The sequence below is a fragment of the Mesoplodon densirostris genome, chromosome 8, assembly GCF_025265405.1.
Source record: "Mesoplodon densirostris isolate mMesDen1 chromosome 8, mMesDen1 primary haplotype, whole genome shotgun sequence".
Classification (NCBI taxonomy): Eukaryota; Metazoa; Chordata; class Mammalia; order Artiodactyla; family Ziphiidae; genus Mesoplodon; species Mesoplodon densirostris.
Window position 1 is genome coordinate 15017162 of NC_082668.1, and position 72089 is coordinate 15089250.

General features: G+C 39.9%; 1 protein-coding gene across 1 annotated transcript; it reads left to right on the top strand.

Annotated features, from left to right (window-relative positions):
- Window positions 1–8592: 8592 nt before the first annotated feature.
- AP1S3 (adaptor related protein complex 1 subunit sigma 3) lies at window positions 8593–35316 on the top strand. The gene is made up of 6 exons (XM_060105924.1): window positions 8593–8720; window positions 12677–12767; window positions 18981–19159; window positions 21057–21165; window positions 29638–29775; window positions 35281–35316. Exons 1-6 carry the CDS (start codon window positions 8593–8595, stop codon window positions 35314–35316), a joined length of 681 nt encoding a protein of 226 aa, XP_059961907.1.
- The last annotated feature ends 36773 nt before the right edge of the window (window positions 35317–72089 follow it).

The window sequence follows — 72089 nt, forward strand, 5'->3', positions numbered from 1 at the left end:
TCCCCCTTAATTAGCCTAGAATTTAAAACTCATCCAAAGGGATGGGGCTACACAGGGAGGAGAAGAAGCAGTACTCCTCAGCCTGGCTTCCCGGGGCCCTCAGGGATGATGTTGGTTAGCAGCTGCTGGTGATGACAGGGTGACAAGATGGGCTTCTCCAAATCCTTGAAGCCCTTTCTACCTATGTCACCTTCTTGTGTTCTCAGGCCGTATCTTGCCATTGGGAAGAATTTATGTTACCAATTTTTTCACTTCTGATTAAGGAAGTGAAAGTATTAGTCTCTTTCTAGACGTAAGCCAAACATCAGCAAAGCCATATTTTCTTGGCTGGAGTGTGTTGGGGCATGGGCTGGGGTGTGTGGCAGAGTCCTTGCTCTGGTGTCCCTGAGTAATAGATCTGCCTCTAGCTATCCAGCATTCCAGAAAGCCCAGTTCTTCCCTTCCTGTGTTGGATTAGCTACTATATTCTATATTTCCCTAGGAATTGTAACTTAAATTTTTTTAAAATTGTGACTAATACATAATTATTATAGAAAACTTGGAAAAAAACCCAGAAATGTGAAGAAGAAAATAAAAACCACATGATGCCTTGGGAGAACCACTGCAATGTTGTTTATACTATTACTTTTTTCTTCAAATACTATAAAAAGTAAACATGAACAATATCTCAGCATATATATATATATATATATATAATATCTATATATAAGTATTTACATATATTCTGAATAGTGAGAGTATAAAGTTTACTTCCAAAAATAAGAAAAGAAAAAAGGGAAATCTAAAATGATATAAAATGATATACAGCTAAAATGATATAAAATACAGCAGCTAAAGGACATAAAATTATATAAAAACAATCAGCTAAATTATATGAAAATATATACAGCTAAAATGATATAAAAATAATTCTTCCCTTATACCAAAAACTGAAATATGACCTTGAATTTCACAAGACGTGCATTTTGCATTTACTGGCGTGATTACCAGGAGGGGTTATTTGGGTTTGGCACTTTCAAAAGTGAAAGCATCCACTCAGTTGGAACCTGTCTGGTTTCTTTTTAACTTGGCAAGCATACCTGCTAGAGAGCTATGCAGTTTTTCTAGTGTTTGTATTCAAGTTTGTCTTTATTTTTATTTTTCTAGAAGTTAAAAGTTTGACATTCTTTCTCTGTCTCTCATTTGTTAAAACCTTTACTTAGTACCACCCACTCTGCTGTAACATTTGATTCTGTACTTGATCAGTGTTAGAAATGGAGGTTTCTGGTATACTCAAACTAGTGAAGGCGCAGAAAGTATTCAGATTTAACCTCAGATTCACCATCGTTTGCAAAAGTTCTGAAAAAAAATTGTAGCTCAATTATGTATACTACTTGGGTGAAACAAGTAAAGCAAAAGGGGAAAAGAAAACCCTCTCTGAGACTTCAAAGCAAAATAGGTCAAGGAACAGCCTGTGAGAAACCAAAATACTTTTTTTTAGAAGTATAAGAAGTTAGATGTGGCTCTGAATGACAATGAGGTATTAAGCATATATTTGTTAAAGTAATTTGGAATGGTATTAAATACACATCTAAAGTATCCGATGGATCACTTACCAAGCGGAATAAACTCTGAGACTAAATAATTTTGTCTTGACACCAGAAGTGTAGCACCATATATTGTAAATATAAAGGCACAATCTTCAGAAGTATTTTGGAAAATTGTACATCAATATATGTTAAAGCTGTAATGGTCACTATTTCCTACTTCCCACTGACGGATTTAAAGGCTTCTGTTCAACGTTGGCCTTTTCTTTGCTGGCCATTCAGAGGCAGATTCTTACTTCACTTGTTTCTCCAGGAATGTTTTCTCACAGGTTCGTTTTACTTGACTTGTACACATATGAGCTTAACGCCTGTATAATTTTAGCTGTTAGTTTAAGGTGGTTTTCAACTAACTAGAAACAAAGTGCCCATTCCCTACAACACTGCTGCAAAATAAAGACTTTATCTAAGATTCAGTATTCAAGATGGACATACATACAAATGCAATTTGTAAATTTTACCATTAATATCCTTACTTTAGAAACTCCCCCTCCTTTCATTTGATCCAGAAGAGTCTTGTCTTTTCCAACCTCCCCTAGTTTGGAATCAGGGACCTGGAAAACTGGAAGAAAAGTGATTATGGCATTGGCAAAGCACGCATGCTCACTTGAGAGTGCATTGTGGAGATAATTAGTGGTTCCACCTCCATGTTGGCAGCGTAGATTTGCAGCGACTAATTTGGCTTTGGGATGTGTGCTTAGCCACTGGCTGCTGTGTCATGCTAGAGTCATGGGTGGGACCTAAATTTAGGGGCATGAACCTAGGCGTCAATTGGGAGGTTTTCCACGTCTAGCTTTACCTGACTCTCATCACACATTGTTTTTTGTTAAAGGGCCATTATTCAGCCTATGGAAAATGGGAGATGCAGGGTAGGTTGGGTCAAAATCAACATTCTACTTAAGTTTGAATGGACATCCTTACACTCCACATTTGGGCTGTCCATTCCACCTTTCAAAGGTCAGGAAAATTGTACTCATTATTATTTTTTGGATACCTAATTTTCAAACCAGATAATCAGTGACCTGCCATCCTGGGACTTCTTAAGAACAATTTTCTTTGAGTCTGACCTGTCACTTGTACCCTCATGCCATGCTATTAGGGTAAAACCAATTAATTACTGCATGAAATGGAAGCACTTACATATGGAATGCTGAGAAGTAACATTTAGTGACACTAAACTTGCACCATGAAATTGGGGCATTATAAACCTTATTAACAGTCTCTAATTTTTGCATGCCATTTTGGTGCCTCTTGATCACTTTGGATATAAATTTTAAAAATTAACTGGTTGCATTCAACTTTGAATAAAGCTTTAGCTTTCTAAAAGAGGAAGACTGATAAGTGAATTGTTTGAGGATAGATCTTGGAGTTGGGGTGGATTGTCTTCAGTGTGTACCAATGATTTTCATGAAGAACACACTTGACTGCTGATGTGTGTTTATTTGCATTTGATAACATCATTGCAGTTTAAAGTTACCCTAAACAGGGTTCAAGTAGTCATAGAAAAAGGTTGGTCTGAACTATCAACCAATACAGAAACTTTGATTGATGGAAATGTTCAGACTTTAACACAATTAAGTAGATTGCCATAACTGGAAAACCATCTTACGTTGGTTCTAGCATATACTAGTTTATATAGCCAAGGATGTAGATGCTTATTTATTGCAGTTTCATCTATAAAAAATGCTTAATTGTTCTAAAATATTTCTGGATTATCTATATTGCAGAAAGATATTTCTTTTGAGAACTGTGGATGGTGGAGAGGACTAAACACTTCAAAAAATGCTCCTTTTTGAAACCATTGATGAAACTCTTAATTTACTTGACACTGAGGTTCAATAGAGGAAAACAGTTTGTCTTTGCTGCATTTGGGATTTGTGTGGTTTTTTGGTTAAAATTGTGTAAGTGCTACTATTCTTTAACATAGTTCACATTATTGCTTAAGAATGTAATTTATGATTTTGGAAATTATTTTTTAAAAATGGGATTCATTACTGGGAATCAAAAAGGCAAAAGACCATTAGTAATTTTTACATTGTGTTTTATAAGAAAATACTTTTATTTGTCCTTATTTTGAAAACCTTTGAAATGGCTATAACAATCTAGCACAAATCACTATGAATTTTTTTTACATGTTAAAATAACATTAATTGGGACCCTGCATAGAAGCATTGCTGATTACATGGTTTATTATTGGAAAGGGGTTCATTATTGTGAAGTACTGAGACACTCCCAATCGACATAGTATTATTTCTTTTTTCCTGAGACATTTTGAAATGTTCTTTAGTTTTTTATTTCTTTTATTTTTATTTTTTTATTTTTATTTATTTTTTTATTAATTTCTGCTTCATAACAGAAATGTTCTTCTTTAGTGAATCCAAAATTTAAAAAGAAATAGATAAGCAACACAGGATATAACTAATGCTGTCTTTCTCTCCAGGTTGTACAGATTGGCTCTAGGGAGGTGATGGGAAGGGGTAAAAAGTTTGACTCTTACTCCATGAGAAACACTGTAGGGTGGTGAACGTGGGCTGGATACTACATCTGATTTTACTCACTTCCTTTGTGGTCTTGGTGAGTCATTTCCCAGCTCTGTGCCTCAGTTTCTTTATTTAAAAGCATGGGATTAGAGCCAGTGTTTTAAAAAGGTTCTCCTCACTTAACTCTGTTCTAAGCCTCTGCTGGAGAACAGTCTCTACATTCCAGAGGATCTTGAAGCATGACCTGGTTGAGTCTCCAAGCCTGTTGCCACCGCCATGACTGCCCTGTCCTCTTTGGTGGTTTATCTCCTACTCTTCCTGGGTTCCCTGGCTCAGAAAATTTGCTACCACTCTTGGGAATTATCCTTGACCCTTCTCTCCCTCTCACACCCACAGCTAACCAAGTCCCACTGGTTCTACTACTTAAATAGCTTTGACTACTTTAACTTCTCTCCATCCTCACTGCTACAGCGATGGAGGCCACTGTTGTCATCTATTGCATGTGTTACTCCATTCTTGGGCTTCTTTATTCCCCTTTCCCTTAGACTAAAGTCCAAGCTCCTTACCCTGGCTTACAAGACCCTCCTTCTGTTTGCCTCTGCCATCTTTCCTGTGCCATTTCTCCCCGCTCTTCCTCTCTCAGTCAACCAGCCATATGTGCTGTGCTCAGTTTGCAGAAGATGCCATAGCCTTTCCTTCCTGTGGCTTTCCTGTCCATTGTTCCCTCTGCCTGGTCATTCTTACTTAGCTCTACCCTTTCTGTTCCCTGTTTCCATTTGGCTGACCCTCTTCATCTTTCAGATCCTATCTTGAATGTCACTTCCCCAAGGGTTCCCTGACCGTTAGACAAGGTTATTTTATTTTCCCATAGCTCTTTGTGCTACTTGTGCTTTAACGCACCGGGCTCGGATAGAATTCATACTGTTTAGTTGTCCATCTCCCTCTGTTAGAAGGTGTGCCCCACGAGGGTAGGAGCTTTTCTGTTCTGCTCTTGGTGGTATCCTCATCTCTTGACACAGTACCTGGCACATAGTAGATATTCAGTAAATACTTGCTGAATGAATACGTGAAAGAAGGAAAGAAAAGAAGAAAGGTAAAATTCTATGCATTTGCAATAAGAAAGGAAGCTCAGCAGGCAGCAGCTGTCCCTTCTTCCTCTCTTTTCTCGCCGTCCTCCTCCCTCCCTCCTACCCCATTTCTGTTAGGTACAGGGACTTCCCTACCAATACAGGCCCTGTTTTAGTTATCACCTCAAAGGAAGTAATGGCCTTCCCTCTCAGTAATGTTACAGACCCTGAGTAGAGCTATCCATGAAAATTTTTCCCAGGTTCAAGTTCCTCATTGGTCCCATTTATATGAGAAGTGATACAGGCCCATGTTGGATCTACCTAAACTGCATAGATGGCTTTAGGTGATCTTTCTCTGCTAACAAGAAGTTTCCAGTCCAATAAACTTCGCTTAATACTTTCTCTACCCATCTTGATGTCATTGCTGTGATATGTTTAATAGTAGTGACTCAGAGTGATTCAGTGCTAATGTCATTATTATCTTCAGTTGAATATTTATTTGTCTTATTTTGATTTCTATAAGTACAGACCATTTGGCCCTTCCTGCTCATTTTTAAAATTGTTACAGAAGCTCTTGGTATTGGATAAGGCAGGGACAGCTTCAAGGACTACCTTCTAGTTACAAAAATGGTCAATATCATGTTGACTTTAGAAGTGGGTGAATCTAGCCTCATTGGTGCCTGTCTGTATCTGTGCTGTCTCCCCATGAGGTGATGTTGCAGAGCAATTTAAAACGTGGGCTCCAGGGGCTTCCCCGGTGGCGCAGTGGCTGAGAGTCCGCCTGCCGATGCAGGGGACATGGGTTCGTGTCCCGGTCCGGGAAGATCCCACATGCCGCAGAGCGGCTGGGCCCGTGAGCCATGGCCGCTGAGCCTGTGCTCCACAACGGGAGAGGCCACAACAGTGAGAGGCCTGCGTACGGCAAAAAAAAAAAACCAGTGGGCTCCAGAATCAAAGCCCACCTCTGGAACCTTCTTGCTGATTAACTCAGAGCAAGGTCTTAACTTTGCTGGGACCCAGTTTCCTTACCAATCAAATGAGGGTAATAATAGTATCTACATCTTACAGTTTTAATGAGGGTTAAATGAGGTACTGCATGTAATGTGCTTAGCGTGGTGTTGGCAGGTGTTCAACACATGCCAGTCATTGTAAATAGGTCTCTGGGATTAGCATAAGACTCGCCTATTGTAATTATTTGCATAAATGGGAAAAAAAGTAGTAGTTAATTAGCTTTGCCGGAAAAAAGTGGTTTAAGGTGCCAAGTGCAAAGAGCCTTGGGCTGGGAGCCGGGAGATCGTCTTAACTCTGCCACTTGCTAAGTACCCAACTGAGGGTCAAGTTACCAGCTCTCTGTCGTAAGATGAGGTTTGCACCAAATCAGCTCTGCTGTCCTTTCTAATGTTATTAGCATTTTGTGAGTCCAGGAATGAGCGGTTATTTCATTTTAAATACCTCACTAGGGTAGACACTGAATAAATATTTTCTAAGTTGAATGGAATCTGCTGACTTTATCTCTGGAATGCAAATGACTCTTTTAAAAAGCTTTTTTCTCCATCTATTGAAATGATCGGGTTTTTTTTTTAATAAATTTATTTATTTCTGGCTGTGTTGGGTGTTCGTTGCTGCATGCAGGCTTTCTCTAGTTGCGGCAAGCGGGGGCTACTCTTCGTTGTGGTGTGCAGACTTCTCATTGCAGTTGCTTCTCTTGTTGCGGAGCACGGGCGCTAGGCACGCGGGCTTCAGTAGTTGTGGCTCGCGGGCTCTAGAGCGCAGGCTCAGTAGTTGTGGCACATGGGCTTAGTTACTCCGCAGCATGTGGGATCTTCCCAGGCCAGGGCTCGAACCTGTGTCCCCAGCATTGGCAGGTGGATTCTTAACCACTGCGCCACCAGGAAAGTCCCAATGATTTAGTTTTATGATATTGAATTGTAATGACAGAAAACAATGGTGGTGATTTTGAGATTTAAAAAAAAAGAAAGACAAAATGAAAAACCAGAGACAAGCTGTATATCAGTGCTGTTGTAACAAAGTACCACACACTGAGAGGCTTAAACAATAGAAATGTATAGATTCACAGTTGTGGAGGCTGGAAGTCCAAAATCAAGATTTCAGCAGGGCTGATTCCTTCTGAGGATTCTGAGAGACAGTCTGTTCCATGCTTCTCTTCTAGCTTCTGGTGCTTTGCTGCCAATCTTTGGTGTTCCTTGAGTTCTGCTGCATCACTTCAATCTGCCTTTATCTTCACATGGTGTTCTTTCTGTGTGCATGTCTTGTCCAAATTTCCCTTTTTTTATAATGACACCCGTCATATTGAATTAGGGGCCCACCCTACTGTAGTATGAGCTCATCTTAACTTATTACATCTGCAGTGACCAAGGTCACATTCTGAGGTGCTGGAGTTAGGACGCATGTCAACATATGAATCTTTGGGTGATGCAGTTGAACCCCTAACAGGATGCTTATTCTGTCCTTTTTGTATAGCTCTCCATCTCTCCATCCTTCTTTCTTACCTTCCTTCCTTTCTTCCAATAAACATTACTGTGCAGTACAAGCAGATTGATAACAGACAATTTTAGAAGCATCTTTAAAGCTTTACATAAATGGCCTCGAGCTAATTCTCAGCAGTTGACTTTTTAATTTGTGGCTTACTCATGACTTTTGTTTCTATCTCATTTCCTTTTTTTTTTCTCTTGCTGCCCCTCTTACTTTACTCTTCCTAACTCTTTCTTCTTCACCCAATTCACCTAATTTTCCTTCTTCACTGAGCATTTCACTTGTTATAAATAGATAGTTCTGCCACCAGATGGTGTGCAAGGACTGGGAAAGGATTTGAAACACACTGGCCGCTGTGGCAGCTTTTCAACATTTTATCTCAGGAAGAAAGTTGACGTAATAAGCCAAAAATGAGACCCTGAGATTGTGTAGATTTTACTTCTCTATATACAGTTTCTCTTCCTGTACTGTGCAAGCAGAACCCTGAGCTGGAAATCTTGAGGAAAAAAAAAAAAGTGAAAAATTTTGATGAATAAGAGTTAACAGGAGACACTGATCTGAGAATAGTTTCAACAATAATATTAGGCTGAGAGGTGGAAGCAAGGTTCTGGGGTCTGGGGCCCCCCTCCTCAAACAGGTAGATTTAGAAACCACAAAAAAAGGGGAAATCTGTTGAGCGCAATAAAGCTGTAGAAAGGCATTCATGAAATAAGGCGCTTCAGCTGTCATTTAATTCAGCAGTTTCAAATGAGGCCTGCAGCCCAAATGCAGCTCACAGACCACAGCCACTCACAATGTGCTTTGCTTGGCTTGCACAGGGTTTTGTTATCATTATTCCTATTAATTGCCAATATTAAAACAATCCCGGTATTTCACATAATCATCCAGGTTTCAGGCTTCTTCTGGAAAAAAAAAAAATCTGAAGACCTGGCAATACTGGCTGAATGTTTTTCTTGGCAATACCTTCCTATGGCTGAGTTGAGGCTGGCCCTTGGAACTTGTGATTTACAGTTTGACTTTGTGTCTTACACCCCTTCTGAATACGGAACCCTCACCCTCATTGAAAATGTTGCCTGCTTCTGCCCAGCCTGTGAAAGGTATTTGACTACGTGACCCTGCTCTCCTGTTTCTTAGAGGAGGAGATGAGGCCCAGACAGGGGAGCTGACAGCTGATTCAGTGCCACACCTGCCCTGGAATTCCCACTGAGCCCTGTTGCCCCTTGAAAGAGAAACTGGTGGGGAAAGTGTGAGCGTGACCCACCACAGAAGTGTGATGCAGTTTAAACAAAGAGTCAGCAGGGAAGGTGAAAATCCTGAACACCTCTTGTTACTCAATATAGAAAAAGAAACTAGAGCCATACACAGACACACAAGTGAAAAAATTGAGGAACCCCCAAGTAAACACCTTACAGGGAACTTGGAGAGAATTAACAAACACACGATCAGAACGCCACTGGTCAGCCGTCCAGAGAAAGAAAGGAACCCTAAAGGACTACCTGCACGTTTGGGCTATCTCTGGACTAAACTCCTTATTTAAGCATTGAGAAGGTGGTTGATGAGACAGAGTGACTGAGAAGGCAGAGTAGCACATCAGCTAGAAACTGGATGGTTTATTATCCAAAGAAACAGCAGAATGCCTTTCTGGGCACCTATGAAATGGCTGTCACAGACACTTTCCATCAGAATGTGGGGACCAATTAGTGAAAAAGTGATGGGGTAGACATGGAGTGATTCCAAAGGTGGAAGCAGGGAATTTTTTGCTTGCCTCAATGAAGATAAATGGGATTGTAAATGGACTGGGCTGACTCCTGGATGATTCATTAGCCATAGCAAGTATTTATGGAGAGCTTACTCTGTGCTAGGCTCTGCACTAAAAGGTAGACGTGTGATATCATCGTATCCCTCTACATTACTGATGTCATTACTGTTGTCATCCCTGTTTTATAGATGAGGAGACTGAGGACCAGAGAGGTCAGGGAACTTTTCCAAGTCCACTTAGCTCACAAATGACAGAACCTGGATTCCAATGCAAACTCTCAAGCTGCCTATCACCAGAGTCTTCCCGTGTAACAACCAACCTGCTCTACTGCCCCCCAGCCCTGACCAAGGCCTGGCCTAGTGATAAATGCCTTTCATGTCCTGAATCCAATTTGGGTTGGCCTAGTGGAAAATGCACAGCATGTCCTGGATCAAATCTGAAACAGTGGTGGAGGTACACCATTTGGACTGGGTGGCATATAACGAGTTTGAAAACACTAAAATTTAAATTTCCAGGGAACTCCTTGGTGATCCAGTGGTTAGGATTCAGTGCTTTCGCTGCCAGGGGCCTGGTTTCAATCCCTGGTTGGGGAACTAAGATCCTGTAAGCCGTGTGGTACGGCAAAAAAAAAAAAAAAAAAAAAAAAAATTCCAGCATGCAACTAGTTTGTTTCAAAGGGTCACTAAGTTAGAGGTCTAGCCAGTTGTCAATGAACCTTTGTCCTAAGAACACGAGTAAATGACTTCTGGGAAACTTTGTGGTCTGACATCTTATTTCCACCTGGGGCATGCTGGTAACATCTATAATAAAGGTAGATCACTAGAAGCTTAAGCAAATTACCTTTTTAGAGAGAAGGAAACTTGGCTTGTGGAAGAGGGAACTGGAACCCAATGAGAAGGTGAATCCATGAGGCTGGTGAAGAAGCAGTGGATATCCCTTCTTTCTACATTCTGGAAACCCCTCTGATAGGGGTTCCGACCAAAGGGAGATGCATGAGAGGCAGCAGCCTTGGAGGGTTGGTCTTGTCGCTTTCAGAGCAGGCTTAGAGGAAGGAAATCAGGCTAATTGTTAAAGGGATCATTCCTACGTGCAAGTATAAACTGTGGGACCCCGAAGGAATGAGTGCCCAGACCAGTTGTGGGTAACATTTTTTACAACTGATCTAGCAGAGAGAATAGGGCAGCTGGAGCTCTTGGATTTTAAATGCTATTAAGCTCTTTGGGCCAGAGAACTGTTAAGCCGGGCAGGATAAGCTGCCAGAAGATCTGGCAAATACAACAAGTGAGAGTTGAGTTTACTGCATCTGGAGAAAAGGAATCCCAGTTACAAGCATATGATCCCAATGAAACCCCAAACCACAGTGTTCTCCAACCCTTATAGAAAACCCAGTTCTGTACTCAGAATATTAATGCAGGGCTAGTTGCCGTTTCTCAAAATTCAACACTTCCACCAATATTTACTAAGTCCCTGTTATGAGCAAAAAGTGGAGTTAGACATGATCCAGGAAGAAACATGCAAAATGATAAGGGAATTGAGAAACCCATGGTATGAAAAGAAGTTTCAGAGGTGAACGTCTTTGCTGCACAGGTGAAAGCTAAGGGGGATGTATAGTGAATTGTTAGTACATGAAGGATAGGTACAGAATCTGAAGAACCTTTTTAATCCGTCCTCTCTTTTTAAAAATTATATTAGGAACAGTAAAATTCTGGTCAAATGTTATGTGATTGAAGTAAAATCAGGACATAAAATGTATTATTCCACCTGGAAGCTAGTAAACTAATGGCACTCTTATTCATGAACTGGTACAGGTTGAAAAATAAAACTGCCTCAGATAAGATCAAATGAGAGCTCATAACTGATAGTTTAGAATAGTTAATGTATTTAAGGATTTTTCCCTCTAAATTTCAGAGATTTTTTTTTTTTTTTTTTTTTTTTTTTTGCGGCACACGGGCCCCTCACTGCTGTGGCCTCTTCCGTTGTGGAGCACAGGCTCTGGACGCGCAAGCTCAGTGGCCATGGCTCACGGGCCCAGCCGCTCCGCGGCATGTGGGATCTTCCTGGACTGGGGCACGAACCCGTGTCCCCCGCATCGGCAGGCGGACTCTCAGCCACTGTGCCTCCAGGGAAGCCCCTAAATTTCAGAGTTTAATATTAGGAGGGAGAAGGGAAAATATCTCAGAACATGTTTTTTTAAAATAAGTTTATTTTTTATTTCTATTTATTTATTTTTGGCTGCATTGGGTCTTCCTTGCTGCCTGCGGGCTTCCTCTAGTTGAAGCGAACAGGGACTACTCTTCATTGCGGTGCACAGGCTTCTCATTGCGGTGGCTTCTCTTGTTGCGGAGCATGGGCTCTAGGCACATGGGCTTCAGTAGTGGCACACCAGCCTAATTGCTCCGTGGCATGTGGGATCTTCCCTGACCAGGGATTGAACCCGTGTCCCCTTCACTGGCAGGCGGATTCTTAACCACTGCACCACCAGGGGAATCCCCTCAGAATATGCTTGAAATGTCACTGTCAAATATAGGCATTCCACCATCCCTTATTTATTTATTTTTAACTCCTTAAAAAATTTTTAAATCCAAGTAATATAGGTAATAGTTAAAAAAAATCAAACAGACATATAATTTATAATGAAACACAGCAACTCTTTTCCTTTACCACGTTCTTCACTTTCAATAATTGTAGTCTTTCTTTGGGTAGTTATGTCTATATTTCTAAATAATATGCTTATGCTGGCAGTTTTCTACTCCTAATTCTTTACATTGTCTCCTGCCTTCCTGTCATAGTAATTGGGCATTTACTTCCTTCTGCTCACATGCAGATTTCCTCACTTCTCTTTCTCCCAAAGTAGTTTTAAAGATGATGATTTCTTGCTTGTATCATTTCTTTTTCTGGAGTTTATAAATATTTTTTCCACTGGCCTGGTTTTCTATGTATCTATCCCTGTTTTGTCCCACCAGTGCACTAGCTGATCTTTCAGATGGCTATCAATATTCTTTCCAACTGTAAAAAGAAATGAAATGATCAATAAATTCTATTTCTCCCTTCCCCTCCCCCTCCTCCAGCCTCCACCACTTCTGTCTGGAATGGTTGCTTTCTTGGTCTGATATGTGGCTGTCATTCTGGCCTTTCCTTTCAGCATCATTTTGCTTTGGGTTCCCTGTGCCCTAGGTAACCATATCTAACTCTTTTCTACTCTTTGCTCAGAGAAGTCTTACAGTGGCTTCCTAAGAAAGATATACTGAGTGCAAATTTCTTTATCTTTCTCTCTTTATTTTTAATCTTTGCAAGTGTGAAAATTCAAAGGTCACTTCCCCTCTTTCACTCGATTGATAATTTGGTTGGGTGTAGGTGTAGTCGTGTAGTCTTCCAACAAATGCAGGTGAGGAGTCCAATGCTCTTTTGTTTTGTTTTGTTTTTTAAAATTTTTATTTCTTTATTTATTTGGTTGTGCTGGGTCTTAGTTGCATCAGGTGGACTCAGTTGTGGCACATGGGCTCCTTCGTTGCGGCATGTGGGCTCCTTAGTTGTGGCATGCAAACCCTTAGTTCTTCCTCTCCATTATCTCTGTTGTAACTCTCTGGATTTTGCACCTTCTAGGTTGACCCCTTAATAGTTTTATTTTTTCCTCTAATTTTCCATCTGTTTTTCTGTTTGTTCCGATCTCTTGGAGAACCCTCTGACTTTATTTTGGTTACCATACTTTTTAATTTGCAAGAGTTTTCTCTCTTTTCCCCCCAATAGACTGCTGTTTTTGTTTTATTGATATAGGAACTCCATCTTCTTTGAACTCTCTGAGCATATTCATGTTCGTGTGTGTGTGTGTATATGTGTGTGTGTGTATATGTGTGTGTGTGTGTAACAGTTTGTCCTGCTCCATGCTTTCTTACTGTATCCAGTGCTTACTTTTTTTTCTGTTTGCTTTTTTCAGTCTCTTTCTTTGACATTAGAGACTATTCTCAAATGTCTGGTAATCCTTGGCCTCTGCTCATATTTAAAAGTGGGTGCTAAGATGCTAAAAGGCAGTTCTGAGGGCATAGTCAGGTGGCCTGGAAGGCTCCACTGTTAGTACCTAGAGGTCTTTTCTCTGCCATTTAGTGTCTCCAGGGAGGAATCATTCCATTTCCTGATTAGGAGATGGGTTTTTTATACAACAAAGTTGGTGGTAGAGGTGCAGGAACATGTTTCTCTCTTAGTGAAGATACATATATAGCTTTGCAGGCTCTGAATTACGTTTAAAATCCAGGAGGGTTGCAGGTGTCTCTAAATATTTCTTCTTACAGGCGTAGATTGCTTGTGTAAGGTCTCTGAGAGCCTTAAGTAGAGAAGAAATATGGCATTGCACAAATTTGAGCTTCTCAGGTTGAGTAAACCGTGCCTTGTTTGGATCACCATTGGCAGCTGCTTGCTATCCATTACTGACTGGGGGCCAGAGGAAGCTGAGCTAAGAGGTGCTTCAACTGCATGACCTCCACTAAATTTCTGTGCCCTTGAATAAAGCAACTGGGAACTTACTGAGGAGTGTGTGTATGTGCATGTGTGCTATGTGTGTACACATGCGTGAGTGTTCTCACTTAGCTGTAATCCACTGGAAATGCCACAGGTGGTCCATGCCAACCACTCTGTAGGTAGACCTTTAGCCAGTGTCCTTGTTTTTAGAACTTTGTGGAGCCATGGTACCCACAAGTGCTGCTCTCAGGCTTTCTCTGGGAGAGTTGGCTGGTTTGTCTTTGTAATCTGCCTCTTAAGCTATGATTTTCCTTATTTTGCTAAGTTAGTTAACAGCCTTCTGTCTCCTTCCATCTTCCAAAGACTTGTTGATATCTCTTGGCTGCTATCACATCCCCTGTCATTCTCCTAGTCTTTGAGGGTTAATGTATTTAAGAAAATTCTACTATTGTCAGTTTAGTGGCATTTTGGGAGGTAGAGGAGATAAAGCCCTGTGGTTTAATTCAATATGTTTACTTTTATTTTTTGTATTCTTTATCACAATTAAAAGTGCTTCAAGGTAAAGAACCAAGTTTTACATTGTAGGTTCATAGTGCACAGAGTAGGCACTCAGTAAATATGTGTTGTGTGAATAAATGATCTGTGCTCTAAGGTCTCTAAAATACAATTAATTCAGCTGCCAATTTGATTATTTCCTCTGCTATTGTCTCAGGTTAACCTTGAATGAGGGAGGGGGGAGCTCAGTGAAATCATATGCCTACCTAAGGCCAGAACACTTGGGCCAAATGTAAGAAGTCAGCCTTGCTCACCATACTTCGTTGGATGTTATGGTTGTTTCTGGAGTTGGCGTTTCCCAGAAGAGGATTACCAATCAGCCTCTCCATTATTCCTTTCTTGCCAGCACTATTATTGAAACAAAATGCCTGGGTGTTCTGAAGTCAGTTGAAGTTTGTTTATGACATCAACTTGAGTTGAAGTTGGCTCTTTGTAAATATTGGGAAAAAAACCCAAACCCTCCCAATTGCCTTTTTCTCATACTCTCAAGCTAATGCTAATCAAAAATGGTATTTGATTAACCTCTTGAAACATATTATCCAAATATGCCTTGAATGACTAAACTGATAAATTGGATACAATTAATTGCTCGAGGTGATGAACTCCTGTGAATCACTACAATTCATTCCGCCAGTTTTCTCATGCTACACTGTTAACTCTGGAGAGGTAACAGACCCCAGACACACAGGAGCGAGCTACACTGCTTCTCCCTCAGAGCAGAACTTGAGAGGATAAAATCTGTCAACACTGTCTATGTAATGCAATTATCGGATAAACTTGAACCTATTTGTTACTTCTTTTGAATTTGAAACACATTTTTATATTTTAAATCGCTTTATGGATGTGTGTATTATGTTCCTGGTCATCTTTTCTCTTTGAATCCATTGTTAGAATGAAAAAGAGTTATTTGTTTATTTTCTACCTTGTTGAGCCATTTAAGAAGGCAGGCACTTGATCTTGAGAGAAAGTTGCAATAGAAGAAATAGAAAGTAATCCATAATTAAACTCAGCAATAGTTCCAGCCACTCACTGGAGCTCCTTGATCTGAGCTCCATAAATTAAAAGCGACATTTATCTATGAAGTAATCCTGGAGGAATTGTAACAATGATGGTTTTGAAATCTGATAATAGAACCAATAAGAAGAAGACATGAAACCAGGGTAATTTCTTCCAGAAGGAAAGGACTCCAGGTACACTTTAAAGTCTGTCTTCAAGTATTTGAAGAGTTTGTTATTATTTCGAGGGTAGTGATATATTGTCTTTTAATATGCTCTGTGGATAAAATCAGGGAAAATCGGTTTAAATTGTAACAGAAAAGATTTAGGTTAGATGTGAAGAAGAAAAATTTCTGACAGGAAAGGCAAAGTAAACACCAAGAAAATGTGTGGATTTCATTTCTCTAGCAAAGGTCTGACCAGTCACTAGAAATTGGATTGAACAGTTTTAGCCACTGGTGATAATCCAAAGCTGAAACTTGTTCTCAAGATCCTGAGGTTTTATTATTCTATTCCCATTCACTTGTGTACTTTTAGAATGTCACTTTTATGATGATCTCTAATTGGAAGCAAAAAATACCTTTCTCAATATGATTCTTAGAAAGCGGTAGCTATGTTTCATTATTGAATTATCTATACCTGTGCTGATAGTGAAATGTGTATTTAAGAAAATGCTCTGTTCTAAGCAGATGCTTAACATTCCGGACTGAGGGTGATTTTTCTTAAAGCTGCGAGTTGAGCAGGGCTTTTTAACTTGCTTTCTTTTCACTTGCCATGTCTTGGTTTTCAAGTCCTTATTAACAGATGTTTCCTTTCTAAGAAAGAATATAGTTTATTAAGAAGACCTCAGATTGTATAGGTTGGGGTAGGGGATGCTCTGAGGAAAGAGCCTGGTTTCTGTTGGTCTTTGGATATATCCACCTACTGAGTTTGTATGATTTGTGCTGTGACATTCAGAGCTAAATCTCTTTAATAAAAAGGGTTGAATATTTTATTTGTAGAAAGTTTTAAAATTTTAATTATTTTGGCTCCTAGTATATATTGTTCCCTCCATGACACAATTAACCTCAATAATGATTTTTTAAAAACAAAACAAACATGCAACATAATAAATTATGATTCTAAACTTGATCTTCTCATACTGTGGATTGAGAAAACTTAATCTCTTAAAATAAAGATCGGACCATCTGACAATTTCTGAAAAACAAATCTTCCATTCCTCCCAGGCTCCACAGTAAATTTCTACAGTGTCTTCTATTCATTTAAAGCTTTCAAAATTCATTGAAATAGGAATGTGCATTTCAAATACACACTTTGAAACTTAATTGAAAATAAAATCAGGTTTTTTCCTAATGTGGTCAACACACTATTTAAATTGTAAACATTTATTGTGATGCCAAACTGTATCTTGAGATGGTTGACTCTAAAACTCTCAGCCAAGTAACCCACAAAGTGGAGTAAAGAGCTTACATTTGAGACTTAGTTTGAACTTTGAGAAAGGTGCCAAGAATGCCCAGTGGGACAAGGACAGTCTCTTTTATAAATGGTGTTGGGAAAACTAACATCCACACACAGAAGAATGAAATTGGACCATTATCTCACTTCACATACAAAAATCAACTTAGAATGATTAAAGACTTAAATGTAAGGCCTGAAACTGTAAAACTATTAGAAGAAAACCTACGGAAAATACTTCTTGACATTGATATTGACATTGACGTTGATCTGGGCAATGATATTTCGGATACTACTCTAGAAGCACAAGCAACAAAAGCAAAAATAGACAAATGGGATTGCATCAAACTAAAAAACCTCTGCACAGCAAAGGATACAACAAAGGAAAGAGACAACTTATGGAATAGAAGAAAATTTTTGCAAACCATACATCTGTTAAGGGGTTAATACCCAAAATGTATAAGGAATTCAAACAAGTCAATAGCAAGAAAACAAATTATCCAATTTTTAAAAAATGGGCAAAAGACCTGAATAGACATATCTTCAAAGAAAACATACCAATGACCAACAGGTATATGAAAATATGCTCAATATCACTAATCATCAGGGAAATGCCAATCAAAACCACAATAAGACATCATCTTAGACCTGTTAGAATGACTATTATCAAAAAGATAGGAGATAAGAAGTGTTGGTGAAGGTGTGAAGAAAAGGGAACCCTTGCACACTGTTTATGGGAATGTAAATTGGGGCAGCCATTATGGAAAACAGTATGGAGGTCCCTCAAATGATTAAAAAAAAGCAATACCATATGATAGTACTTTTGGGTATATTTCCAAGGGAAATCTTACTTCTGGATATATTTCCAAAGGAAATGAAATCAGTTTCTCAAAGAGATATCTGCACTCCCATGTTCATTGCTATTGTTATTCACAATAGCTAAGACATGTAATCAACCTAAGTGTCCATTGACAGATGAATGGATAAAGAAAGTATGCTGTGTGTATGTGTATCCAGAAAGACAGATACTACATGATCTTACTTATATGTGGAATCTAAAAACATCAAACTCACAGAAGCAGAGAGTAGAACAGTGGTTACAAGGGATGGGGAGGTGGGAGAAATGGGGAGATGTTGGCCAATGGGAACAAAGTTGTAGTTATGTAAGATGAATAAATCTAGAGATCTGGTGTACAGCATGCTGACTATAGTTTATGGTACTATACTGAATACAGGAAATTTGCTAAGAGAGTATATTTCAGGTGCTGTCATCATACACAAAAACTGAGAACTGTGTGAGGAGCTAATATGTTAATTAGCTTGACTATAGTAATCACTTCACCATGTATATGTATACCAAATCATCATGTTGTACACCTTAAATATATATAATTTTTATTAAAAAATTAGAATATGGTCCCCTTCTAGTTTGCTCACTTTTCCCCCTTGCTTCATCCTTATTTCCTTCCCTTACTTCTCTTCTTTATGTCTATATTATCATTTGGTTTCTATACTTGTGATATTATATATATATATATATATATATATATTTTTTTTTTTTTTTTTTTTTTTGTGGTACGCGGGCCTCTCACTGCTGTGGCCTCTCCCATTGCGGAGCACAGGCTCCGGACGCGCAGGCTCAGCGGCCATGGCTTACGGGCCCAGCCACTCCGCGGCATGTGGGATCTTCCTGGACCAGGGCATGAACCCGTGTCCCCTGCATCGGCAGGCAGACTCGCAACCACTGCGCCACCAGGGGAGCCCAAGAGTATAATTTTTAAAGTAAACCCTTCTACTGTTTTTAACTTCTTTTTTTGGCTTGTGAAGGAAGAATTTAATATTTTCTCAAAAGAGTTCTAGTCTTCCTTGATATATTTTTTTCTCACTATGAGTTTGTGACTCATAAAAGAAAACTTATCTCTCTCCTATAGTATAAGTAAGCTGTGTTTGTGGTGTATACCTTTCTTTGTTCTTTTTGGGTTAAATGTAATTGTCAGATGGGATAGTTTTCATGCTGGTAATTATTTTTTCCCTCTGTTCAGAATAATCCTTTGTAAACCCTGCTGCTGTATTTTAATACCTATGGTAGAATGATTTGGCTGACCAAATTCTGTTTTTTTTCTCTCCTTTATTTGTTCTAGATTCATTTCATATTGCTCTTCAGTCGACAAGGGAAATTACGGCTGCAGAAATGGTACACTACTCTCCCTGACAAGGAAAGGAAAAAGATCACCCGGGAAATTGTTCAGATTGTTCTCTCTCGTGGTCAGAGGACAAGCAGTTTTGTTGACTGGAAGGATCTAAAACTTGTTTATAAAAGGTGTGAGTAACTTCATGAGAACTGAATTTCTTATTACTATTTGGTTTGTTTAGTCCTGAGCATTTTAGATTGCAACACCAATTCTATCATTTACTGAAATCTTTGAAGGCTGGAGCCCAAATGCGTGTACCAGTAGACTAAATAGAAGAGAACTCTCATTTATTGAAAGGCTTTCCATATGCCAGGACGGCTTCTAGATACTTATTCTAGATACTTAATTTATGTGTTGATAATGCACACATGCATTCAAGAAATTATGAGCATCTATTATATTTCCAGCACTGTTCTAATGACTGTGCATACAGTAGCAAACAAGACACAGAGCATTCCTGCTCTCTTGGAACTTATTCTGTCTGTTAAGCAAACAAAACAGTTTCAGTTAGTAACAAATGCTATAGAAAAAAGGTTAACGTGATAGAGAGATGGGCAGCTCTTTATTAGTCACGTTTGCAGATGAGGAAACTGAAGCCGTAGAGAGTTTAAGTAATTAGTCCCCAGTCACAGTAATTGAGTGGTAATCAGCAGAGCCAGGATTCAAATCCAGATTTTTCTGACTTTAAAGACTGTATATCCTCTCTTTACTGTACCTACTTGCCATGGCAAGACCATACTAGAAAGGGACCTCGATTTCTAGGTGAAGAAACTGAGGCCCTGAGAGGTAAAGTCATTTTGCTCATAAAGACCCAGATAACTGATGCCTAAACCAGGACCAGAACACAGCCGATCTGACCCTGCATCCAACATCATACTGCAACTTTCAGAGGGAAAACAAACATTAGAAAGGCTCTCACAAGGTGTGTTTATAAAACTGGAAGGGGAAAGACAGAGGTAACATCAAAGGCTGTATTCAGTGGAGTAAATTACCAGGAAGTGCCTGGACCAAGCTTCTCTCGCTGGGCCCAAGGTCAATACTTTTCATACTAGCATCGTGGGAGATATCAGCAAAGGCCTCTTATAGTAATAAGCATCCCAGGGATAGAAAGACAGAGTCCCAGGAAATCCTTGACGACAAAAGGCTTGTCCCTACTCTCTGCTGGTTTCTACAACTTGGGGTTCAATTGTGATTTAAACCATTACCTGAAGAATAGGCTTCAGCAGTTCTCTCAACAGATATCTATAACTACTGGGTAGACAACGGTGAGCAACGCAGACTCAGTACCTGCCTTTGGGAAGCCATTGATTTAGTGGGGGAGAGACAGGCCATGAAATACAGAATGAAGGGCTCTGGATGCTCTGTGGGGAGGCACAGGAATGCATAGCAGGGGCATCCAGTGCAGTCAGAGAGGACAGAGATTTTCTGGAGGAAAGGTCATCCAAGCTCAGATCTACAGGAGAAGTAGGAGTGAGCCACATGTATAGGGTGAGGAGGGTATTTTAGGCAGAAGAAACACACATGGGGGGGAGGACTTGATAAGCTGAGGATGGGAGACACACTACAGTACAGTATGAAGTAAGAGACACACTACAGTACAGTACAGTATGAAGAGACACATTACAGTATGAAGTATGAAGTAAGAGGGCCCAAGTGGGCCCTGGGCCCCTTGGTCAGGGCTCTGGAGTTTAGAAAGGACAATTCACAATCCAGGGAGGGGCATGAACAGGCACCCTGATTACCATGGGTCAAAGGACTCTGTCCCCTGATCACAGCTCCTCAAGGTAAAGTTCTGAGGACCTTTCACATAATTAACAGAAATAACCCAATCCCTACCATATTTTTTATATATTCTATTTTACATTTTGGGAGGCTATTGGATATGATGAATAATGATTTCCCTCTTGGATGTGTACAGGAAGAATCCCTCAAGAGGAAGCGGTTAACTGCATATTCATGGAAAAAACCATCTTCAGGTTGTGTAATGTGTCATTATATTTTATGTTATCTTCTTTTCTTTTCAAGGTATGCTAGTTTATATTTTTGCTGTGCAGTAGAAAATCAGGACAATGAGCTCTTGACACTAGAGATTGTGCATCGTTATGTGGAGTTGCTGGACAAATACTTTGGAAATGTAAGTGGTGTCCTGGTCTCTAGAATGAGTCAGCCTCCACCCCAGCTCTGACTTGAGTTCTGTCTGTTTTCACATTCCTTCTCTCTCTCAGGTCTAAAATATGAACTGCATTTGCACCGAGGATCAGAATGCAAGGCTTTTCCCCTTTCCTGTAATTCTTAGTAAATGGGAGATCCAGAGCTTTCCAGAGGCAGGTGGTGTGTGTATGTCCAGACCACAGCCACACTAGACAACCTTGTTTCAATAAACTAGAATTTAATTGTGAAGGATTCCTTGATATTTTGTCCTTTACTCCCCACTGACTGTCTTCTCTTTTCTATTGTGACTTTTTATCCTTTCTCTGGTTTATTTTACTAAGCTGCAAGTGTTCTTTAATTTTATTTATACATAAGAAAAAAAAAAAAACACCAGACAAACAAAACCAAAATCCTTTTCCTTCACATTGCTATTCAATCTCCATGCATTTACTGCCAAGTAATACACTCTACGAGGTGCCCTGATCCCCAGAACACATTCACTCTGCGGCAGCTTATGGCTTGGCTTCACCTTTACTCCTCCAAGGAAATCATAATGGTCAACATCAGTGATGCTGCTTTAATCTTCACCTGCCTTAACCTCTCTGCAGCACTGGACCCTTGCTCAGTGCAGTGCTTTCTTTAAATCCGCTCCTCTTTATTTTGCCCTGACACTGAGTTCTGCTAATTCTCATCCTGTGTTTTTGAAGGCCCCAACTTGGTTTCTTCCCCAGCTCCCTCCCTCCCCCTGCCCTCTAAATGCCCTCCTGCTCTTTCTTTCTTCTCTCCTGTGTGTCTACTAGACTCTGTCTCCTGGAAATCCATCACCAGATGACTCTTCTTCACTTTGCTGATGACGCTCTTCACTGGGCTTCTCACACTCACCTCAGTCTTAACGTGACAAGAACTGAAAATCAGCTACTGAAAACCTGTTCAGTCTTGTGCTTGAAATTATGATGTCCTAGGGTCTTTCAGTGCAGAAGGACAGTGTTCCTTACATATTTCTCCACCCTTTACTTAAGTCTGCCTCTGTCTCTTCAAGTTGGACGAAAATTCATCTCCTTTCACTCTCACTAGTATAGTTTTACTTGGGATTACAGTTTTGCTTTTCCTTTAAACCTCGTCTCCCCCTTTCTGCCTCTGGGCTCATCTCTGCTTGCCTTTCCTAGCCTGTTTGTTAGCATCGTCCTTCCAATGCACAGATCTCTGGTGACATTCGGTCACTCTCCTCCATCTTTAATGAATACAATTCAAATTTCTTAGCTTGGCATTTACTCATTGTAAACATTGGTCCCAGACCACTGCTCCAACCTTCTCACTTCTCTGTCTTTTTATCCCTGACATATCCAGTGCTCCAGCGACATGGAGCAGCCTTGTATTATCCTCAACTTGTACAGGATTTGCCTGACCACCAAATTGCTAGTATCTCGAGATCATGACCTGGGACTTATTTGTTCATTTTTTCAGCACTTGGAACCAGCTCTGGGCCAGATTTTAGAGAATGTTCCAGAAACATTTTATCTAGTTCACAGTCTCAAGAAGTGAATCAGTGGATTAGGAAAATGTTTTCTTCTCAGTAATACTCTCTTCCCTATTTCCTGGCTCACTGAAGACTTTTTTTTTTTTTTTTTTTTTTTTGCGGTACATGGGTCTCTCACTGTTGTGGCCTCTCCCGTTGTGGAGCACAGGCTCCGGACATGCAGGCTCAGCGGCCATGGCTCACGGGCCTAGCCGCTCCATGACATGTGGGACCTTCCTGGACCAGGGCACAAACCCGTGTCCCCTGCATCAGCAGGCGGACTCTCAACCACTGGGCCACCAGGGAAGCCCTCTGAAGTTTTTTTTTATTAAATGCTGTTAAGAGAATTTGCTTTCAGAAGAGTTTTCTGTGCACTGTATTCTATATAATGGAATGAACAGCAGTTGAAGTATTGGTTAAGGTTTTATCAGATTTGTTGCAACAGTTTTCACAAGGATGAGTACCTGAAAGTTTTCTGAAATAATTTTCCTTCCCTTTCTCCCTCTCTTTGATTCTTCTTCTTCTTTTTTTTTTGTCTTTGTAAGTTATGTTATAAGACCTAAATATTGCTTCAGAGATTTCAGTTTGTTGGTCAGCGTATAGAAATAATAAGACAGACCATTTTTCTTTTGCTCTCTCCTGGTTCACCAAGTTTATTTTCATGTTTTTAAAGAGAGATTTGCAAATATATAGTGGCAAGTTTTCAAACCTGAGATTATTTAATTTTATGCTTTCAATTATTCAGAGGAATTCTGATATTGCAGTACTTTCTTTTGAAATAAACTGCAGATTTGGCCTTTAACAAAGCCCTGAAAGAGTTCTCCTGAGGCCCAGAGATTCCCATAGCCTGCCTTTTCCCCCTCATTTCTGCACTCTGGTTTGACTTGTTGTGTTTTCTTAGATTTATCCAACTGTGATAATGTGAATTGGGATTGAATTTTATCTCAATCTTATCTGACCAAATATCAAGATATTTCAGAACACGTTGCTTTTTCAAGAGAATTTGAATCAACTTCACTAATTCTAAGCCCAGTTAAAGTGTCAGCAGAATCAGGATGCATTCCTATTTCTCTAATATTATTAATTTTTCATCCTGTTTTGGCATACCTTTAGAAGCTATGTCTTTGTCATGAACCAAAATTTAATTCACTAAAAAAATTCAATGAATCTTTCATTAAGCTAACAGCAGCTAAGAGCAGTTCAAGCCTCTGTGCCCAGTACATGTTAAATTCTTATTAATTAACTGTGATGAGTAAGCCCAGCAATACTGATTCTTATGACATTGTCTCAGGAATGATATATTTCTCTTTGGTTTTCTTTTCCTCTTGTGTTAATCCTGAAGATTTCCTTGAATTTTGCCCTTATATTATCCCAGAAAAAAACTCTGTACTGAGTTTCTCGTAAGACTAGAAAATATTACCTTCCTATGACAGATAAATCAAAATATCTGCCTACTAATTTATGTTTTTTTTTTTTTAGCACTTTTCAATTTCCAGGAGATTTACAAGGATTAACTAGTTAATCTTTTGGTCTTCAGTGAGTAGCATGAAGCCCAGTTTATAGAGGCTAAGAGGCAATGCCTCAGAGTCTCACAGTAGACAAGGGTCAGTTTGAGGACTTAGACACCTGCCATATTTTCCCATTATAGGCTGTTATGTGAGGTTTTACTGATGCACCCAGATGGTGCAGAGGTTGCTGTGCTGGTGAGGTTCTGTCTTGATTCAGGGAGTTTTCTTGTTGTCAGGGGAGGGGTGCTCTATGTCCTGCTGGATCCTGGTGTCAGCTGGCTTTCTCACCAAATCCATGATTTGACTCATCATAGATCTCTATTTCACAGATAAGAAAAATGACATTCAGAAAGTTGAATAGAAATATTTACTCTGCTAATCTCACGGGGGCTATTATGAGGCTCAAAGACATAGTGTAATTAACAATATTTATAAACTGTCAATTGCTATGTAACTGTACTTTGCATTATTATTTTATACATCCTTTTATGCATTTGCTGTACATAACTTGAACTTTTTGTACTTACTTTAGAACAGAATTCAGTAAGGGAAGCTCCTTCTTAGATTCTATCCAAAAAGATGTAGTTATTTAAATGCCAGAAATAATCTCACTACATCATGTATTATGCTATAACAGAAGTCCCTCAAGCCAAATTATAGTAAAGTTGTAGTAAAGCACAAGGCTAGGAGATCAAAGGTAACATTAAATTACCACTGTTTTTTTCTTTTGTAAGCTTTCTTCCAGAATAGAGAGACATGAAAAAATGAGAAAAAATAAGGAAAGAAGCTCATGTGTTTATTAACACAGAAGCCATGTGTTTTTGCATAATTAGATGGAGTGCAGTCATCTGAGCATCAATGGTACATTTCTGATATACTGGGGCAGCACCCTGAAGGTAGAATTAGAAGTAATATTTGAGTAATTAGGCAGTAGATGAAGAAATCTACATTATGTCTCAGGTTCTGAGGTGTTTTCTCTTCTTACTCTCAGATACAATAACCCCTTGGGGTTAGACTCAATAGCAAATAGAGTAGTATTTTGAAGTTGCTGTATATGAATGACTTGCTTGTTTGTAACATTCTCTATAAGGCCAGTAGAACTTGTGTAGCCATTTCCCTTATGATCTGGAGATAGTAACTGTATAATCAAGGGGTATGTGTGTGTGTGTGTGTGTATCTGTATCTGGCTTTGCATATTACCTAACCTTATCCCTACCCCTTGAAACTAGGTGCAGTAAATTAATTGCCCCATGGCCATTGGCGAACCCTACAGCCTTGGGGATGGGTTGCTGCTAGGAGAATGGAGAGTGGGGTATGAGAAGTTCCCAGAGAACTTGCATTAGTATCTGTCAAGTTCACTTTGCAGGATTCTGGTTGCTCGTTTCTTCTCATGAGGTTCCTGTCTGTCCTGGATTCCTGGTCTACACCTGCCTTGAACTCTGGGGTTCCCCAGCTCTTGCTACTATAAATCCTGATTTCCCACCTCTTCTGATCTCTGGTAACTGCTTACTTCTTGTACCTTCTTTAATGTGCATGGATGTCTAATCTACCGTGCTTTCTTTCTGTTTATCTATATATTGTTTAAAATTGCAAAATAATACATATTTTTACATATCCTTCTAGACTTATACAGTTTTTTAAATAAAAAATGGTATTGTATTATACATATTATTCTGCAACTTTCTTTTGTTTCCCTTACCAGTCTATGTTAGAGCTATTTCCATGTCTATCCATGGAAATCTACTTCATTCTTTCCAACTTTATGCATAGAATTCCCATGGTATATAATACGATACACAAGTAGGAGTAGACCATACTTTATTTAAGCAATTCCATTATGGCTGGATTTTTGAGTTGTTTCCAATTTTTATTATAAATGATGCTGCCATCATCCTTGTTATTAATATATATTATTATGCACTGGTTTGGGTATAGCATAGGAATAAATTCCTTGCGGAATTATTGGGTCAAAGTTTTAAATTGTACATTTAAAATTGATGGACACTACAATTTGAGCCTTCAAAATGCCTATAAAATTTACAAATTCCACCAACAGTGAGCGCGAGTACCTATTTATCCATGCACTTAACCAGCAATGGATATTATCTCTTCTTAATAGTCAGATGGTCATTAATTCAATTTGCATTTTTCTGATTACTAGTGAGGCTGTATATATTATTAGATGTGCATTGGCCTTTTCCATTTCTTGCCTTGTCTATTAATTGCTTCTTGACAGCCTTTATTTGATTTTTTATGTTGTGGTGTTTATCTTAGGGATTCCTGAGAATTCTTTCTATATCATGGATACTGTGCTTTCCTTTCTGTTATATATGTTGCAAATATTATTCCCAATCCATTGTTGTACTTTTTTTTTTTTTTTTTTTTTTTTGCGGTATGCGGGCCTCTCACTGTTGTGGCCTCCCCCGTTGCGGAGCACAGGCTCCGGACGCGCAGGCTCCGGACGCGCAGGCTCAGCGGCCATGGCTCATGGGCCCAGCCGCTCCGCAGCATATGGGATCCTCCCAGACCGGGGCACGAACCCGTATCCCCTGCATCGGCAGGCGGACTCTCAACCACTTGCGCCACCAGGGAGGCCCCATTGTTGTACTTTTAACCTGTACTCTGATCTCTACATTTTTGCCTGGGCAGCTTAATTCTCGTCTCATTCAAATTCCTGGAGTGAGTGTTCTAGAAATAAAAGCGTTTATAAGCTGAGAATATTTCCTTTTATGATGCCATCCTTTTTCTGATGGTTGTTCTCAAGAGGGAATCCTAAAGTTCTGGGGAAGTCCTGGATTATAGTATCATGTCCCAGTGAATAGACTCTTATTTTCAACTGGTTTTACACATGTATGTGTGTGTATGTGTATGTGTGGAGAGAAAGAGAGAGAAAGAGACAGACCCTGTAGGGAGGGGGAAATTAGTGTGTGTGTGTATACACACATATACACACTTGTTGATTTGATGCTGTTTTCTAATGAATGAAGAGACCATAACCTTTGCAGATTCATTAGATTAGTTTTTCTGAGTTGGCCATTTATTGTAGTGGTTTTGTACTTATTTGTTCTTATGCTTCTAGATTCAGTTGGATCTGTCAATATAAACCATTTTCCTTGGAGAGTCTGCAAGTTTATTGACCTAAATCCTAAATATATGGAGCAATTTGTTAAAATATTGACATCCATTGTATGTAAAGTCATAGGATTGTCGATCTGGGAAGCCATTAGCCCCCAGCATCATAAAAATAAGGCCTGTATGGTAGCCGACTCATTCATTTATCCTGAGAACATTTATTGCATCCTACTATGTGCCAGGTTCCAGAGGTATATGGATGACTAAGACAATTTCTGTACCTGAGCTCACAGTACAAGGGGAAGTGATTGATAAGTAAGCGTATACTTGGGCACACAAGATGTAAAAGAACACAAAGGAAGTAATGTAGAATCTCTATGTGAGAAAAGAGGATTTGGGGGAATCATTGTGCTCATACCTTTTGAATTTGGCCTTGAAAAATGAGTTTGATTTTGCCAGCAGAATAAAGGAAAAGACATTTGGGGAACATTCCAGGAATTTCTGGAATGTGCAAAGGGCAAAAGCATGAAAGAACGGTGTGAGTTTGTGGAATGTGTAGCTTTAGCATGGTGTGGGTACCACACAGGAAGCCAGAGAGCTGGGCTGTAAAGATTCCTACATGCCATGCTGAGGAATCAAAACTGTCCTGAACAGAAGACCTCACCCAGGAAAGGACCCAGATCAGCATTTTAGCAAAGTGCTAGTGGTCATTGGCCTCACGTGGGTAGACACCACCTAGAAAGTCACTGCAGCACCCCAAGCGAGAGACGTTGCAGGCCTTAGCAGTAGCAGCGGTGAAAATGGACAAGAGGTTAGGGGTTTATTTACAAGATGGAATCAATAGAAATTGGTGATCAAATCGAGAAGGATGAGATCAAGGGGGAGAGAGGAATGAGAGGGAGGGGAACTTCAGCTGAACTGTAGAATGAATTAGATTGAGCCACAAGATAGAGCTTGCAGCTACTAAGCAAAATAGGGACTAAAGGGAAAAGAATATGCTTGACTCAGTTTGGAATATGGGGATGTAGATTGAGGAATATCCATGCAGAAATATCTGGTTAGTGGGTGAAAATATTGGATTAGCGCTGCAGAGAGAGATCAGGCCCACTCACTTTGTTAAGCCACCTGCATGGAAGACCCAGCTGTAGAGAGTCAATGAGATTATCTAGGAGAATGTGTGTGTTGCAAAGAGAGAAGAGGCTCTCTTGGGAAGCACCAGTCTTTAGGAAGAAGGTGGGTCCCTAGAATGTAAGCAACCTGCTGCAGAGATGTTTGTTTTGCTGATTGATGTGTCCCAAGCATTTTGTAAATACTTCTTAAATGAATGCAAGTTTCGGGGGGGAGATAAATCATCCAAGGAGCCTGAGAAGGATCATCAGAGATGGAGTAGGAAAACGGGCACTGAGTGGTATTGCCAACATCAGGGCGTAAGCAAGAGCAGATTTTCAAACAAAGGTTGGGTGAAGTGTATCAGATGCTTTTGAGCCATAAAGCTGGGAGAGGACTGAAAACTTTCAGTGAGCAGACCTTCCGTAAGGTATGGAAAGCGAGAGTTGAGGAATATGTGAGAAGGGAAACAGCAGGGATGGTGCCTGAGTGGCTGTCTGGTTGAAGCATTGGAATTGAGCCTTATTTGGATTATGGGGAGTGGTCTTGCTACTTGCTGCATTTAACCAAATCTATCAGACTCTGCTTTGGTCTGTGACAGTGGTAGCGGTTCTCGACATGTGGTCCCCACACCAGCATCATTAGCATCACCTGGGAACCCATGAGAAGTTCAAACTGTCAGGCTTTACCCAGACCTACTGAATCGGAAACTCCAGGGTAGGGCCCAGTAGTGTGCGTTTCAATGAGCTTTCTGGGTGATTGGGATATACTCTGTAGTTTGAGAAGCACCGGCCTGGGACATAATTTTGAGAAAAATTAACACAATTGAGCCAATTTGCCTCTGAAGAATGAGCTTCTGAGAGTTCTAAAGCTAGGAGCCAAATTTACAGACCAGAGGGCAGGAGCAACGAAGCACTGCCCTCGTGCCTGAAACGCAGTGGCGGCTCAGCTTTTATCTGTGAGGATGGAGAGATGAGCTGCGCAGCTTCACTCCTGGACTGAGTCTCAAATTTCCTGTTGTGACATTAAACAATATTATCTAAGGACATGCTCTGCTTTAATAGAATGTGGTTTTACTTTTATTCAGGGCCCGGATTTCCGTAGTTCTACTTTTCTGGCTTTAAAATACCATCTGGTATTTTTATCTTTGGTGTGCCACGTGAGTGTCACTGTTGAAAAGCTTGAATCACTGGCCCATGTTTCCCCTGATACTACTGCAAGTTTATCAAAATATTCATTTTTGTCTTACCAGGTCTGCGAGCTAGATATTATCTTTAATTTTGAAAAGGCTTATTTTATCCTGGACGAGTTTATAATCGGTGGAGAAATTCAGGAAACATCCAAGAAATGTGCTGTTAAAGCCATTGAAGATTCTGATATGTTACAGGAGGTCAGTACACATTTTCTCATGCCCTGGGAAAAGATGATGGTGGTGCTGTGATGGTGATGGTGGTAGTGATGATAGATTGACTGACACTTACTGGGTGTTTACTCTGTGCTGGGTACAGTTTTTATTTTATTTTATTTTTTATTTTATTTATTTATTTTTTTAATTTATTTATTTTTGGCTGCGTTGGGTCTTTGTTGCTGCATGCGGGCTTTTCCCAGCTGTGGTGCGCAGGCTTCTCTTTGCAGTGGCTTCTCTTGTTGCAGAGCATGGGCTCTAGGCTTGCAGGCTTCAGTAGTTGTGGCTCAAGGGCTCTAGAGTGCAGGCTCAGTAGTTGTGGCGCACGGGCTTAGCTGCTCCGCAGCATGTGGGATCTTCCCAGACCAGGGCTTGAACCCGTGTCCCCTGCATTGGCAGGCGGATTCTTAACCACTGTGCCACCAGGGAAGCCCTACAGTTTTTATTTTTAAGGTAAAATCTTTAAATCTTTATTTTTAAATTTTGACTTTATGTTTTAAATTTTCGGCTGCATTGGGTCTTAGTTGCAGCATGCAGGATCTTTTGTTGTGGCACGTGGGCTCCAGAGCGCATGGGCTCTGTAGTTTGCAGCACGCGGGCTCTAGTTGAGACGCACAGGCTCAGTAGTTGTGGCGCACAGGCTTAGTTGCCCCGTGGCATGTGGGATCTTAGTTCCTCGACCAGGGATCGAACCCGAGTCCCCTGCATTGGAAGGATTCTTTACCACTGGACCACCGGGGAAGTCCCAGGGTGCAGTTTCTAAGTACGTTACGTGTATTAACTTATTTAATTATCACAGCAACTCTAAGAGGTAGGTATATTGTTACCCTCATTTTAAAGATGAGTAAACTAAGACACAGAGAGGTTTAATGACTACTCAACCTCACACAGCTAGTAAGCATGGGATAGAGATTTGAACCCAGGTAATTGGGCTCCACAGTCTTTGCTCTTCATGTCTGAGCTTTTCAGTGAGGATACCCCACTATCAAAAAGGGATTACATATTTGGTGCTATTCTTTTCAAGAATAATTTTATGGGAGGTATAAAAAGCCTTTCATTAAAATATCTGTGCTGCCCTGGGAAAGGAGAATAGCAATACATTATTATTTTACTTGCCAGGGATACTAGAGCTTTATTATTGAAGATGGCAATCATCATATTAATTAAAATTTCCTACCTTCCTGGGAGGCTGTATGTGTGCTCCCATTTGCATAAATAAATTGGGAATTCTGTGGCTTGCTTGTCAAGGGATAAATGGGCCCTGCAGCAGCCATTTGGTCATGTTCCCGACTCTGTGATACTTATATAAAATACACTGGGACTTTTCTTGTAGATACAGTCTAGATTTGCATTGTCCCTCATAACGGAACATACCTACATTAACCCCTTCAGTCCTCCCATGGGCACTGTGAGAAAGAGCGCTTCACCCCACTGAACTTTGCCCCCCCAAATGAGATGATCTGACCAGCCCCTGCTCAAGCATGCCTTTGGGGACCTGGGTTCCATCCCAGCTCTGCCACCTCTGGGTTCTTCTTCTCACAGCATCATTGAATCTATCTTTCTGTTTTCATGATAGCTGGTCAGAAGATTCCAGAGCATTATCAAGTGTCTTTTAAAAATTGGCATTAAAGCCATTCTTGCTGCTGTTTGGAAGTAACAGCCTGCTTCAGTTAATAAAACATTAGACATGACTTCCAAGCAACTGTTTTGGCACATCTTTGAGCTGATTACTTGCTCCTGCCCATCTAGGGAACCAGTCCTCAGGTGAACGGATACCAAGAAAGATACAGGGTACCCCTGAGCCTCTGTGCTTGCCTATTAGGAAGCTGATGCCTTTATTTCTAGGCATGTTATCACCTCAAAAAAATGCATTTAAACTTTCTGATGTTCACTTGGCTGTCTCCAAATGACACAGGAAGGGAATTTTACAAGGTACCTGAGAAATCAGTGGTTTGGAAATTCTACATAACCTTTCTTAAAATATGCCAGCGGGTTATTTATAATTCTATCCTCAGGGTCCTTACTGTGGAATCACATTAAAGGAGAAACAGACATTGAACAGGGTCTTTGGCACTTCAGTAATTAAAGCTCCTTGAATTAGGGCCAAGATACACCTGGCTTATTTTGAATTTCCCCTCTGTAGGAAGTAGAATTTTAAAGGGCTTGCGGGTTATCTGGTGCTTCTAGTTCCATTTAAATCTGGGAAGCAGGTATTGCCTGCTATTTCAAGAGAGAGGGCTTTCACAATTAAACATTAATTGGTCGTTCCCTGGTGATTGAGTGGAAGGTCTTGATAGGTGGGTCTCAAGGGACCCTCCATTTAGCTGCCGTGTCCCCATAGTGAGCAGGCAGTATCATGACTGCCCTCTAAATCTTTCACTGAATTCACAACACCTGCCAAATAGAAACAGTGTTACCAGTGTTCTCTTGGGGTTTGGTACTTCAGCTAAGTCAATGAACATCTGGGGAGCTGGTTGAAAAATTGACTTTGTATATATGGTTTGCTTTGTGTATCTGGTCAGAGAAGTTGAGCATATGAATAGGCACAAGTAATATAATTGCATAAAGAGAAAAAATATTGCTTTCTTTTTTCCCTGTCCTTTGGACTTGAACACATATTTGTATTGAATACAAACTTAGTTGCTTACGTTTAAGGGAGGCCTTTGTAATATTGCTTTTACTTTTAGCACAGCTGAAAATCTCAGAGTAGGCCCTGGACTTTTCCCTGACCCTTACCCAATAAAAGTTTTTTAGAATAAAAAGACTGTCTCTACATTTTTAGTAGGAAGATACGTAGTCTTAAAGCCCTAAATGCTCAGAGCTTATTCTGAGTGTACTGGGGCTAGATGTTGATAATATGGAAAGAAAGGAACAGTTTAATTGCTTGGGGATGACTTTAAGAGGTATCTTATTTTGAAGGTACCTGTGGACAATGGTGCAAAGATGATTAGAAGGAAAGAGAAACTCTGAAAGGAGAAGGTAGTGATCCTTAAATACAGAGGTTGCAATTCTTGGGATCACCAGTGGGGGCAACAAACAGAAGATGTTCCGACCACAGAATAAGAAAGCAAGTTAAGAAGGGAGGTTCAAATGGTACCTCATTAGGTCAAGCAATGGGATACCTCATATGTGTATGTGCGGATTCATGAGAACTGGCTAGGTGCACCCCAATACTGTCACCCTTAAAAGCACAAACCATGTTAAACAGCTATTGCATTATGGTTTAAGTTAAACCATAATGCAATAAAAACTCGTAGCATGCATAGTGCTGAATGCACAAGAAACACTGCTGTGCTGGATGGATAACTGGGGTCCCAAGATACCCTAGTCCTCTTGTGAAAGGCTAGGGCAGAGCTCTTTAAGTTTGTGCCAGCCTTAAAAGTCTGTTCCAACCTTTAAAGCGGCAAGCCCAAGAAAGTACCAACCTCATATGTCATTGGCTCATGTAACTCTAAGTAACAGCACAGCTCAGAAAGGGCAGCCAGCGCAGTCTCAGGCAGATTGACTTATCCAGTGGTGTGAAGCAGTGCCAATAGTTAGAGACCAATAAACTGTGAAGCCAGTGAAGTGACAACTCCAGGGCCTTTCCTGGCCCAGACCCCTTCTAAGGCTGCAGGCTCATGTGGTCAAATTTGCAAAAGTAAGATAGCTCAGCTGCAAAGAATTTGTGGCCATATAATGAATATATAAGATATTATAGAAGTGTGTCAGGCACTTAATGAATGAAACCCATTCTGCTATTGTTCTGGATTTTGTGATATTTATAATTCTTGTTTTTTTTTTGTTTGTTTTTTTGTGGCACGCGGGCCTCTCACTGTTGTGGCCTCTCCCGTTGCGGAGCACAGGCTCTGGACGCACAGGCTCAGTGGCCATGGGTCACGGGCCCAGCCACTCCACGGCATGTGGGATCTTCCCGGACCGGGTTACAAACCCATGTCCCCTGCATCGGCAGGCGGACTCTCAACCACTGCGCCACCAGGGAAGCCCTGATATTTGTAATTTAAAAAAAAAATTTGTAATCTACTCTCATTTTTTTCTCATTCTAAGTAAATGTATACCCAATTTTATATTTGTAATTTTGTATACTCTTTTAAATGGGCTAAACTCTAGGTACCAAGAAACAGTCATGGGCCCCTGGGCAATGTGATACCCCTGCCAAGTTGACAGACATGGGTAGCATCTGTAAGAGGAGAGATAGGGCAGAGGTCTTAAGGTGTGGGCTTCTCTTGGCCAGTACTCATCCAGAAGGTGTAAGAGCTTTATAAGGAAGTGTGGATAATGGACCACAAGTATTTTCAGCAGAGGAGGACTGGAGTCCTAAGTAGAGCTGGTGAACACAGTTAGAAAACCTGATTTCTAACCCTAGTATCTTCTGAGCAGTCTTGCTTAGCCATGGTCTTGGTCTCTTTGGGCAAGGCTGGTCGATGTCTTCCCTGGCAGGTGCACGTGAATCACATCTCCTGGGGTTCAAGCTTAAGAACAGGTTAAGCATTGCTGGTTGCACTGTGACTTCCATGGAAGAGGTAGGGGTGTTACCAAAGGCTGGCCCCTTGAGCTCCCTGATTGATTCAACCCAGGGGCCTTGTTACACAAATACATTTGTTACACAAACATATGTTTATAACAGGAGAGGGTGGAAGAAGAAGTCCATCCATCATGCATAATAAAGGGCTTGCAACATGACTGTAACTTTGAACTCTGCCTGTGGTTGTGAATCCAGTTAAACATTTTTTTTTTAAGTATGGGGAAAAAATTAGGGCCTTGTGGCATGTTAGCAAACTTGGTAAGTGATGAGGAGGATGAAGAAACATAATTTATGTACTTTGGAGGAAAGCCTTTTCAAAGTACATGAAAGAAATTCTTAAGAATTATGGTCTGTTTATCCCTTATGTCTTGGCAATAAGATGTTCTGTATCTGTAATGATACATATGTTATGTATGTATGTAATGATACATACGTTATACAAATACAATTCAGATTTCTCTAATACCTGTGTCTGGAGGTAGTCCTCATGGTTATTTTAGCAGGCACATTTTTCTGAAGTCAACAGTGATAGCTTTGCAGCTGTTGCTTTAGCATTTCTCTTATCAGACATTCCTTTTATGGTCAAGCTTAGCCATTTCTCTGTTGAAAGTTATTTAATTCCAGCCATATGGATGTGTATACAAATTATACTCAAACTTTGAACCACCATTCTTGATTAGAATGCAAAGATTTATGACCATGTACACTTCAAAAACTTCTTTTTGGGAATTCCCTGGTGGTCCAGTGGTTAGGACTCTGGACTTTTACTGCTGTGGGCCTGGGTTCAATCCCTGGTCAGAGAACTAAGATTCCACAAGCTGTGTGGTGCAGCCCAAACAAAAACAAAAACAAAAACTTCTTTCTTCTAATGGCAAAATAAATGAGTAAGAGAATGAAGAATTTTCACAGTCTGCTAAAGGATGTGGTTTAAGGGAAAATTGCTCTAATCTATGGTTCTCTTTCAGACAATGGAAGAATACATGAACAAGCCTACGTTTTAACCATGCATCTACTTGAAGACTCCAAGTGTTACATGTTGTGAACCCGTAAATAAGCAGTGCCTTGCATCCAGTTATCTGACAGAGCCTCTGGCACCATGCCAAAAATAACTTAAAAGGGATTTTTTGTTAACTAGCAAAAGTTAAAGTTGTTTAACATAATATATTTATCATTATTCATGTCTGTATTATACTGTATATGACTACTTGGATGTTAAAACAACTGCTTCATTGCTCAATAGGCTGAATGTTTGTTTGTTTGTTTGTTTTGCGGTTTGCGGGCCTCTCACTGTTGTGGCCTCTCCCGTTGCGGAGCACAGGCTCCAGACGAGCAGGCTCAGCGGCCATGGCTCACGGGCCCAGCCGCTCTGCCGCATGTGGGATCTTCCCGGACCGGGGCACGAACCCGTGTCCCCTGCATCGGCAGGCGGACTCTCCACCACTGCGCTACCAGGGAAGCCCTAGGCTGAATGTTTGTTTGCAGTGTTTTACCTCCATGTCATATTTTTGAGCTAATTTAAATAAATTTATTACAATGTGTTTTGTTGCGTTTGGTCCTCTACTGACAGGGTGTAAACTATATTGTCATAATCCGTGATTTTGAATGTAAAGTATATCTTATATCAATACTTTTTCTGAATGTTAGCTTTTTAAATTGTATAATGATTCAAAATTATGTTCATAGTTCAGAGTTCATACATGATGTTAGACATTTTTAATACACTTAATACTGTAATTTCAGTCCAGATGCAGTGTATCTGATTTTAATGTCCTGAATTCATTAAGTTTTCAGGGCTGGAATTAAGGACAAGAACCAAAGATAGTATAGGCCTTAAGTGTTTTTGATGCCTTGGAAGCTGCTATCTAGGCTGAGGTTTTAATTTTACCTTTTAATTGAATATAAGGGGCATTCCAATAAGGTTGCGTTTTGTACAAACTCTATGTATTTATTAAGGTTTTGAGACATCTGAAAAAGTGTCTATAACTTCCCTTACTATAAAAATAGTATAATAAAGATTAATAACAGTAGCAATAATACTTATTAATACTACTATTTTAATAATCTTTTATGTTACAAGCACCCTTAGTTGCTTGAGAGATTTTTGTTTCCAGTATGTTTTCTTGTATATCTAATATATTTGAAGACATTGTTTATTAGGCTTACTTGGAGCATTTAATATTATTGCAGCCTATATTGTAGGTGCCTTTCCTCCTTTTTTTTTCCTCATCTCCCAAAGAAACTATTTGCTGCTGACTGTTATTATTGTGACTATGTCGCATTCATGCTTCCTGGAAAATTCTATATAACCAGGTGGTGGAAGTGATCAGACATTCTAGGGAAATAGCTTGTACTGTTCCGTCTGGTGCCCCGCTTTTGATGTCTTACCTGTGCATTTTCAATGTTAGTTTTGAGGTCAAATGTCATCATGTGGCAGTGGTTAGGGACCTTCTAGTATTCTTCCTAAGAGAAGAGTGTGCTTGCTCTTGGAGAATCCAACATGAGGGGAAAATGTCCTCTTTGATTCATCGTGTCGGACATATTTAGGGAAAGGATGGCAAGAGAAGAGTGGAAGAACATGAGGAAAAATTGACCAACTCCAAAATATAACCATTATTAAAAGGAAATACTTCAGGTTAGTATATGAAGTAATTATGGAGCTTTTAACATCGAATATTTCCTCAAATTAATCATGTATTTACAATTAGGGCATCAGATTGAAGTTTGTCATTTTTATCACTTTGTTTACTTTAGATCTTTGATTTTGTGCTTTAGTTTTTTTTTTTAATATGGCAGAACTCTTTATTTTAAAAAACACTGTGTAAAGGTAAACTTTATTTAAATTGATGTAAGTTTTTCTGGTTCTTTTGAAGCTCTCCACCATTTTTAGATAAAGGTATTGATTGAATCGCATTCAAATGTACTCCACATATTCTGGGGAATTCCATATTAGACACTGTCTAGTTATAGTGGGAGGTCCTCAGACTTCATATCAGCAGCACACATAGGGCGTGAACATAATGATATGGCACTCTGGGGTAAATTTGAGGGATTGGGGGACATCTTACATGGACTTTGGTGAAAATAATCATTGTTTTCTTTATATCATATAATTGTCATTATGTTTTCTTTATATCATATAACTGTAATAAAACCACCAAGGGAAAGGAAAAATAATAAATATTAAACTTGTATAAAAACTTCCAAATAAAATTTTTTTCAAGTTTTTTATTGAGGAACTTAAGCGTGTTTTTATGAATATAATTTTTTTAAAATCAGATTTTATGCTTGAAATTGCTACCCATAATTCTTGTTGAAGTCCTTCTAATATAACCTCTTCATTTTTAAAAAAGTTTTTTATTGAGGAACTTGAGCGTGTTTTTATGAATAAATTTTTTTTTTAAATCAGATTTTATGCTTGAAATTGCTACCCATAATTCTTGATGAAGTCCTTCTAATATAACCTGTTCATTTTCTAGGCAATTATCTATCAAGGTGTAACTTCATAAGCAGGTGACAGCAAATGAGAGAAGAGAATTTATTGTTTTGCTCCTATTGGCTTTTTTCTCACCATTCACCCACATTTTGATAATCTGATCTCTTTACATATAGTTAATGACTCAGTCACCCTTTAAATCTACTAACTCCTTTTCTTTCATTAACAAATGTGAAGTTGACATTTCTTATGATAAATCAAGTGAATTTTTTTTAAAAAATACTTTATTTATTTCTGGCTGCATTGGATCTTCGTTGCTGTGCTCAGGTTTTCTCTAGTTGTGGAGAGTGGGGAGCGGGGGCTACTCTTCCTTGCAGTGCATTTGCTTCTCATTGCGGTGGCTTCTCTTGTTGCTGAGCACAGGCTCTAGGCATGCGTGCTTAAGTAGCTGTGGCATGCAGGCTCAGTAGTTGTGGTTTGCGGGCTCTAGAGTGCAGGCTCATTAACTGTGGCACACGGGCTTAGTTGCTCCGCGGCATGTGGGATCTTCCCGGACCAGGGCTCAAACCTGTGTCCCCTGCATTGGCAGGAGGATTCTTAACCACTGCACTACCAGCGAAGCCCAAGTGAATTGTTAATTCAAACTTTTTCCCATATCAAGTCTTCTGAAATAATATAAAGCTTTTTCATCAAACATACAACAGATGTTGTTCTTCTACAGCTAGTAATTCTTCTTTAGGATTTGTATTTTAATACCCATGAAATATCACTCAGAACTGTCTTTAACTTTACTTTTCTGAGTTTTTATCAGTAAACTTTATTGGTAAGTGTTAATATATTTTTTTCACATGGTCCCTGCAATGTCAAATTAAGTTCAGTAGATGCTCTGGAATGTGAGTAAGCAAGCCAATGACTCTTTCAATAATTTGTGAAGGAGGGTCATTAAAATTTTTTTTAATCCTTATTGAATGTTCTAAGCATTTCCCTTCAGGGCTTAACAGTATAGTTCCTAACAAGGGTAGATTTAACCATCTTCTAGATTAGATAGAGTTGTTTTCATGTCCTTGACATGTCCTTTGTTTAACTAATAGTGTTATTCCAAAGTGGTAATTTTTACTCATTCCTTTGGAAAATAGTGAGTGTTTCCATGGAGAGTGGTAAAGAGAGCATTTGTGCAATTGTGTGAGTTAATGTGGGCTTTTGCTGTTGTTAGCATGATCTTATAACTACCTTTATGAGCTACACCTGATATTGCTATAATTTATAAGAGAACTTTGCTTCTTAATTTATACTTGTGCATGTTTAAAATGTTAATCTTGTGTAAAGTGGGTGTTTAGTAGAAAGATGCCAGCATAGTTTACTTGATAATATTTTGAAGTAAATAAGACATTTAGACTGAAGAAGAGGAAAAATTATGAGAACACTTGGTTCCAAATGTGAGGTAATCCTCATACTGCTTTAATAGTGATTTTAAACTCTCTTTTATACTGTTTTTTGGAGGGAGAGAAATCTGTTGAATTTGTGAAGGCTCTCCAGTTTTAATAAAATTTTTCCTCTACAGTGGAAAAATATCTGTAAAATTTGAGACTATATAAATGTGAAGAAAAAACCTAACGGACTTGTAAGGGGTTTATGGTCAAAAATTGTTTAAAAAATAATTTAAGTTTTTATGTTTTTAAGAATGGTACAAAAATATAATTTTGGAAATGAATGCAGTCAGTGTTGGAAGTATTAAAATATTAATTTCCCTTTAATAAAATAAACTTCTAAAAATGTCTTAAATTATAAACATTACTTTCGCTTATGTAGGATTAAATAATTTTGGAGAATCTGTAGTTAAAGGATTGATTATATTTTCCTGTTTTTAGAAATAAGCATTTTTATTTCTTGAAGCCAAATTTTAATGCTCTTTTATTGGGTCAGAGTTTGGCTAATTATAATATTAAAAGCTAAAACTGAAACGATGGATGGATGAGTGAATAAACCAAGGCACATAATAAGAAAAATGGATAAAATCAATTATGTTCTACTTAAAATGTCTAATCTTATATGATGATAGTAATAGTTGTAAAGAAAATGATGTGTACATACTTCCGCTATTAGTTGAACACTTCATTAAAAATGTAAGAGCAGAGAGCAAATTAAGTTGGAAGAAAATTTAAATTTTTTACCTACACACAAAGAAGCTCAAGAATGATAAATCATAAAGTAAAAATCAGACTAACTCATCTGGAAGTGTTACATGTGTGTATATTTTATTTATGCCCTATCAGTTCTCTGTGCTTTCTGTATTCAAAATTGTATGAGCATAATTGCTGAATTTAGGAATTTTTCTGAGACAGCCATCCAAATGCTATTCAAATATAAGTTCAACTCTTGTGAACTTTTGAATCGATGGGAAATAATTGCTTATCATTTTAAAATCTTCTGTATATGATTTTCATCCATCAGTCTCAGAGCAAGCAAGTGGGTTTTCTCTCTGGTAGGGATGTTCTGAGGCATAAGACTAAGTGTCATGATGATGTTTAGAGCATCAAAATGGACTAGTGATTGGGAGCCTTCATGCTTGTCTTGAATGTTCCACTGACAAGGTTCATGAACTTGCTCTTTGGAATGGATGGAATGTCAGAATCAGATGGGATCATGGAAGTGAGCTAGTCTGAACCACTCATTATACAGAAGAGGAAAGAATAATCATTACATTAACATTTATGTTTTAATCAGGTCCCAGTGCTAATCATTTGCTTAATTAAATCTTGCCTTGATCAAAGGTGTTACCTCATGAAAGTGTTTGATGAGCTTGTTTCCTGGTATGAAATAAAAGCCTAATGACATTCAAGCATGTTTTTCACCCTTGTAAATGATACAAGTGAAGTATATTGAGTGCACTTTAGATGAAGGGTGCCATTATAAGAGTAGAAAGAAGTGCTGCTCTTGGAATACAGATAAAGAGCGAATCACCAAGGTTGCATTGTTGAATTTTGGAGGTGGAATATCTTACGTGTTTTAGGTGAAAGGAGAGAACAGAAGAGCAATACATTTTTTGGCTAATGTGAATAAAAGGGACTAATGATCTAGAAAAGTCATTGAATTATGTGACTTTTCTTGCATTCAGCTAAAGCTTGTCATTGCAACCTTGTTTATACCTAACTATGAAGTAAGACCTTCACATGTAGTTCTGAGTCAAGGAGCCAGTGCTGGATGAAACCAAAGCACTGCTTGGAAAATATGATAGAGACCAGATGTTCATTTACCAGACCATTTCCCGTTTCCTTCTGGGTTTACAGCTAGACTTCACTTCCCACCCTTCTTGAAGTTTGGTTTATCCATAATGGAATCATAAGCAGTGGCATGTGGGTCCAAGTAACGTATGCCCAACTGCAGGTCTGACTCTTAAAACACTCCCTCGTGTGACCCTCCATTCTCTGTCTTTCCCGGTTTATAGCCAAAGGAAAATACTCTAAGATCCAGAGAAGGCAGAGAGCCATGAGATGGAAGGAACCTAAAACGGTTGTCAGGAAAGCCAACCAAGAAGGAATACTCACACTGGACAGAAGTAAACATGTGTGACAGAAGTAAACTTCTATGATGTTAAGTCCCTGAACTCCTGGATTTGTTGGTTACAGCAGTGAACCTACCCTGACACATGAAACAATCGTGGGCTACCATCAGTGGGATCAGGATATGTTTAATCAAGGTTTTCTTCAGAGAATGGAAAAACATAGCACCCTTTAGAGTTAATACACACAATTAATTATGTAGAAGAGGTAATCAGATAATAAATCTGACTGAGAGAATTGAGGCTGCTGAGGGACTTCCCTGGTGGCACAGCAGTTAAGAATCCACCTGCCGATGCAGGGGACATGGGTTCGAGTCCTGGTCTGGGAAGATCCCACATGCTGCAGAGCAACTAAGCCCATGTGCCACAATTAATGAGCCTGTGCTCTAGGGCCCATGAGCCACAACTACTGAGCCCACGTGCCACAACTACTGAAGCCCGCATGCCTAAAGTTTGTGCTCCACAGCAAGAGAAGCCACTGCAATGAGAAACTCGTGCACCACAATGAAGAGCAGACCCCACTCGCTGCAACTAGAGAAAGCCCATGCACAGCAATGAAGACCCAACACATCCAAAAATGAAAATTAAAAAAAAAAACTAAATAAATTTATTTAAAAAAAAAAGAATTGAGGCTGCTGAGAAGTAGAAAGTTAATGTTACTATCCACACAAGAAGTCAGTTTTGTAGAGGTACAAATTGGGTACCACAAGATACCCTGAGCCTGCATACAAATTTTGTTTGGCCTTCACTGTATGAAAAATGGAATCAATTTTGTGATTTTATATAAAACTTAGATTTTTTTCCCCTTCTCTTGAAAAATTGTAAGAACTGGCCACTTAGGCCCTGCACATCTGCGTGCAATAATCAACTGAAGCTAGAGGGTGTGCACTGCTGACTTCTACAGTCCCCACCACTATACCTGCCCACCTCACCAATTTGCACACTTGTCACCCTGTACTAAATTTTTACCTTGCTTCTGTGGTTGCTGAGGCAGCTTCTTAGTCTGGCTTTTAAAACCTTCCATGATCTGAACTCCAAGTCACGTATCCCATCCTTTCACAGGTCGATGTATTACTCTTCTTGGCTGTTGCTTTTTCTACTTTTTCCTTTTACCTGAAATGTTATTTAACCCCTCACTATGTCCAGATTCTTTAATACCCAGCTCAAGTGTCAGTTTCATGACTCCTCTCTTATTCCAGCCTTCCTTCCTCCTCTAAAACCCCTTTGTTTTACAATAGTACCTCTCAGGGTACTTATTATTTTTAGTATTATATTATAAATATTTATATACATGCCCTATCTCTTGCTGACCTGCACAGTCCTTGAGAGCTGTGTGTGTGTGTGTGTGTTTATGTGTGTGTGTGTGTGTGTGAGTGAGAGACAGAGAGTCAGAGAAAGATTGCTTTTCTGAATCTCCTAAAGGGCCTGTTAAAATCTTATATTCACTGACACAATTTCTCATATAGTTATTCCTTACTTTTCGAAAGTTCGCTTTACGACCCTTGGCTTTTACAAGAGACCTGCATTAGTACCTGTTTTCTATAACTGAAAGAAATCCGAAGAGGATTTTTGATTTTACAAAAAAGCAGAAAACGAAATACGGTTCAGTGTGTGTTTTGCGGGAAGCCATTATAAAGGCAGCGGGCACCCTGAACAGGAGACTGGCGCTACCAAGCTCCTTCCCCAGGAGTTACAGTCAGCATCTCAGCCTCAAGCCGCCATAGCTTTGAACTGTGTCTATAAGCATCTGTGCCTTATCTGCTTTTATACCATTTTGGCTTACGAAATGTTTCATAGGACACCCTGCTTTCAGATAATGGAGGAAACCTATAGATATCAAACCAGAATCTGAAACCCCCCCTTTAAAAAGGTATGTTTTTTGGCAATTCCCTGGTGGTCCAGTGGTTAGGACTCGGTGCTTTCACTGCCATGGGCCTGGGTTCAAACCCTGCTTGGGGAACTAAGATCCCACAATCCGCATGGTGTGGCAAAAAAAAAAAAAAAAAAAAAAATTAAAAAGGTATATTTTCCTTAACACTCCCAGATTGGAATGTTTTTGAAGAACCTTAAGAAATTCATTAAAAAAAAAGAAATTCATTAGACCAGCAAGCAGTCTGCTCATTTCGAGAGGATCACCAGAATAGTTTATTTTTGATCAAGATATACTATCTCTTGTATTGTCTTGAGTTCAGAAATTAGGGACTTCCCTGGTGGTCCAACAGGGAACTAGATCCCATGTGCTTGCTATAACTAAGAGCCCACATACCACAACAAAGATCCCACGTACCTCAACTAAGACCCGGTTCAGCCTAAACAAACAAACAAATAAGATATAACATTAAAATCTTATATTTCTGAAGCACGACAGGCTCCCAAATCTTCAGGTGACACTGCTGCACTTCTGTCTGCAGCTGTGTTCCCAGAAATCTTATCAGTGCCTGACACTCAGTAAAATATCAATAACTGTTTGCTAAATGAAACTGGATGACAAAAAACTAAATTCAATATGGCAACTAATTGGCTGCATTAGTTCCTGTGATGGTAAAGGGATCAAGTTTTATTTTTTACATTATTATTGGAGTATAATTGCTTTACAATGGTGTGCTAGTTTCTGCTTTATAACAAAGTGAATCAGTTATACATATACATATATTCCTATATCTCTTCCCTCTTGCATCTCCCTCCCTCCCACCCTCCCTATCCCACCCCTCTAGGTGGTCACAAAGCACTGAGCTGATCTCCACTAGCTATCTATTTTACATTGGGTAGTGTATATATGTCCATGCCACTCTCTTGCTTTGTCACAGCTTACCCTTCCCCCTCCTCATATCCTCAAGTCCATTCTCTAGTAGGTCTGTGTCTTTATTCCTGTCTTACCCCTAGGTTCTTCATGACATTTTTTTTCTTAAATTCCATATATATGTGTTAGCATACAGTATTTGTCTTTCTCTTTCTGACTTACTTCACTCTGTATGACAGACTCTAGGTCCATCCACCTCATTACAAATAGCTCAATTTCATTTCTTTTTATGGCTGAGTAATATTCCATTGTATATATGTACCACATCTTCTTTAACCATTCATCTGATGATGGACATTTAGGTTGTTTACATCTCCGGGCTATTGTAAATACAGCTGCAATGAACATTTTGGTACATGACTCTTTTTGAATTATGGTTTTCTTAGGGTATATGCCCAGTAGTGGGATTGCTGGGTCATATGGTAGTTCTATTTGTAGTATTTTAAGGAACATCCATACTGTTCTCCATAGTGGCTGTACCAATTGACATTCCCACCAGCAGTGCAAGAGTGTTCCCTTTTCTCCACACCCTCTCCAGCATTTATTGTTTCTAGATTTTTTGATGATGGCCATTCTGACTGGTGTGAGATGATATCTCATTGTACTTTTGATTTGCATTTCTCTAATGATTAATGATGTTGAGCATTCTTTCATGTGTTTGTTGGCAGTCTGTATATCTTCTTCGGAGAAATGTCTATATAGGTCTTCTGCCCATTTTTGGATTGGGTTGTTTGTTTTTTTGTTATTGAACTGCATGAGCTGCTTATAAATTTTGGAGATTAATCCTTTGTCAGTTGCTTCATTTGCAAATATTTTCTCCCATTCTGAGGGCTGTCTTTTGGTCTTGTTTATGGTTTTCCTTTGCTGCACAAAAGCTTTGAATTTTCATTAGGTCCCATTTGTTTATTTTTGTTTTTATTTCCATTTCTCTAGGAGGTGGGTCAAAAACGATCTTGCTGTGATTTATGTCATAGAGTGTTCTGCCTATGTTTTCCTCTAAGAGTTTGATAGTGTCTGGCCTTACATTTAGCATTTGTTGTAAAGCTGGTTTGGTGGTGCTGAACTCTCTCAGCTTTTGCTTGTCTCTAAAGGTTTAATTTCTCCATCAAATCTGAATGAGATCCTTGCTGCGTAGAGTAATTTTGGTTGCAGGTTTTTGTCCTTCATCAGTTTAAATATGTCCTGCCAGTCCCTTCTGGCTTGCAGAGTTTCTGCTGAAAGATCAGCTGTTAACCTTATGGGGATTCCCTTGTGTGTTATGTTGTTTTTCCCTTGCTGCTTTAATATGTTTTCTTTGTATTTAATTTTTGACAGTTTGATTAATATGTGTCCTGGCGTATTTCTCCTTGGATTTATCCTGTATGGAACTCTCTGTGCTTCCTGGACTTGATTAACTATTTCCTTTCCCATATCAGGAAAGTTTTCAACTATAATCTCTTCAAATATTTTCTTAGTCCTTTTCTTTTTCTCTTCTTTTTCTGGAACCCCTATAATTCGAATGTTGCTGTGTTTAATGTTGTCCCAGAGGTCTCTGGGACTGTCCTCATTTCTTTTCATTTTTTTTTCTTTATTCTACTCTGCAGTAGTTATTTCCACTATTTTATCTTCCAGGTCACTTATCCATTCTTCTGCCTCAGTTATTCTGCTATTGATCCCATCTAGAGTATTTTTTATTTCATTTATTGTGTTGTTCATCATTGCTTATTTCATCTTTAGTTCTTCTAGGTCCTTGTTAAATGTTTCTTGCATTTTGTCTATTCTATATCCAAGATTTTGGATCACCTTTACTATCATTATTCTGAATTCTTTTTCAGGTAGACTGCCTATTTCCTCTTCATTTGTTAGGTTTGGTGGGTTTTTATCTTGCTCCTTCTCCTGCTGTGTGTTTTTCTGTCTTCTCATTTTGCTTATGTTACTGTGTTTGGGGTCTCCTTTTTGCAGGCTGCAGGTTCGTAGTTCCCGTTGTTTTTGGTGTCTGTCCCCAGTGGCTAAGGTTGGTTCAGTGGGTTGTGTAGGCTTCCTGGCAGAGAAGACTTGCCTGTGTTGTGGTGGATGAGGATGGATCTCGTCTTTCTGATGGGCAGGTCCACATCTGGTGGCGTGTTTTGGGGTGTCTGTGGACTTATGATTTTAGGCAGCCTCTGTGCTAATGGGTGGGGTTGTGTTCCTGTCTTGCTAGTTGTTTGGCATAGGGTGTCCAGCACTGTAGCTTGCTGGTCGTTGAGTGAAGCTGGGTGCTGGTGTTGAGACAGAGATCTCTGGGAGATTTTCACCGTTTGATATTATGTGGAGCTGGGAGGTCTCTTGTGGACCAGTGTCCTGAATTTGGCTCTCCCACCTCACAGGCACAGCAGTGACTCCTGGCTGCAGCACCAAGAGTCTTTCATCCACACGGCTCAGAATAAAAGGGAGAAAAAGTAGAAAGAAAGAAAGAAAGAAAGAAAGAAAGGAGGGAGGGAGAGAGGGAGGGAGGAAGGAAGGAAGGAGGGACGGAAGGAAAGAAAGAAAGAATACAAAATAAAATAAAATAAAGTTATTAAAATAAAAATAATTATTAAGAAAAAAAAATAAAAAAAAAAAAACACTTACGGATAGAACCCTAGGACAAATGGTGGAAGCAAAGCTATACAGAGAAAATCTCACAGAGAAGCATACACATACACACTCACAAAAAGAGGAAAAGGGGAAAAAATAATAAATCTTGCTCTCAAAGTCCACCTCCTCAATTTGGGATGATTCATTGTCTATTTATGTATTCCACAGATGCAGGGTACATCAAGTTGATTGTGGAGCTTTAATCCTCTTCTTCTGAGGCTGCTGGGAGAGATTTCCCTTTCTCTTCTTTGTTCTCACAGCTCCCAGGGCTCAACTTTGGATTTGGCCCCGCTTCTGCGTGTAGGTCTCCTGAGGGCTTCTATTCTTTGCTCAGACAGGACAGGCTAAAGGAGTAGCTGCTTCGGGGACTCTGGCTCACTCAGGCCTGGGGGAGGGAGGGGTAAGGAGGCGGGGCGAGCCTGCGGCAGCAGAGGCCTGTGTGACGTTGCACCAGCCTGAGGCGCGCTGTGCGCTCTCCCGGGGAAGCCGTCCTTGGATCCCGGGACCCTGGCAGTGGCGGGCTGCACAGGCTCCCCGGAAGGGGGCCGTGGACAGTGACCTGCGCTCACACACAGGCTTCTTGGTGGCGGCAGCAGCAGCCTTAGCGTCTCATGCCCGTCTCTGGGGTCCGCGCTTTTAGCCGCGGCTCGCGCCCATCTCTGGAGCTCCTTTAAGCAGCGCTCTTAATCCCCTCTCCTCGCGCACCAGGAAACAAAGAGGGAAGAAAAAGTTTCTTGTCTCTTTGACAGGTCCAGACTTTCCCAGACTCCCTCCCGGCTAGCCGTGGTACACTAACCCCCAGCAGGCTGTGTTCACACCTCCAACCCCAGTCCTATCCCTGCGCTCCGACCGAAGCCCGACCCTCAGCTCCCAGCCCCCGCCCGCCCCGGCAGGTGAGCAGAGAAGCCTCTTGGGCTTGAGCACTTACTGGTGGTACCACAAAGATATATTTATTTTCTTGAGAAAGAAGAAACAAGAAAAGAACACAAGTGAGTTGGGACCGGAAGTTAAACTATCACATTTCCAGGTCAGCCTTAATTTCATATCTTTTATGTGAGTGACACTGAGCTTTTATGTTGAAGCCATTCATCTGGGTGGCAAACCCATCACCAGCTCTTAACAGCAAGGGGAGAGAACCCAAGGGTTTTGTCGATGTGGTTGTAGAAAGAACAGCCTCCTAAAAAAAAATATATATATGGTTCACTTCTACTCAAAGGTGTACACTCTTTGTGTTTTTAACTGTGTCACATGGACAATGTATGACTCTTCCACGTGATTATTACAGGGGTTGGCTTTTTGTTAGAATGGAACCTCCCTTTCTGATGATTTTTTTTCTAACTCATGGAGTAGAAAGTAGTGATGTGCTAATTCATCTCTGTCTCTTCAGCCTTGCTTTGCCCTCTGCTCCAAAAATGAGTTGACTTGCTTTTTAGATACCATGTGAGATCTGTACAAATGCAAGTGATGTGAAAACAAAGGTATGAAGGCACATTGGTAAATAGAAATGGAAAAACACCTTTCAAAGAAGCTTACCATAGCAGAAGGTGGTATTTGCCTTGGGAATGGTAACCACCAATAAATTACAATTCACACTAGACCTAGCTAAGATATTACTTATAAGGGACAAGAGGGGAAGTTTCTTTTAAAAATTTAGAACGGATGAGCAGGTAAGGAAGGACAGGCAGCATAAAAGAGAATAAGTTATTTTGTGTTGGTAAATGTAAAGGTTCTCCATTTATTGATTCCCTCATTTCATGCTCCTGTTAATAGATGAAAAATAGTAGCATAAAGAATTTAGAATGAGCAAAAATTGTCAAGGAGGTCTGAGAGACAAGTTGGATTATTTTTTATGAGTGCTATGATGTAAAAAATGTTGGGAAACTGCCATAAACTACCCAGTAAAAACTAGCCTTACAAAGTTGACCTTAGAGAGAGGACTTAGAAAAGTCCTCTTTTATATGATATCATGTAAATAATGAGGACTTAGAAAAGTCCTCATTATTTATGATAGTCCAGAAACCCCCAGTACACTGAGCTCTCTGTCTCTAATACAAGTGCTGTACCCTTGGCTTGAAAATCCTACCTTTTCCTTTCCTGCTTTCAGGGTACCCTGCTCACTGTTGACCTGGCAATTCTTGGCCACCACCTGGGCCTCAGTTCAGGTGTCAGGTCCTGTGAAACTTCCCCCATTACCTCTTCCCCAGCATTAATGGATGACATCAGATGCTACAGGAGCAGAGAACATTGTGGGTCAGAGATACATGATAATATGTTGACAACAGGGTGCCTCTACCTCAAGATTGCGAGTGTCTTCAGGGCAGAAGCTGTGAGCTTCATATTGCTATCAAGATATCTACTTAATGTTTGTTACATAAATTAATACTTTTGAACCTCCGGTGGAAGTTCAGGTTAAAACCTTGGTCATGGGGTTTCCACTGAATCCATGAGGTTTGGATTGGTCCCATTGTCCCTTTTTATTCCAAAAAAGCATTTGAAGAGATCTGTCTTTTTCTCAGATCACAACTAGTACAGGAAAGTGTTAATTCAGCAGGTCTGAGTTGCTTAGACCGGGCACATTCTAAATAAAAACCTGCCTCCAGCTGGCTGGCTCTAGGGAGATAACCTCTGAGCCCTCGGAGCGTTCTGCCTGATAAGAGTGTTTTTTATGCCTGAGGGATGGGCCATGCTACTGCAGTGTGACAGTTTATCCTGACAATGTGATTGATGGTAAACACCTGTTTTGTTTTGTTTTTTAACTCTGGGTTGGGGCTGAAGTCTGAGTACCTGAGATCAGTCACATGGGCTCTGCCCACCTTCAGGACTGATCCGCAGTAGAACTCCTGGATACCAAGGCCCAGTGAGCATCCCCAGTTGGCAGCACTTAGCATGTTTTGTGCACATGGCTGCTGGGAGAATTAAGCATATTCCCACGTGACACTGGAACCGTGCAACTCAGATTGGGTCTTGAACCCATGGTTCTCTAAGTTAGATCACACACCTGGTAACAGGACTTAATGAAGCTCAGGTTCTTGATGTCCCATCACAGAAAGAATTCAGTGAGAGAGATATTAACTAGAGTTATCGTGATAATCATTGTGCAATACATACAAATATTGAATCAATATGTTGCACCCAAAACTAATATAATGTTATATATCAATTATACCTCAATAAAATATTACACTATATATTGAAAAAAAAAAGAATTCAGTGAGAGACAAAGTGATAGGTAAGAAGTGGATTTATTTAGAGAGAAACACACTCCACAGACAGAGTGTGGGCCATCTCAGAAGGCGAGAGTGGCACCAGGGTATGGGGTTGTCAGTTTTTATAGGGGTGGGTCATTTCATAGGCTAATGAGTGGGAGGAGTATTCCAGCTATTTTGGGGAGGGAGTGGGGATTTCCAGGAATTGAGCCACTGCCCACTTATTGACCTTTATGGCCAGCCTTGGAACTGTCATGGAGTGGGTGGGTGTGTCATTTAGCTTCTTGATGTGTTACAGTGAGCATATACTGAGGTTCAAGTTCTAGTGGAAGTCGACTCATCTGCCATCTTGGACCTGTTTAGTTCTAATCAGTTTATGTCGTGTCCTTGGGCTATGTCATTCTTTTAAAAGTTGTGCCCTGTCCCTTTCCCTTCTGTTTCAACGCCACCAAGAGGGGACACATGGAAGCTTGTGCCTGGTTTCTCTTGGACTTTGCCCCACATCCCTTTTCCCTTTGCTGATTTTATTTTCTATCCTTTTACTGCCATAAACTGTAACTGTGCCTCATAGCTTCTGAGACTTGTGAGTCCTAGTGAATTATCGAGCCCGAGGTTGGTCTTGCGGACCCCCAACAACAACTTTAGTCAGATGCTATCACTTAGGAGTATGGTATTGAAAACAAATAATTATGGAGACCAGTAAGGGGAAAGCCAGGGAAGGTGTTTTGGGGGCAGAGTGTAGTGGGTCCTGTGAGGAGTTTGGATCTCTCCTCTTTACCAGGATTACATAGTTAGAGCCAGAGATGAAGTGGCTGGAGAAAGACTCTTAGCTCTATTTCTTCTGACATTGGATGTATCTCCATGTTCCCAAGGGAAAAAGATGAGGTAAACAAAAGGTAAGTATGTAGAACTGACAATTTTTCAGACTTGGGGTTCTAACTCTGCCTGGGGAACGTTGTCAACCTTGCTGGGACTGGTCCCTATGAGGATCAGGAAAGGCAGACCTGCATGGGAGCAAGGGGAGAGGTGGGTCTTTCTCAGCTTCTAAGACCAAGGGAATCTCTTTACATATTCCATTTTATAAACTCTTGAAATTAGTACCTAGAATCTCTGAATTGATAGTAAAGTGGGTTTTGGACCTGGAACTTCAGGATTCAGTCACACACCAATTGTGTGACTTCAAAAGTGCTTAGTCAATGCTGGTGTTGGTTTCTCTTCTGGATCATCTTGAGGCAGGAGATAGATAGGCCCCAGACTGAGCAGTGAAGTCTGTCCCCTGTAGACAGATACTCCAAGATAAAGACAATGTTGAGGTGGGGTGGGAAGGAGGAGCTGAGTTCTGCCCAGATAAGAGATAAACAGACCACATATTTCTCATTCTTGAGGTCAAGGAGAACTTCCTGACTACACTTGTCAAGAAGTGAGGTGTGACTCTCTCTCTGAACCCGCCCGTGTGTCCATCCACAAGTACTATACTCTTTTTCCTCCTATTAAACACCTTACTTGCTTCACTACTTTCCATCTCTTTGTTGAAATTCATTTCTACAAAGCAGACAAGCCAGGGCCTTGTCACTAGCCACTGGCCCTCATGGTCTAGTGGTTAGGATTCAGTGCTCTCACTGCTGTGGCCTGGCTTCAATCTCTGGTCAGGGAACTGAGATCCTGCTTCAAGCTACTGCCAATCCAGGCCATCTGAGATCAGTGTGATAAGTGGCAGAAGAGCTATCCCAACTCTGATGTCGGGGAGATGGTTTGTTTTGCCTAAAATAGCTTCATGGAAGAAAAATAGAGCATCCTGTGAGTTTACAGAAATTAGAGATTACAGAAATTGCACTTGTATGCCAGTTCTTACATACTGAATTCAAAGAAGAGGATTCCTTTAAGGCAAACATGGTGGTCTTCCTCCTCCCCCTCTCCCCGTGGGGTCCTTCCTGGACTCCTGCCTGCAGCTGTGGTGGGGGCCAGGACGAATTGCTTGTTTCACTGGACAAAGGGAGCGTGAGACTAATATCACCCCTGAGGCCAAGAGGACAAATTTGACACAAGATGAGCTTTAATCATAGGCAAACTCTAGGTTTAAAATAGTCTCTTCCTTTGACATATTCAGGATAATTCCCCAAAGAAAAGCTAATTTTTACATAGCTTGGAAAGGCCACAGGCTAGCCTTGGAGCATAATATCCTCAGTGTTCTGAGGGCCTGATGTGACATGGTACCTTCTATGATATGGTTAGGCTGCCTCCCCATGGTACAGTTAAAAGAAAGGCATGGGGGGCATTTTATTTTTCTAGGGCCATGGGCTCCATTTCCAAACTCTTAAAAGTTTTAGTAAAATTGGAATGATAAGAATTTCTGGCAAAATTTCTTTAATGAAAATTCAAGTGATATTTAGCAAAAAAGGAATGAAAACTAAACATGACACCCAATGTTGGATGCCACAGGTGAACAGCATACATTGCTGAAGAAGCAATGTTAGTGTATGTAAATAACATTTTAATGATCATATCTTTTGACCCAGGAATTTTGAGAATGTAATGCAGGAGTTGGCAAACTGATCCATGGGCCAAATCCAACCCAAGGACTCTTTTTGTATGACCAGCCAGGTAAGGATGGATGTGCAGTTTTAAAGAATTATTAAAAGAGGAAACAGAAAGAAAAAGGAGGAGGAGGAGGAAGACTGCATGCCCCACAAAACCTAAAATTTTTGCTATCTGGTCCTTTCCACAATAAATTTGCCTATTCCAGATCTTACTTAAGCAATAATCCAAAATATGGAGCATCTACTTGAACAAGGATGATCTTTGCAATAGTTTTGCAGTAGTTCAAAAGATTAGGACCAATCTAAATGGATAGATTTAGATCTATTGGTCCTAGGATAGAGGGATAGTTATGTAACTATTAAGTAATTCATGTGAGGATGTTTTACCACCAATAAAGTGATGGCTAGTGAGGGCCATGGGTCTGTGATTGTGAATTTTGTCTGTCTTAGGAAGGCTTTATGGATTGCCATGGCTCACCCATGTCTTCTCACTCCTAAGTGCTCAAAGCAGATGTTGGATAAACTGCACATTTAAAAATTTGAGGATGTTCTGCCTTGAGCTTAAGGAATAGACCTGACAGCTCCTGATACCTGTGCTCTGGCTTTTAGGACCCTTGTATCAAGGAGGTGACCAGGGTTGCACAGTTTACTTGGAGAGCTGTTCAAGCTCAGGACACTCTATTCTTCATTTTCACTTAAAGAAGCTTCTCCTTTTCCCAGCATCTCTCAGGACCCCTTCCTCCACGTTTCCACAGAGTATGCTGTGGTGCGTGGGATTCTTATGCTCTTTAATTGATTTATGTCTTTCTGAAACCAGATACTGTAAGACTTGTTATATGTATCTCATTGTGGCTTTTGTGGTTATTTCTGTAAAAGTCTGTCTTCAGAGCCTTGACCAGGAATATAATCATGGTCACATTTTTGTTCTGTTGAAAAACATCAGATATAGTTCACAATGTTTGCCCTTTTTCAGGGAAAGAGACATTGACTGTTTCAGTCTTTCCAATGAAGAATTTGAGAGGAATTTTCTAACTCAGGTCCTGTGCCAGTGATTTCTTTGGGACTGAGCAAAGCACAGCTAAGATACTTTTCCCTTTGTTACTCTAAACCCTTCCGTGGTCCCCTGGTGCCAGTAAGATAATGTCCAAACTCCTTGGAGTGGAACGAGGTCTTGTCCCAGTCTCTCTACCTCAGTGATCCCAGTACGCCCCATGTAACTGCACCTCCAACATGTGATAAGCTCTTGCTTTCCTCTGAAATTTTGCATGTTTTGGAACTTACTACCTACCTCACCTCCCCAGAGAGTTCTTTGTTGATCACTCCAGGTAAGTTGCAATCTAGCTCTCTCACCCTTAACACTTTCCCGTACCCCATGTCTTTATTATAATTGAAAACCTTTTGAATAAGTTTAAAATAAATTTATTTTCAGCAAGTGACTTTCCTATTGGATAGCGAATTGCAGAGTTGGAGCTGGAACCCACATCTCCAGATTCCTTGTTTAGTGCTGAAGTTAGACCAGAATTCCTTATTCAATGCCACGTTTAGACTAGAATTCCTTATTCGATGTCATAGTTAACATATTTAATATTGAAGCTGGAGCTGGGTTTGAATCCAGCTCTGCCACTTATTCTCTGTGGGACCTTGTGTTTTGCCTAACTTCTCAATTTTTTCATCAGTGAAACTGAGGGGAAAAAAATCCCCTTTTTGTTTAAGGTTGTTGTGGGAATTAAATGAAGTAAAGCTTGTAAGAGCTTGGTTCAATGCCTAACAATCAGAAAGTCCTCAATAAATGTCAGCTAAACCCAGTTATGGGTACTTGAATGAGTGGAATTGAGCTGTTGCAGTGACAGACATTCTTCTGAGACAGCCACACTGCAGTCAGGAAGTAAATTGGTCCAGGATGCTGGTGAGTGGGTAGATGATACATGTGTTGAGGAACTTTGCCAAAGAAACAGCTGAGTGAAAGGTCACATTCCTGGCTCACAGTGTTTTTAAAAACAGACTCCTGCCTATTCCTAGATTGTCCAAGAATGTGCTCAAAATGGAAGAATGGAAGTTCGACCAGAAGGAGGAGGGCAAGAGAGGAATGTGGTTGTGTCTTTCAGGTGCTTCCAAGTTCTGGATGTCCTTGGAGATAGACACACAGGATCCTGCACAGGGTCCTCCGTGGACTTCTGACCTAGAGTGAGAGAAATCGCTGTGGGTTCAAGCTAAGCCCGTGCAACACTGAGAAACAAGCCATTCACCATGTGACCCATCCCTGGCTCTTCTCTGCAGACTCCTGCTTGGAGTCCCTCCCTGCCCCCAAGCTTCTCCAAGGGGTCTCTCCATGTTTGCTGCTCCAGCAGAGGTACCCCACCTTGGTGCAAAGTGACCCATTTCTGTCCCGTTGGCAAATCCATGAAAACATCCCAATCATCTAAGCAGCCCTTGCCTCTAAGAGGCCCTGCCCCAGCCCAAATAGAACATGCCAAGCCAGAGATCAGGGGAGGGACACAGGGTCACAATTCCGTAGTCACAAGGTTTGCTTTGAGCCAAGACTGAACATCACTCCCTCTCTGTCGACCTGTGCTCATCCCTGGCTCCGTATCCCCTCTTTTCTTTTGTTGCCCCCAGCTTTGGGTTCCATAGAGGTGGGGTTTTCCAACTCTGATCTCTGACCTCTGACCTCAGGTTCCTTGCTTGCATTCTCCTCCCAGTTCCGTATGGCTCCAGAACCTTCCCTGGTATTTGACCTCTTGGAATTGGCCTCAGAGTCCACTCCTCCGAACCACCCTTCCCAGCAGCTTGAAGGCTGAGACTGGACCTCATCATACCCACTTCCCTGCAGAGAAAGTGAGTGGGTTAATGTTTTTTTCTCCTGAGTATTTACTAGGGCGTCCTTGGACCACTCTGCTTTTACCCCACTCCTCCCCTAGGTGTGAAACATCCAAGTCTTTTTTTTTTTTTATAGCCAATATTGCAAAACTCATTTGTTCATGGAAATATTTTAAAAATCATAACATATTGGAGGAAAACCAACATATGGGATAACATCCAAGTCTTTGCAGGAGATACTCAAGAAAATAAGGTCCTGTGATGAAAAATGCTTTAGAAACATTCAGAAATTTTGCAGTCTCTTCTCCCTTGTGGAGAGTCACAGTACATCTGAGCCCATTGCAGGCTTGGGAAACTCCTACTGCAAAGAGACCTTTTAATTTGGGGTTTCCTAATTGTATTTGAGTGATAGAAACATTTTTTCCAGAAAGTACTTATTCACAACCTAGAGAACTAATGCTTCATGGAGAATGCTGCCTTTGCTTCATGTAAAGTTGGTGCTCCAGTGGGGAGAGGGTCACACCATGGTAGGTGCTCGTCCACACAGTCTTCCCACTTAGTGCTCAAGAACCCTACAAAGTGGACATTATTACCCCCATTTATTTTCTTATTTTTTAGGCATTTTTAGGTTTACAATAAAATATCAAAGGAGGTATAGATGTTTTCCATATACTCCCTACCCCAGCACATGCATGGCCTCCCCCATTATCAACATCACTCACCAGAATGGTACATTTTTCTTTTTTTAACCAAGGATGAACCTACATTAACACATCATAATTACTCAAAGTCCATGATTTACTTAAGGCTTCACTCTTGGTGTTATACATTCTATGGGCCTGGACAAATTTATAAAGACATCCATCCATCATTATAATGCCACGCAGAATATTTTCATGGCCGTGAAAGTCCTCTGTGCTCTGCTTTTGCCCCAATCCTGGAAACCACTGATCTTTTTACTTTCTCTGTAGTTTTGTCTTTTCCAGAATGTCATGTACTTGGACTCATACAGTATGTAGCTTTTTCAGATTGGCCTCTTTCACTTAGTAATTTGTATTTAAGTTTCCTCCATGACTTCATGGCTTGATAGCTCATTTCTTTTTAATGCTGAATAATATTCCCCTGTCTGGAATTTATTTATCCATTTATTGACTGAAGGACATTTTGGTTGCTTCCAAGTTTTGGCAATTATGAATAAAGCTGCTATAAACATCCGTGTGCAGGATTTTGTGTGGACTTTTAGGTTTTCAACTCCTTTGGGTAAACACCAAGGAGTGTGATTGCTAGACTGTATGGTAAGAGTATGTTAGTTTTTTAAGAAACTGCCAGATTGTCTTCCAAACTGTCTGTACCCTTTTGCATTCCCACCAGCAATGAATGAGAGTTCCTGTGACTCCACATCTTTGCCAGCACTTGCTGCTGTCAGTCATTACTTCCATTGTAAAGAGGAAGTTGAGACCCAAGAGGTGAAGTAGTTTTGCAGAGACTGTAGAGACAGGGTTTAATCCCAAGACTGCTGACCCTGAACCTGCTGGGTGTGGATTCAGTGTTCCCACTGGCAATCAGGGGTGAGGGACACTCTGTTTTATGTCTAATCTGCTGATGCCCCCTGTCAGAGTGGAGGAGAGGGGCAATGTCACCTCTCTGGACAACTGTCAGAGGGGCTAAGAAGGAAACCCAATCTATGTTGCTGTGGGGCTGACTGGTGAGTCCAGCCTGAAGAATCTGCTTCTAGACTTTGCTTATCCCTCTCACTCACCTCCAGCTTACCTCTGAGACCTGTCAAATGTCTCTTCAAAAGCTTTTAAAAATTCAGACTATTTTTGTCACCTATGCCTTTACTACACTAGTTCAAGCCACCAAATTTTTAAAAACATTTTATACAATTTTTAAAGGTTACTTTCCATTTACAAATTATTACAAAATATTGGCTACATTCCCTGGGTTGTACAATACATCCTTGAGCCCATCTTACACCCAATATTTTGTACCTCTCCCTCCCCCACCCCTATATAGCCCTTCCCTCACCTCCCCACTGGTAACCATTAGTTTGTTCTCTATATCTGAGTCTGTCAAGCCACCAAAATTTATTGCCTGGATATCATAAAGGTCCTTTAGATGGCCATTTCCATTCTTGCTTTACTACAGTTCATCCTGTAACAATAAGAGTGATCTTTTTGAAATAATCACATCATGGCACTTCTTTTTTCAAAAGCCTCCAAAAGCTTCTTATCACACATATATCAAGTTCAAATTCTTTATCATCATCTGCATGAACCTGGCTCAAGCCAACATCTCTGCCTTCAGGTTGCTCTCCTCTTTGGTTTACTGTGGCCATATTGGCTTGCACCCCTGATTTGTGATGGAGCCCAGCCAAGATCAGCAGACACCTAGCTAAGCCCCCTGGACATGTGGGCAACACAAGCTCAGTGCTATATTCCACAGAGGTTCCATGCTTGTTTGTTATAGGCACCATTTGTCAATAAAGAGCCAATTATCTGTTATTGTACAACACAGGGAATATAGTCAATATTTTATAATAACTATAAATGGAGTATAACTTTTAAAAATTGTGAATCACTATATTGTTTACCTGTAACATATAATATTGTACATCATCTGTACTTCAATTAAAAAAAAAGAATGTTAAAAAAAAAGCCAACTGTCTGACTTCCTCACTTTACTCATTTATATTTGAATGTCTCCTACTCAAAGTGGTTGTTCCTGACTGTTCCATCATTTTCTATTTCTTTATTTTTTTATTATTATTTTTAATAAAATAAATTTATTTATTTATGTTATTACCTTATTTATATTTCTTCAGAAATTCTTTCTATTTCCTTACCTCACTTTAGTTTCTTTTAGCAGTTATCAGTACCTAAAGTGATAGTATATATTTATTATCTACTTATTTATTGTCAGTCTCTCTCAATAAGCTACCTGAGGACAGGGGTTCTGTCTTATTCATTACTGTATCCCCAAGGTTGTGCAGATAAATGGCTCAATAAATATTTGTTTTTTTGTTTTGTTTTGTTTTTTAAATTTTTTTTTCAGATGTTGGGGGTAGGAGTTTATTAATTAATTTATTTATTTTGGGCTGTGCCGGGTCTTCGTTTCTCTGCGAGGGTTTTCTCTAGTTGTGGCAAGCGGGGGCCACTCTTCATCATGGTGCGCGGGCCTCTCACTGTCATGGCCTCTCTTGTTGCGGAGCACAGGCTCCAGACGTGCAGGCTCAGTAGTTGTGGCTCACGGGCCCAGTTGCTCCACGGCATGTGGGATCCTCCCAGACCAGGGCTTGAACCCGTGTCCCCTGCATTAACAGGCAGATTCTCAACCACTACGCCACCGGGGAAGCCCAAATATTTGTTGAATAAAGGACTGATATTAAATTCTTTCTACCTCAGCTTGTATGTACCCTCAAGAGGCCTCCTCTGATTCCCCCTACTCAGTAGTAATGTACTCATATACTCAGGCTTGGTACTTCTTTACTCTCTAGTACTTCCCTGGCTTACCACTTTCATGCTGCTTGTCTATTTATCCGTATTCATCTCTAGACAATAAGTTCGTGGAGACCAGGGGCTCTGTGTTGGTTGTCCTTTTATCCCTAGAGTTTAGCACAAAGGCTTCGTATATGGCAATGGATGCTAAATATTTTCTGAAGGTATGAGTATATACTCAGCACACAGTCTTTTCTGGGATAAATGAGTTTGTCTATTATGCTAAGGGAGGATGCAAATAGAGAGAAAAATACCCTAAAAAGGAGAATAAGGTGCCCTTATGTTCATTTGTTTTATTGTATAGGATCTATTTTATAAAAATTGAAAAAGTTACTTTTAGTTGGCTGAACTGTCTACCCACAGATGATTTAAAATTGTCCCTGAAGAAGGAATGACGCAGAAAAATAAGAATAACTGGTGTTCATGTGTGAATTATACCCCTCAAAGACACTCAGCAGCCTGCATATCAGGTACATCAGGCTCCTCTTAGTTACTGTATTTATGATGTGGACTTGAATTCAGAAGACTAAATATAGCTTCAAAAACCCCAGGCAGTTTATAAGAGAGATTACCAAAAGTTTATCTCAGGGTTTCCATCTAGCTCCCATTCGAGCCTGTCCCTTTTAATCTAGTTTTATCTGGATAAATTGGGAGCAAGAAGTATTTTATTAAAGATATCCTTATTTAAGGTTAAAAAATACCTCCACCTGTGACTTGCAGTGCAGAACATATTCAAAGCTGACTTCGTTTGTTTGTTTTTGTCATTTTCTCCCTCCCTTTCTTCCTTCCTCCCTTCCTTCTCTCTCTCTCTCTCTTCTTTCTCTTTCTTTCTTTCATTCTTCCCTTCTCCCTTCTTTCTTCCCTCCTTCCTTCATTTTTCTTTCTTCCCTCCCTTCTTTCCTTCCTTCCTTCCTTCCTTCCTTCCTCTCTTTTCTCTCTTTTCTCTCTTTCCTCCCTTTCCCCCTTCTCCTTCTCCTTCTCCCCCTCCTCCTCTTCCTTCTTGGAGCACTGAAGCCTCATTAAATGAGTGGAAATACAACCACAACAGTAATTAGATCACTTGACAGTGAGATTGCTAACCAAGGCCCATGCTGAAGTCAGTCTCTATTCCAAAGGGCAAGTTGTAAAAGCAAGTCTGTGTTGCCTTGGAAGAGTCCAAAGCTTTTGTTCAGTTTTGGGAAAAAGCCCAAGGTCATGGTGTGACGATGTGATCTATCCTATTGTTTTCTAAGTAGAAAGACTGAAAAGAATTATAGACATGAGTAGCTAATGGAGTAATGAATTATTCATACCTGTGCACAATTTTCTAATGCAAGACTGTGAATGTGGGTAACTAAGACAGTTGAAATTAAAATCTCATCTTCATTAGTTACATCTGGCTGGGAGAGCAAATGACATGATCCACTGAGATGGTTAGCACATTGCCTGGTATACAGTGAGTGATCAATAAATGCTAGTTGCAATTATTTTGTTGCTGTTGTTATTATTGCTACTATTTACTGAGTTCTTACTATGTGGGACACACTTTTCTAGGGGCTTTGTATTTCTTTGTGCATTTAATTCTTACAACAATCTTATTAAGTAGATATTCTTATCATTTCCATTTAACATTTGAGGAAACAATCAGAGAGTACAAGATCACACAGCTAGTAAGTAAGTAGTGGATTATCATCATCACAAGCATCATTATTACCACCATTACTTATATCTGGCTTTGGGAACTATATATGAAGGAGGATTATTGTGTAGCTATTAAATAGGATAAAGCTTTCTTTTGAGAGGATCTTATTTATTTATTTTTTAAATCTTATTTTATTTTTTGGCCATGCTGCGTGGTTTGTGGGATCTTAGCTCCCTGACCTGGGATCAAAACCCATGCCCCCTGCAATGGAAGTGTGGACTCCTAACCACTGGACCACAAGGGAATTCCCTGAGAGGATTTTTAAACAAGATTTATTCAAATTATAAAACAAGTGTAAGTTCATTAGAGAGAGTTTAGAAAATTAAAAAAAAATTTAATTAAAAAAAAGAAAATGAATCCTGCTCACTATCCTACTGTAACAAGAAGACCTGGATTATACTACTAACACTGGCTTCAAGCCAATTCCAAAATAATGTATTTACAGCCTTCTCAAGGATCTTTTCTATAAATGGTAGCTTTCTTCTTATATAAAGTAGTCCCACATCACTTAATTTTGTACATCATCATACCCTGTTAATGATTGTATTACAGTTTATCTGTGTACATGTACTTCTATTGGACTGCCTCTTCCAGAAAAAAAACACTCCTTGAGGGCAGCCCTCTTGTCTCATTATCTTTTCATCCTTTGCTCAGTGCCTGATACATAGTAGTGCTGAGAAAAATATCATTACTGATTGATTTAAACACATACACACCCACGTGCACGCACACACACACACACAGAGAATCACTGGTATATACTGTAAGTCTTTCCCTAAGCCTTTCACAAAATGACCTCAAAGACTTGTAAAATGCAGGGGTGGTAAAATCTATTATATCCGCATTTTTCTTGCCTATTTGGTTTATGCAGAAGGAAGAGAGATGTGAGAGAATGCCTGTGGATTATTATAAACTTAATCAGATGGTGACTCCAGTTGTAGCCTCTGTTCCAGATGTAGTGTCTTTACTGAAGCAAATCAGAAAGCCCCTGGTGCTTGGTATGCAGTGATTGACCTCATGACTGCTTTTGTCCCTACGCCAATTTGCAAGGACTACTAGACGTAGTTTGCTTTTACCTGACAGGGCCAAAAGTATATCTTCTTAGTATAGGCTCAGGGTTGTGTTCACTTTCTTACTGTCTGCCACAATGTAGTATGCAGAGATGTTGATCATCTTGATATTCCAAAAAATAATACACTAGTCTACAACATCAGTGACATTGTGCCCATTGGACTTAGGTGAACAGGAAATACCAGTTACTTTAGGTACCTTACTAAAGCAAATGTGAGTCAGTGAGTGGGAAAGAACTTCAATTTCTGGGATCAATAACTGTATCAGTTTGGATTCAGTCATGAAAACATATCCATAATTTTAGCAGAAAGAATTTAATATAAAAAATTTGTTAGACAGGGGCTTCCCTGGTGGTGCAGTGGTTGAGAGTCCACCTGCTGATGCAGGGGACACGGGTTTGTGCCCCGGTCCGGGAAGATCCCACATGCCATGGAGCGGCTAGGCCCGTGGGCCATGGCTGCTGAGCCTGCGTGTCCGGAGCCTGTGCTCCACAACAGGAGAGGCCACAACAGTGAGAGGCCCGCATACCACAAAAACATAAATAAATAAATATTTTTAAAAATTTGTTGGACAGGATGGAAGGTTGAAAAGGCTAAAAGGGAATCATCGTGTGTCACAGAGGTAGTTCACAGTCTTATGGAAAAGAGGAAAGAGGTTGGAGTTACTGGAACCTAGAATCTTGGAGGAGGAATATTCCAGAGCTGGGCCTGGGCCTCCAATGAGTTTCAGGACTTGTGGGTTGGGGAAGCGGTGGCCCTGCAGAGTTACTGACATTCAGACCTTCCACCAATGGAAGAACTAGAGAAATAACAGTAGGAACTATTGTTGCACAGAAAATGAAGGTTCATTCAAGGCTGTTGGAACATCAGTTTATACTTACCATATTGGGAAATTTATTCGACTTGATGTATTTCAGGAATGGGATGAAGAAGTAAATATATAAGATGAGGTAATATTCAAGAAAATGTAGGATATATTTCATGCAGATATAGCTCATTTTTATTCCACTTTTGCATCGATGTTGGCAGAGATGAAATGCCTACAGAAAACAAGTAGAAAGTCAATAGAAATACAGTGACTGATTCCTGGAGGTGAGAGGCAGTAACCCACGGGCCCAGCACATGGTGGGAAATACAGAGAAACATCTGAGCCAGATAAGAACTTAGTTCAAATCTCAGCTTTATCACAAGCTGTGACATTACTCACATTATTAAACCTTGCGATAATTATTACACCATCACACATTGATTTTACAGAGTTAAAATTTAAGTGCCTTTATTCCTCCTGCACTTATCACATGCTTCATTCTGAGCCTGCTCTTTCCCTAAAGATCTCCCGTATAATAGCCATGAACCACCTGTCTTTTTCTGATCTCTAATAATAATTTTTTTATGATGAAGATACTTATGTGGATGATATATGAATGTAGCTAGAATACTGTTGTTTTCTTGAATGTGAATTGAAAAATTGCAGTATTTTTAATGATATCTTATTATATGTGGTTTTATTTATTATTATTATTTTTTAAAATTTTTATTACAGTGTAGTTGCTTTACAATGTTGTTAGTTTCTACTGTACAGCAAAGTGAATCAGTTATATATATACTCTAGTAATTGTTTATGGTTCTCCCTTTTTTCCCCAGTAGATGCCGAGAGTTTGGATCTCTTTAAGGTGAACTCCTGTAACTGATTCACTTTCTAGACACACACCCAAACTTGGGACATTCCAGATTGAATATTGAATACAAAGGGTTAGAGGCTCCCAGGCAGATGTTCCTCAGGGGTCTATTGGTCAGAGTCTCAGTGAGAGTGATAATAGTTAACAACCAGCACAGCAATGACCCCCCTAAAGACAGGGGGAAAGGAAGAGAGTTTTGAAATAAAATGCAGATATAAAATTCAGAAGATACAGATTTACATAAACTTTAGAAAAAGGAGTCAGAGAACAAGAATTGGTCTTGGTGACTCTAGGCATTTCCCAAAGATTGGGGTCCCACTTTCAAGAGACCAAACTTTTATCCGTCTAGAGAAGGATAGGGCAATTAATCAGCTTTCCAAAGCTTGTTGAGAATATCTCTGTTTAACTCTTATCTGATATTCATCAGGCATCTACTTTTTGTTGTAATTTGCTTTCCTTAGCAAACTTGTACTCTAGGAAGTGCCCTTTGCTAGTGTTGTCGTGCATAGGCTAGGGCCTTCTCTCATGATGTTAACAACTGGTTTTCTGTTACTAATCAGTCCTGTGTGAATTTGGGGGATGATGTTACACTGAGGCTTAAGCTGGGGCAGGACTGGCACCAAATTAATGTTTCCCACATCAATAGTGTATATGTGGATATGTGAAGAGGTCCCAAAAGTCCTTCTTACCCTGAATTATCTTTCTTACCCACTTACTATAGTATCTGAAATGCTACTATTAGATTTATGTCATTAGACTATAGTTCCAGAGGTCACCATCATGTAAATTATATTTAACCTCAAAAACTCTTATTGGGTGAACTTTTAGTGCAAAGCATTGTGATGGGTGCTCTGAGTAAAAGAACAAAAGAAAAATTAGGATGATGATAAAGTAAGTTTACCTCTCTCAAGAGCCACAAAACAAACTGTAAGGTACAATGAAAACTTAATAGTATATCAAAAAATGCTGAAAGGCGTGGCAAAGACCTTTATGAAATAGAAATTCAGAGAATCAAGTGATCTGTGGGTGCTGGAGTTGACGGTTACTCGAATGGAGATTTCAGAGGAAGACCAAGTAGCCCATTAACAATCATCAATTTAGGCTTGATCTGTTAATTGGATATCTAGTTTCCCTGGAAAGAAGAGAAGGATTTAGAATAGATCAGATGACCCAGGGGACTAAACAATGAGACAGCCTGGGTGGGAGGCCCCAGGACCAGTATCAAAGGGGACTGAACTGTGACATGGCCAGAAAGTTTCCAGGGGCACATTTGTTTGACTTTTTTGACTATTGTCAGAGCTTTGTTGAACTGTGACCCAGGGGTTACTTGGTGCACTTGAACCTCTGTTTGAATAAGTATGATTAAATTGTGGAATGGCTCTGTGCATCCTGGTAAAGTCCTTGGAAATCAGGAAGTAAAAGGCAAACTGGAAATTATCACTTTTAATATGTTGTAAGTAAATTATTATTTACTGCATGTTTGTGTCCCTCCCAAATTCATACGTTGATGCCCTAACCCCCCAGTGTGACGCTGTTTGGAGGTGGGGACTTTGCACCTTCATTAGGCTTAGATGAAGTCATGATGGTGAACCCCCAGGTGGGATTAGTGTCCTTATAAAACGAGGAAGAGACCAGAGCTCTCTCTCTCTCTCTCTCTCTCTCTCTCTCTCTCTCTCTCTTTCCATCACATGAGGATATAGCAAGAAGGCAGCCATCTGCAAACCAGAACGATGGTCTTGGTCAGACACCGAATCTGCTGGCACTTTGACCTTGGATTTCCCAGAAATAAACGTCTGTTGTTTAAGCCATCCAGTTGGTGGTATTTGATATAGTAGCCTGAACTAAGACACAAATCAATACAAAACACACCATGAAAGGGATTGCATTCCTTCAGCATTTTCCAAAGAGAAAAAAACTCACAACAAAGATTGGCTATTACTTGACAGGAAGAAAAACTCCTGTTTTTAGTTTTCCAGTCAACTTGACAATGAAGTTGGAGTTTTCACAGCTTAAACTTTGGGTTGAAATCATCATCAGGCGGGGGAGGAGTAAGCCGTCATGACCCACACAGACTCATGAGGGCATCTGGGTCATTTTACACAGGCCATTACCATTCTCTTCCTACTCCTCTGAAAGGAGAAGAGGCTTTGATGTCAGGTGCAGATGAGTCATCTTTCCTCCTGGGGCCTCTGCCTGGGATTTGCAGGCTGCCTTTGCAGGAGCTATTCTGTTAGTCATTCACAAAAAAGGGCATATTGGAAAAGCTGGAGGGAAATGCTTGGATGAAAAAGAGATTAAATTTCTGTTTTCAAAGCAGAGAACCCACTTGCTTGCTCACAAAAACAGTCTCATCCACTACCAGGCATCCTAAGGGCACACAGTAAATACTTGTTGATTGACTGACAAAAGCATCTGCTTGGTCCTTGTAAATCTTGGTGCTGAAACTGAGTTTTCAGGTATGATTATGTGGTTTGAATACAGAGGTTTGTGCTTATTTACTCCTTAGAGCCGTGGAATGTCACTCAGCTTCATCAGATTTACATAAAGAAGTTAATAACATCCCTGGCTCCATTATCATAAACATTCTGAAAGGAAAAATGAATAAGGACTTTTCTGGAGCTTTTTCTGCAGGCCACATTCAGTGGAAGGAAAACTGAGCTGTGTTCTAAGAATAATTCTGTTTTGCTCCAAAGCCCTCATCAGTCCTTCAACCTATTTGAGAACCTGTTAGGGAAAATAATAAAAATATCTCCTTACTCGCCAGCAATGTAGAGGAATGATCAAGAATGAATAAAAGGAATTCCTTCAGCCTGAGACATGATGTATCATTATTGCTTTGCTTCCATTGAACTGGTAGGGAATCTGAGACCCAGAAAGGGATGGTGAACTAGCCAGTGATACCGAGGAACTATGGTCTAAGCCTTCTTCTCTTCTTTACCCTCTTGGGGGATCTCTATGGCTTTGTAGACCATACAGGTCGATGACTCTTACATTTCTTTCTCTAGCCCTAGGGTCCAACTGCATATACAACTTTGTGCTTTACACCTTTGACTGAAGATCTGATTGGTATTTGAGTCTTCATATTCAAAGTGGAACTCATGACTTTTGCCCCCAGATTGCTCTTTCCTTGTCTCCCTTAGGAGGGACAACCATTTGTAGTTATTTAATCCAAAATGTCTAAGAGTCATCTTTGGTTTTCCTGGCCTCCTTCTCTACATCCAATTCATGAGTAAGACTTTAAATTTATATCTTTATTTACATCTCTCCATGTCCAATGTCAATACTCTAATGTAAGCCATCGCCACTTCTCACTGGGTTGACAGCAGTAGCTCTGAACTGGTCTCTCTTCTTTCATTCTTTTTTTTAAACTTTATTTATTATTTATTTTTGGCTGCGTTGGGTCTTTGTTGCTGCACACAGGCTTCTCTACTTGCTGTGAGTGGGGGCTACTCTTCATTGCGGTGCGTGGGCTTTTCATTGCAGTGTCTTCTCTTGTTGCAGAGCATGGGCTCTAGGCATGCGGACTTCAGTAGTTGTGGCACATGGGCTCAGTAGTTGTGGCTCGTGGGCTCTAGAGCCCAGGCTTAGTAGTTGTGGTGCATGGGCTCAGTTGCTCCGCGGCATGTGAGATCTTCCCGAACTAGGGCTCAAACCCATGTCCCCTGCATTGGCAGGCAGATTCTTTTTTTTTTTTTTTTTTCCCGGTACGCGGGCCTCTCACTGTTGTGGCCTCTCCTGCTGCGGAGCACAGGCTCTGGACGTGCAGGCTCAGCGGCCATGGTTCACGGGCCTAGCCGCTCCGCGGCATGTGGGATCTTCCCAGACCGGGGCACGAACCCGTACCCCCTGCATCGGCAGGCGGACTCTCAACCACTGTGCCACCAGGGAAGCCCGGCAGGCAGATTCTTAACGTCTGCACCACCAGGGAAACCCTCTTCTTTCATTCTTGGCTCCTATAATCTATTCTCCACTGTGAAAGTTAATGTGAAACTCTAAAAATATTAACCAGATCTTTTTACCCTGGTTCTTGTTTTAAAATGTTCACTGGCTTCCCATTGTTTTTCAGGTGACATTCAAACCTCCCATCATGGCACAGGGTCTTACATGATCTGGTTTATCTCCCTTCTCTTTCATCTTCTTGCTATGGATTCCTTTAGTCCTCCCATGCACCAATCTTGCCCTACCTCAAGATCTTTGCACCTGCTATTTCCTCTGCTGGGAATCTTTCCCCTTTTCACAGAGCTGTCTCTTTTCCATCTTTTAAGTATCAGTTCTAAGGCCCCTTCCTCAAGAAGTCATCTCTGAATACTCTTTCTAAATCAGTGTTCCCCTGCCCACCCTTAATCACTATTCATCACATCACTCAGTTTAATTGCTTTGTAAGACTAATCTCAAATGGCAATTATTCAGCTTATTCATTTACTTGTTTATTGAATTTCCACCACCTCCCTGCCTCTTTCCAAGTAGGTTGTAAGCTCTAGGTGAGCAAATGCCTTGTCTATCTTCAAAGAAGCAGTATGGAGCTCTCACATCCTGGAGACAGATTTCTTGCATTCCAAGTCCAGCCTTGCCACTTTCTAGGTATGTGGCCCTGGAGAAATTGTTTAACCTCTCTGACCTCCATTGCTAAATGATGGCCACAAAAGTTCCTGCCTCATAAAATTGTTCTGAAGAGCTCACTACGCATAAGATATCCCTGGCACAAGAGTACATCCTCAGCCAATGTTAGTTGTCTTTACTGTTAATCACATACTTGCTTAACACGTATTTGCTAAATGAACAATGCATTAACTTATGTATTCAAGGAAGACTTCCGCTATGTCACAGAATTTAGAAACGTATTGCAAGGGGTTCTCACCTGGGGGCTGAGAGTACAGTTCTGTCATCCTCGGAAGCTGTTTGGAAGCTGTCTGGGAGAGCTGCAGCTGGGGAGAGAGGTGGGAGTTGGCATGTTGAAATGGAAAATGATAATAATAGAAGCCCAAGTTTATTTAGTACTTATTCTGTGCTCAGTACTGTGACCCATTTTTCTATTTTTTCCCTCAAAATGACTGATGCATTACTGTGCTGTTATATTATGAAGCACTTCTTATGGCTCCTATTACACCAACCTTCTGCAGAAAACAGAAGGTTCGTACAGTCCATTCCCCTACCCGATTACTCTGCTCATCCTCTACCCCATGCCTAGTTACTAACCATCTTCAACTCTCAACCACAATGCCATTTCCTTAGGGAAGCCTCATCTGACCCTGATGGAATGCTCCAGATCTCCCTGTAATATGTGTTCATCATGCCACCTACCTTTCCTTTCTTGCATGCTCCAAACTTACATTAATTTACATGATTATTTAATTAATCTTCTGACTTGACTCTATACTTTGTGAGGTCAGGTTTCTGTCTTGTTTTTCTCACCATTTTATCCCCAGAGTCCAGCAACACCCCTTCCCAGTGGTTGGCACACAGGATATACTTACTGAATAAGAAGTGGGTATCAATACTGCAGCAGAATGAACGCCCCTCCCAAACCTAACTGTGACTCTTCTTTGAAGACTGAAAAATGCAAAAGCCAGTTTTATTTGAATTGAATTTTTGTGCTTATCAACTCCTATGCTTCTCATTTCTTTCCCAGCTGAACTTAACCCAAGATAATGATGAAAAACAAAATTTGTCTTAAGCTCTAAAAGAAAAGAGAAGTCACAGAAAGAAGGAAATTGAAGAGAGATAGCAGAGGGAAGTGAAAGATAAAACCAGGACACTTTCTACCATCTTTAAATTTTTATTCTATTGCGAATATTTTAAAAAAATGATAAATATTGTATTTTCCTCTTTGCAACAAAAAGACACAGTCTCAACTGAATCTTATACAGAGTTATCTGTACATTCATTATAACTGCTCTAGAAGAAAAGCTTGATTTTCTTTAAAATTTTAAGTTCTGCTGACAGCATGAAACATATAAATGAAAAAATAGCACTGGTCCAATTAACATTATTTCTTAAGAGTCTGGGTCAACAAAAAAATAATCAAACTCAAAAGAAAGAATAGGGGCTTCCCTGGTGGTGCAGTGGTTGAGAATCTGCCTGCCAATGCAGGGGACATGTGTTCGAGCCCTGGTCTGGGAAGATCCCACATGCCGCGGAGCAGCTAGCCCCGTGAGCCACAATTACTGAGCCTGCGCGTCTGGAGCCTGTGCTGCGCAACAAGAGAGGCCGCGATAATGAGAGGCCCGCGCACCGCGATGAGGAGTGGCCCCCACTTGCCGCAACTAGAGAAAGCCCTCTCACAGAAACGAAGACCCAACACAGCCATAAATAAATAAATAAAATTAAAAAAAAAAGCAAAAGAAATCTGAATGAAGTATGGTCTTAAAAAAAAAGAATAAAAGAAAAAATATTTTTTTAAAAAAGAAAGAATAATCAAAGAATAATCAAATAATCAAAGAATAATCAGTAGCAATATTTTAATCATTTGATAACAAAGGTCATTCAGTACTTTATTATTCCCATTAAAATAAGAATTACTTTAATTCACTGTGAACCACATAAAAGGTTTTGATCGTTCATGCCAGTGATTTCCACTAGGGCAGATGGAATTCAGAGAAAAACACCCAATATCACAATGATGGCAAAAGTGAGGAAATGACAAAAAGAAACTTGTTTACTCACTCAAGTGACGGTTTATGAGAAGGAGAAATGCTTCTGAGGGGAGAGATCAGATGGTACCTCTAGGAGTTCAGAAGGAAACATGACAGGTTTGAATTCAAAGACAGTTCGTAAGACACTGATCAAGTCCAATTGTGAAGAGACCTATTTCAAATGTAAAGCCAAATCTCTGGTTTGGAATTTGAATTTTTCCTAGCCTTTATCAAATTAATATTTTAAGCAGCAATAAGATTTTCAGAAGGGCATATGAAAGTTATATTTTCCATTTGGGATTAGATGTAAGACCAATAAACTGAAATTACATTATTGATGAAGTTACTGGAAGATCTTCTAATATGAATTGAAGCCAAAAAAGAGAAATTTACATGAGAAAATTCTTTCTGAACCGGTGTTCAAGCTGAAAAATATGGAGGGAAATAGCAGAAGAGAGTACCAGGAAAAAAATAAAATGAATCAAAATGAAGAACTTCAGAATAAGTGGGGAGTCTAGAATTCACCTTTTTAATTTTTCAAAAGTATTTTTTGTTCTTTTTATTTATTTTAATTTATACAAGCAATTTATAAACTTTCTGTATTTCTTCTACAGCAGTATATCTCTTTGAACTCTCTATCTAATGAGTCAATTTTGGAAAACTGTATTTTCCTACATAATTATCCATTTCATCTAATTTTTCAAATGTATTTGTATAGAGGTCTGAAAATTAATCTTATTTTAAAAGTCTTCTATTTCAATGATTATTTCCCCCAATACATTAATTTTGTATATTTGTGCTTTCTCCTACAATTAAGTTAGTGTTTTATTCATTTTGTTAATTTTTAAAAAAATAATATTTTGTCTTACTAATTAGATATGCTGCTTTTCTGTCATCTCCCTCATTAGTTTCTGTTTTTATAGTTATTATTTCTTTCCTTATTTTATATTTTGGTTTATTTATTTATTTTTTTAAAAGCTTTTAAAAATTTATTTATTTTATTTATTTTTGGCTGTGTTGGATCTTTGTTGCTGTGCATAGGTTTTCTCTAGTTGTGGCGAGCAAGGGCTACTCTTTGTTGTGGTGCACAGGCTTCTCATTGCGGTGGCTTCTCTTGTTGCAGAGCACAGGCTTTAGATGCGCGGGCTTCAGTAGTTGTGGCTCGCTGGCTCAGTAGTTGTGGTGCATGGGCTTAGTCACTCCATGGCATGTGGGATATTCCCAGAGCAGGGCTTGAACCTGTATCCCCTGCATTGGCAGGCAGATTCTTAACCACTGCACCACCAGGTAAGCCCATGGTTTATTTTTTGTTGTAGTGGTGGTGGGCTTTTTCTTTTTTTTTGGCTTTTATGAGTTGGGAGTTTAGCTTTAAATTTTTTTTTGGTATTGATAAAGTATTTAAGACTTCAAATTTTCCTCTATTAACAGATTTAAATTTATCCCACAGATTCTTAATTGTAGTGTTTCAACCAATTATAAAGACAATGAGGGATGGTGAGTCTTCTTTTGGATTCTCTTACCTATATATTAGGCTCTATGTCAAAATCTCTCAAGCACTCAGTTTTTCTATCATAATTCTTTAATAATATGGCTTGTAATACTGATTTCAGTGTACAGACATTAGAAAGTTTAATAGATTTTTGGAGGTTTTATGAATGATAAGTAGGCCCATTGGTCATGTCTTAGAGAATAATAAATATCTGAGTCAAAAATAATATAATAATTTTTAGAAGTTCTGTTATTTTGGTTATAAAGCTCTTTGTATTTAATAGCTATTTGATAGCAGTATTTTTCAATTGAAAAATTTTAAAACAAACTTTTTATTTTGGAATGATTTCATATTTACGGAACTGTTGCAAAGATAATACAGAGTTCCCATATAGTCTTCAACCAATTTCCCCTGTTGTTAATATCTTAGGTTATCATGGTACATCTGTTAAAACTGAGAACCAATATTGGTATACTATACTGTGAACTATGCTCCAGACTATTTGGATTTTTCAGTTTTTCATGAAGGTTCTTTCTGTTCCAAGATCCAATCCAGGAGATCACATTACATTTAGTTGTCATATCTCCTTAGTCTCCTCTGGCCTGTGCCAGTTAAATAGCAGCTTTCAAATTTCCAGGAGGAAGGGTCTTTCAGCTTTTTAAAAAATACTTTATTAATAATTACTGATTTTATTGCATTGTCATCAGAGAGTTATTTTTCTGTCTTATGCAGCTTACTATTGCTTTCCTTGTGACCTAATATTTGATCACTTTTGTAAA

What these genes read in the sequence shown, in the direction of transcription:
- AP1S3 (XM_060105924.1), top strand. Translation starts at nt 8,593, where the DNA reads ATGGCTGAGTTGAGGCTGGCCCTTGGAACTTGTGATTTACAGTTTGAC. An exon ending in CTAAAACTTGTTTATAAAAG is followed by an intron (nt 19,160 to 21,056) that starts GTGTGAGTAACT and finishes TTTCTTTTCAAG; the next exon opens with GTATGCTAGTTTATATTTTT. An exon ending in TGGACAAATACTTTGGAAAT is followed by an intron (nt 21,166 to 29,637) that starts GTAAGTGGTGTC and finishes TTGTCTTACCAG; the next exon opens with GTCTGCGAGCTAGATATTAT.